Here is a 72,089-nt window from a genome sequence, read left to right as displayed (position 1 = left end):
ATGGTAAACAGTGTTAATGGCTCTGGTAAACAGTGTTAATGGCTCTGGTAAACAGTGTTAATGGCTCTGGTAAACAGTGTTAATGGCTCTGGTAAACAGTGTTAATGGCTCTGGTAAACAGTGTTAATGGCTCTGGTAAACAGTGTTACTGGCTCTGGTAAACAGTGTTAATGGCTCTGGTAAACAGTGTTAATGGCTCTGGTAAACAGTGTTACTGGCTCTGGTAAACAGTGTTAATGGCTCTGGTAAACAGTGTTAATGGCTCTGGTAAACAGTGTTAATGGCTCTGGTAAACAGTGTTAATGGCTCTGGTAAACAGTGTTACTGGCTCTGGTAAACAGTGTTAATGGCTCTGGTAAACAGTGTTAATGGCTCTGGTAAACAGTGTTAATGGCTCTGGTAAACAGTGTTAATGGCTCTGGTAAACAGTGTTACTGGCTCTGGTAAACAGTGTTAATGGCTCTGGTAAACAGTGTTAATGGCTCTGGTAAACAGTGTTAATGGCTCTGGTAAACAGTGTTAATGGCTCTGGTAAACAGTGTTAATGGCTCTGGTAAACAGTGTTACTGGCTCTGGTAAACAGTGTTAATGGCTCTGGTAAACAGTGTTACTGGCTCTGGTAAACAGTGTTAATGGCTCTGGTAAACAGTGTTAATGGCTCTGGTTTGTTTATTTGATGGTTGGATTTCCCCATGCTGCAGCCCGACCTCGGGCTAGGTCCATTCCATCCAGCGGCCGGCCCCAAAACTTTAACTTAAACATGCTTTTCATTCATAATTGGAATTTTCTCGAATATAAATTAATATTATTATATATTAGCGTATTGCACATACTTAGGTTACCTTAAGGTTACCTTGAGGTGCTTCCGGGGCTTAGCGTCCCCGCGGCCCGGTCGTCGACCAGGCCTTAGGTGTTGGTTAGATTAGGTGTTTAGGTTCTGTTTAGGTTCTGCCAATGATTTGTATTTGCAGTCCGCAACCCGTCCTCGACTCACGTCCATTACATCCAGCGGTCGACACGCATTCATAAATATTAACATGCTATTCATTCAAAACAGAAATGTTCTCAAATATAAATTAATATTATAATATATTAGCATATTGTGTGTATATAGGCATAAGTTAGGTTAGGTGTCTAGGTTCTGTTGGCGATTATTTGTATTTGTAGTACGTGGCTGAAGCATTTACAGCATTGTGGTTCGAACACACTCGTGAACGAGTCGTGAGACTTTTAACTGCAGCCCGTCCTCCAAAGACCCAAAAGTGATTCCATCCACCTGCCAACCCCCAGCTGTTTATGAATGGAAAACGGTTTACACACGACTCACAACTGATGGCGTTCGAACACTTCCGGAACAAGTGCTTCACTGACGACTTTTGTTCAAACCACAACGCTGTAAATGCTTCACCCACGTACTACAAATACAAATAATTGCCAGCGAAACCCTAAACACGTAACCTAACAACGCCTATCTAGCCATAGAAGCCTAATATATGATGATTTTTAATTTACACTTTAGGCCAAACAAAATAATTTATACACCACGCTAAAGTTGACGAGAGCGTCATTAGAGTTGACCGCCGCTGGCCAAGCCTTGACAGGTTGTGGATGGTTGCCAAGGTCACCAGTGTCAAGAGAAGGGGAACAATCAGGACAAAGCCCCAAGTCATTACGACTATATAGCACTTGGAAAGAATCCTTATTAAAAATTTGGGATGGGACGGAGGAAAGGAATGGTGCCTAATCACTTGTGTGGCCGGCACGGGGATTGAACGCCGACCTGCATGAAGCGAGACCCGTCGCTCTACCATCCAGGGTTGCTCACCCTCGCCTTTAGAATCAACATATCTTCAAATAAGATTATCATCAGATAGACATCACCAAATAGATGGATCTGATATCCTAGGCAGGGCGCGGTTTTTCCAAATGATATCCTCCCCCTCCCCTTCCCCCCCCTCCAACACACACAGTACAGCAAGCACAAGCGTTTCCGCACACTGCAAAGCTTCATGACTAAACAGGCCGCCGGCAATACTTGCCACAAAATTTTCCAAGTCAATACGTAGTGTGAGCAATATTTGCACGCTCCACATGCTCCCACTCGGGGATTTGGCTGTGGCATCACGTCCTGGGCATCCTGAGCATACGTCGCCAGGCGTACCCTGGGTGTGTTTCAACCCAAGTGGCGGAATTATGGAAATTGAGTCCAAACACGCAATGCGAATAGGATGGAAAGCGGGAGAGAGAGAGAGAGAGAGAGAGAGAGAGAGAGAGAGAGAGAGAGAGAGAGAGAGAGAGAGGGGGGCTATCTTGGTCTGACTTCTGGGCTTAGCGTCCCTGCGGCCCGGTCCTCGACCAGGCTTCCATTTTGTTACACATCCCCCATAAAGCAGCCTGTAGCAGCTGACTAACTTCCAGGTACCTATTTACTGCTAGAGAAACAATCATGAAATTCATCATAATAAGATTGGTGCGACTTAGGACTTGTGATGATTTTGGGATAGTGTTGATGGTTAATTGATGTTATCAACGGGGGGGGGGGATATAGTCATCATGGGGTTTGTTGATCATCTTGCCGGGGCTGTAGTGTTGGAATGCACGTGATTCCAAACGATAGAAGAATATTGTGAAGGGGGGGGGGCGGGAAGGTGTGTGTGTGTGTGTGTAGCAGTGATGGTTATCACCATTTTCACATCACTATCACCACATCTACAACCACTCGTACCACCACTGGAATCACCACAACTCGCAGCTCAGCCACTAGCACTACCACCACTCAATCACCAGCCGCTGACACAACTACCAGTAACACTACCACTACTCACATCAACATCCATCTTTCTCTCTCTCTCTCTCTCTCTCTCTCTCTCTCTCTCTCTCTCTCTCTCTCTCTCTCTCTCTCTCTCTCTCTCTCTCTCTCTCTCTCTCTCTGGTGCTGCGCAATTTAAGTATTGGGATTCCGAGTACACTCACTCAGTATGTATAACATGTCAGTATGTGTTATGTGTCAGTATGTATCACAGGTATCACTATGTATCTCGTATTAGTATGCACAACGCTGCAAATCAGACATGACAGGGCTCATCTCGCCGCAACCTTCAATATACTGAACAAATTTGGAGATGTTAATCTAGACCACTTGTTTAGAAGGTCAAATGTAAAGCTTAATAAGCTTAACCAGTTCAAGCTCACCTTCTACACTGTAACCAGTTCAAGCTCATAAAGCCCCACTGTAACAGCTAAACGCTCAACAAGCCACACTGTAGGACAGAAAACGAGTCACCGTTTTACCCATAGGGTTATAAACACGTGGAACCGCCTACCCGACAAAGTCATAAATACTATGAAATTGCTGCAGTTTAATATCCACTAACAAAAAGTTCCCGGGGACGAATGGAGGCACTGTCGACAAGCCGCGGGCTTTCTGTCCCTTTCGAGGGCACTAGAGAGATGGTGGCCCTCGGATGAATTCAGCTAATTAAAGGGAGGGGCCCTGTGTTCAAGTATGTATCCAAGCACATGCGAAACCTGTACATCTTCCCTCTGTTTACATTAATTAAGCAGTTAATGAGCTCCGAAGCCCTAACAGATTGTTTATAGCAATAATTAATCTTGGGTTAGGAAGTTTCGAAACTTGTAAACAGTTGAACAATTGTAAACAAAGCCGCCATGATTGAGAAAAGATGTACAGCTTTCGTGTTTGCGTAAATGCTTCCTGGTACTGAAAGTTGTGAGCAACAAACAGATGGGAAATCAACAGACGAACCATCCAACGGTATTCAACGGAGACAGAGAGATACGAAAGAGGACAACAAGAGACAGAGGCCGGCAGACAATCAATTGGACATTGAAAGAAACGGGCAAACACAAACAAACAAACAAATAAACAAGGCAGGACTGCAAACACCCAATTATTGTTTTCGTTTGATTACCGTTGCGCAATTAGGCAATTTTAACTCGGCAATTTCAAACGTCATCTGTGAGCCGGTGAACACACACACACATGACATTTTAAATTTCGCGATTAAAACTTTGTAATTTAAACTCTTGTCATTCGAACCGCCAGATTTAATCTCTGCCAAATTAAGACTCGATTTTACCCCTTGTTCCAACATGGGCAATTAAACTTTCCGGGATTTAAAGTTTGCTATGTAAACTTTGTCATTTCAAACTTTGCTATTTAAGGCTTTTAGTTTAAACTTTTCTATATATATATTTTTTTTTATTGTCGAAACTTAAGTTTGTGATTTATAATTTTGTCTTTTTTTTTAATCTATAAGATATAGCTAAAAGTTTTATTAATCAAAGTTGTGTTATCTGCTGTTAACTTTTGCTATTTGGTGTTAAATTGTAGTTAGTTTGTGTTATCTGTTGCTGGCAATGTGTTAACTTGTGATAAACAAATATACAAACAAAAATGATTAAAAAACAATAATAATCAACATTAATTTATGTTTTAGGAAGAGAAACAGATTTGTGTTGACAAAAACTCCTTACAGTTTCCTTAAGTGTAAAAGAAATAGAGCGTTATTGTCTTGTATCGGCGCCCCGAGGCTTAAGGGATTCCAACCCCGGAAATTGAGTCCCAGGATAGAGATATGGACGGATAACTGGACAGAGAGACGGACAGGTGGACGGTTAACCGGACAGGTGGACGGTTAACCGGACGGATAGACGGATAGACGGACGAATGCCGGGATAAATGAATAGAAAAAGGCTGACAGATTCCTAGACAGATGAATGGATAGATTGATAAAAGCAGGGACAGATAGACGGCAAGGTACATGGACAGTTTGACTGATAGACGGACGAATACAGATAGATAAACCTGTCCAACTACCCCATCCTCACAACAAATTGCTCTCGTTTCGTATATTATTGTCACAAACGTTACAAATGCAACCTACTATGAACCGTCACGTGTATCTTACGTTTTCTATGCCTCGGAGTGAGGTAGGTTAGGTGGGGGGGTTGCTTGGGTGCGTACGTTTCTGGGTTGGGTTAGAAGGTTGGGTTTTTAACGGAGTGTCAAATCAAGAAAACGGGCTGGGATAGAGGCATAGGCCTATAGATTGTTAATATGGATTTTGAAAACCACAGCATAGGCCTACCGGAACTTGGTTCTTGGGCTGTTAAATAAAAGATTCAATTTGATTTTTATAATAAGCAATAAAACCATATCATATTGAACAAATCCACAAGGGCCGTGATGAAGGGTTCGAACTTACGTCCAAGAGGTTCCCAGACGATTCCTAACCCGATATCATATTATTGTCTACTTCTTCTGTTTGTTCTCTACCTCTCCTTCTTTTGCAGCCCCTTATTCCCCTCTCTCTCTTCCCTGTGGCTCTATTCTCCTCTCTCTCTTCCCTGTGGCTCTATTCTCCTCTCTCTCTTCCCTGTGGCTCTATTCTCCTCTCTTCCCTGTGGCTCTATTCTCCTTTCTCTGTCTCTTTTTTTAGTATTTCCTTTCTCTTGATAGTTCCCTTCCCTTCTCTCACTACCCTTTCTCATTCTTTATTTTCCCTCCCATACCTCTCCTTCTCACCACCTCCTCCCGTCACGAACGATGCCCAACCACTTGGGATGGACGGTAAAGCAACGGTCTCACTTCATACAGGTCGGCGTTCAATCCCCGACCGTCCACAAGTGATTGGGCACCATTCCCTTCCCCCCCATCCCCAGTCCCATCCCAAATCCTCATATCCTGACCCCTTCCAAACGCTATAAAGTCCTTGTATAATATATATATAATATAATAACTGTATAATGCATAGTCCTTGTATAAAGCTATAATGTCTTGGCGCTTTAACCCCACTGATAATTCCTTCATTTCCCTTCGTCAGGATCCGGACGAGGACGCCATGGCGGTGGTGTACATCGTCTTCGTCCTGCTGTTCTTCGCCACGTCGCTCCTCGTCGTGCTGGTCAAGTACATCCGTAGGGAGAAGGAGTCGGTCCGTCTGGAGAAGTTCTACGAGGAATACATGAACAGACGACACGACAGGTGAGAGAGAGCAACCCGTCCTCGACTCAAGTCCATTCCCGCCAAACACACACCGAAACTACGACGTTGGTACAACGTTCGAACAAGTTTTAACACCTCCTAACCAGTTATAACAACCAATATAGCAAGTTGTAACAACGTTGTAATACGTCATAAACACGTTAAGCTAAGATGTAACAACTTTATTACAAGTTGTAACAAGCGGAAAATAGAGACAGTTTCGGTTTGTGTTTCCAGGGTTACATCCAGCGGTCAACCCCGCAGACGCATTCGTAAATTTTAACATGCTGTTCATTCAAAACGGGAATTTTCTCAAGTATAAATTAATATTATAATATATTAGCATATTGTGCATATATAGGCATAGGCATAGGTTAGGTTAGGTGTTTAGGTTCTGTTGGCGATTATTTGTATTTGTAGTACGTGGGTGAAGCATTTATAGCACTGTGATTCGAACAAAATTCGTCAGTGAAGCACTTGTTCCGGATATGTTCGAACGTCAGCAGTTGAGTCGTGTGTAAATCGCTTTTCATTCATAAACAGGGGGTTTGGCGGGTGCATGGAATCACTTTTGGATCTTTGTTTGGAGGACGGGCTGGAGAGAGAGGTCGTGTGTTCAGACTCGTCTTGTGGACACTTGTTCAATTGGATTCAATGGCCCATGTGTTCGTGCATTGTCCGGTGTTGGCTTGTGCTTAAGACCGCTATATATTAGGTTCTCCTCGCGTTTTTTTGTTTGTTTATATATTGAATAAATCCACAAAGGGCCGTGATGAGGGTTCGAACCTACGTCAGAGAGGATCCCAGACGCGCCTTAATCTATATATGTATTATTACTTATCTCTGTTATCTTAGATATCAGTGAACAGTTCCAGTAGATAACACTGCCATAGGGCTGGCACAAAGATGACCAGTGCACACATAATATATGTATATATATATATATATATATATATATATATATATATATATATATATATATATATATATATCCTCTGGCTCTATTGGTAAATTTACAGTTCTTTCCCAATAAGCTTTTTAGCTCACATAGTTATATTAAAGAAATTATTATCGGGGAATTATGCATATCAGAAACCCTTTTATATAACTTTTTAACGTGGATTTACCACACTTTCGTGATTAATTGTAAGATAAGCTGTGGTTAATTGTAAGATAAGCTGTGATTAATTGTAAGATAAGCTGTGGTTAATTGTAAGATAAGCTGTGGTTAATTGTAAGATAAGCTGTGGTTAATTGTAAGATAAGCTGTGGTTAATTGTAAGATAAGCTGTGGTTAATTGTAAGATAAGCTGTGGTTAATTGTAAGATAAGCTGTGGTTAATTGTAAGATAAGCTGTGATTAATTGTAAGATAAGCTGTGGTTAATTGTAAGATAAGCTGTGGTTAATTGTAAGATAAGCTGTGATTAATTGTAAGATAGGGTGTGATTAATTGTAAGATAAGCTGTGATTAATTGTAAGATAGGGTGTGATTAATTGTAAGATAAGCTGTGGTTAATTGTAAGATAAGCTGTGGTTAATTGTAAGATAAGCTGTGGTTAATTGTAAGATAAGCTGTGATTAATTGTAAGATAAGCTGTGGTTAATTGTAAGATAAGCTGTGGTTAATTGTAAGATAAGCTGTGGTTAATTGTAAGATAAGCTGTGATTAATTGTAAGATAAGCTGTGATTAATTGTAAGATAAGCTGTGGTTAATTGTAAGATAAGCTGTGATTAATTGTAAGATAAGCTGTGATTAATTGTAAGATAAGCTGTGGCTAATTGTTAGATAAACTTTTAACAACAGTAAAATATGGCTGTGATTGCTATGTGATCTTCGTCATTGAATATCGCCGCGATGCATAACTTTATTCACATATACTAATATGTATTCTCCTTACTGTAGTATGTATTAAACTTACATAAAGGGTGGTTGATGTGATGTTACGTTATCTTGATCTTTCTTGAAGTTAGGTTTAAGGCTCTGGTTATGACCCACCCCATCCCCCCACCCCCCCCCTGATAGACAGCCCGGGGGGGGGGGGCTAGATTCACGAAGCTGTTACACAAGCACTTACGAACCTGTGCATCTTTTCTCAGTCTTTGGTGACGTTGTTTACAATTATTAAACAGTTAATGAGCTCCGTAAGCACCAGGAGGCTGTTTATAACAATAACACCAGTTGATTGGGAAGTTTTCATGCTTGTCAACTGTTTAATAAATGTAACCAAAGCCGCCAAAGATTGAGGAAAGATGTACAGGTTCGTTAGTACTTGCGTAACTGCTTCGTGAATCTGGCCCCTGGCCACCAGGGTGAGGGGAGGGGGATATACGAAGTGCTATCGAGCTGATGCTACAATTACGTACATTAGTTTCAAAGACAAATGACCAAGCAATTCGTACCACCCTTTTTGCTCTAAATTCCTAAAAAAAAAAAAATCTTCGTTTTTTTTTTTTTGGGTATCGTAATTGGTTATCGAGAATAAAGGACAGTGAACTGGAATTGGCTGACACGCCCCAATTAAGAACAGGGCCGTCGGGTGTACGGAATCGACGAATCTGTCAATAAAGACGTGTCATGTTATAGACAACATTTAAGAGCTTAATGTTGATGGTTTCTTCGTAGTGGCCTCGACAGGTTGATGTAGTTCTAGGTTGTTTTATTTCCAGTTAGGTACAACGATGTCATTCGAGAGAACGGGTTGGGGGTCGTTAGCCTCCGGACCAAGTTCCCGCCAAACACACACCTAAACTACGACGCTGGTACAACGTTCGAACAAGTTTTAACACCTCCTAACCAGTTATAACATTCAATATAGCAAATTATAACAACGTTCTAATACGTCATAAACACGTTAAGCCAAGATGTAACAACTTTATTACAAGTTGTAACAAGCGGAAAATAGAGACAGGCGATGAGTCACAATAACGTGGCTGAAGTATGTTGAAATCGACTTGAGAATGGTCCAGGACGGACCGAAACGTCGTCGTCCCTTCAATTTCTAGTGTGTGGTCTGGTCAACAATAGAGACAGTTTCGGATTGTGTTTCCAGGGTTAGTCCCCATTGACAAATACCGAATTTAGTCTAAGCCGTTGTTGATGCATATTGGAATTTCAAACGACGGACTCGGAGTAGGAAATGGCTACTCGTACCCTGAGGCCAGATTCAACAAGCTGTTACACAAGCACTTACGAACCTGTACATCTTTTCTCAATCTTTGGCGGCTTTGTTTACAATTATTAAATAGTTCATGAGCTCCGAAGCACCAGGAGGCTGTCTTTAACAATAACAACAGTTGATTGGCAAGTTTTCGTGCTTGTAAACTGTTTAATAAATGTAACCAAAAGCCGTCAAAGATTAAGGAAAGATGTACAGGTTCGTAAGTACTTGCGTAACTGCTTCGTGAATCTGGTCCTTAAGCTGGGGTTGTGAGCCTGGCCATTGGCCCGCGACACGGGCCTACGACATGATGGTAAACATATTAATCATGTGGTCAGTGATCTGGTTAGTGAATTAATCTATTTTAAGACATGGTTATCTTCTTGAGGTTATCTTGAGATGATTTTTCGGGACATTTTTCGGCCCAGTCCTCGACCAGAAGCAGCCCGTAGCAGTTGTCAAATTCCCAGGTACCTATTTACTGCTAGGTGAACAGGTGCATCGGGGTGAAAGAAACTCTGCCCCATTTGTTTCCGCCTCCGCCGGGGATCGAACCCGGAGCCTTAGGACTACGAATCTCGAGTGCTGTACACTCAGCCGTCAGGCCCCCTATGAGGCTATGGGTACCCACAATTGCACTAGTGGTGTGTGTGTGTGTGTACACCACCACTAGTGTAATTGTGGGGACCCGTAGCCTCAGAGAAGAGAATACAAGGTACACAGGGAACACCTTGCTGGTTCTCGCTAAAAACTTGAGTTCTTCTCTTCTCTTCTCTTCTACCCATCTCTATTTGTTTTATTATTTTATGGAAATATATAATATATGTATAGTCAATGAATCTGCTAATGATTTTAACCATTTACCTCTCTCTCTCTCTCTCTCTCTCTGTCTCTCTGTCTCTGTCTCTCTCTCTCTCTCTCTCTGTCTCTCTGTCTCTGTCTCTCTCTCTCTCTCTCTCTCTCTCTCTCTCTCTCTCTCTCTCTCTCTCTCTCTCTCTCTCTCTCTCTCTCTCTCTCTCTCTCTCTCATCAACAGTTTAATTGTCTACTTTGATGAATCTGGGCGGCTTCTTCAGTCAGTCCCTGGCAGGAAGCCTTCAGGGGCCAAGCCACGACCCTCTACCCCTGATGCCACGCCCACAACCACGCCCACGACCACTCCTGTAGCCACGCCCACCGTCACCCCTGTAGCCACGCCCACCGTCAAAACTGTACCAGTTTTTCCTGTCAGTAAAACCTATACCAAACCAACTCCTGTGTAATAAAGAAAGTTGTTCCATTAGTTCTGTTTTATTCAATAATTTTGTATTTATTTTTACAATTTTCAATTATTCTAAATTTTTTAATTTATCTGTTAATTTATTCATATTGTTAATGTATTTGTATTCTAATGAGTACATAGAGTAAGCCTGATGTATTTGTTAGCCGTTAATCGTTGTTGTTGTATTTAAACACTGTATGATGTATTTCTGATGTATATTGTCAATGTGGAGTGCATATTACGTATTATAATGATTTATTGTATTTTGTGTATTTTGAGTATTTTCCTGGTAAATATATAAATGAATATTGTATAATGTATGTTATATATTATGATGTATGCAGCGTAGTGCATATCGTATGCAGCATAATGAATGTTGTTTATTGTGCAATGAATATTATTTCAAATATAATGTATTGCTCATTGTATACATTACACCACATTTGTAGTAGGTTTGTACAGTCTGTCACACATTACATACATTATACAACTTCGCTACACATTTCATACAATACTTTAATACAATTTGGCTTCATTATACATTGATGTACCATATTATGCATACCGTATGTGGAATGCACTTGTATACATTATTTTGAATAATTTAGTATAGTTACTTGTATAAGAACATGTATAAATGAGAATGAATAAATATATGCGTGTATAACAGATGTTCATTATTGTATCCTAAATTTGCTAAAGGACGCTTATCATACGAGCTAGAATACATTTATACATATCAAGCATGTATATAATCACTTCACAGGAAGGCTATATGAGAACTCGTAATTTAACTCGGCAGTTAAGGGGGAGATGAAATCAAATTTAAGGGTCAATCCTTGTTTATTTAGGGTCAGTGAATAATAATTAGCATCGATTTCCATATCAAAACCGTGTGAAGACCAGGGGCCAGATTCACGAAGCAGTTACGCAAGCACTTAACGAACCTGTACATCTTTTCTCAATCTTTGGCGGCTTTGTTTACAAATATTAAACAGTTAATGAGCTCCGAAGCTCCAGGAGGCTGTGTTTATAACAATAACAACAGTTGATTGGCAACTTTTCATGCTTGTAAACTGTTCGATAAATGTAACCAAAGCCGTCAAAGATTGAGGAAAGATGTACAGGTTCGTAAGTACTTGCGTAACTGCTTCGTGAATCTGGCCCTATGTGAAGTAAGTAAGTAATTATCAAAAAGAAGCTCTATGTGAAGATTTTATTCTGGACAAAATTATTTTTGTCATATTTCCCCAGGAGAAAGGGCAGGGAAACTGAGGGAGCAGTTCAGTTGACGTGTGTTTTGGGGTATAATCACCAGAGGTCTCTGGCTGCCCTTGTCCTAAATGCCTCAGTGCCCTCTCAGCCGTTGGTGGGGGTAGTCTGACGGCCTCCCGTCACTCGCCTCGTTGGTAGTCGCCCTCGACGCCTTAGTAACGAGGATAGTTTAAGAGTGTTGTATGACTCGAGTGATTGCTTGTTCATAATAGGGATGAGAATTGACCTCGTTGCCTGACCTCTACACGTTTTTACCTAACTACATCCCTTCGAATCTGCAGTTTGATGGTTCACCATCAAGCACAACACCGTCCTGCTTAGGTGGCAGTTGTGGGTTGCCAGCTTTCATTATTGTCGTTGTAAACTTAATTACTTGGGAATTTATGCAACAACCCAATAATACATGACGCGAGTTCGAGCCTCTGACTACGTGATACGGAACGTAAACCTCGCCCCAACCCATCTCGCATAAATGTTAATTTAATAAGAGCGTGAGAAGAGTAGTGTAGATATTCAATAGTGAGATTACGACCCCAGTTCCCATTCGCACAGTTTTTTTTTTTGAGATATATACAAGAGTTGTTACATTCTTGTACAGCCACAAGTACGCGTAGCGTTTCGGGCAAGTCCTTAATCCTATGGTCCCTGGAATACGATCCCCTGCCGCGAAGAATCGTTTTTTCATCCAAGTACACATTTTACTGTTGCGTTAAACAGAGGCTACAGTTAAGGAATTGCGCCCAGTAAACCCTCCCCGGCCAGGATACGAACCCATGACATAGCGCTCGCGGAACGACAGGCGAGTGTCTTACCACTACACCACGGAGACTGTAAAGAAGTTACATAGAGTGTTCAGGGTTGGGAGATTAGTCATTTACAACTACTTGCCACACATATATCAGAAAATAGCCTAATCCTGGCTATTTTACTATGTCACACACACACTAGTAGATGTCATTTACTACCCATATATATATAAAATATTTGTTTCGCGTGCTAGTTTAGTTACTCTTGTCATCGTGATATGAGTTATATTTGTGTGAGTTGGCATTGATTTGAAAGAGAATCTGATCCCTTTATGCGGCGATGGCTATTATAAGGTAGTTGGTATGTAGTAGAAGTGTTCAAACACTCTAATAGCAGACCTTGAATGGCAGAAACATTTTGTGTTTCTAGTATACTAGCAGCTAGTTGGAGTGCAGTTAATTCCGTTGATGTCGTATAATTTATACATCAACGTATATATATAACAATTACATATATAACAATTTATATATAAAAATTACAAGAATTTATAGACTAGATTCAAGCATTATTTGTGTGTAAAACTTACCATACAGACTGGTGTCTAGGGGTTCTTGTTGACAAATGAACAGACCCGTTGCACACCCACGTTGATCCGTTCAATGATCTGATTGTTCAGCGATCTGCTGAACGAGCCTCAACAGGGAAAACTGACCACATTAAACAAGCATTACGTTACATTTAAAAACCCCAATTGCTGACGTTTGCTCGAAGGAAGGATGCCAAGGACGAGAGTGAGTGAGTGAGTGAGTGAGTGAGAGAGTGAGTGAGAGAGTGAGACAGACAGACAGACAGACAGACAGACAGACAGACAGACAGACAGACAGACAGACAGACAGACAGACAGAGACAGAGACACACACAGACAGAAAGACACAGACAGACAGACAGAACACCTGAACGAGGCCATTAGGTGTGACGGAACTGGCAGCGGTGGGTGGTGATTGGTGCCTCTCGGCCAACTGGGCCGAGTTACCTTGCTCTAATTGGACTGTAAACAACCTTCACAAGGTAGTGAGGCGAGTTGATTCCTTCTTGACGTACACAAAACGCAAAGGGACGTGTGTTTGTGTGTATAAAAGCGAGCGTTTTAAACAGAAGTGGCCATATAGAAGTATTATAAACAATAGTGTCTATATAATTGTGAATATTACAAATAAAAGTGGACATTATTTACAAGGCATTATATAAAAGAGAACTTGATAAATAATGCACAATATAAAAATGAACATTAACAAGAGAACAATAGATAAAAGTGAACCTTATAAAAAATGCCTTTAAAAAAGTGACCTTTATTAATAGTGCCTATTTAAAAGTGAGCCTTATAAACAAAGGTGCCTATTTAAAAGTGAACCTTATAAACAAAGGTGCCTATTTAAAAGTGAACCTTATAAACAAAGGTGCCTATTTAAAAGTGAACCTTATAAACAAAGGTGCCTATTTATAAGTGAATCTTATAAACAAAAGTGCCTATATTAACGAGAACCAGATAAACAAAAGTGCCAATATGAAAGTGAGCATTATGAACACGTGCCCATATAAAAGCGAACATTATAAACAAAAATACCAATATAAAAGTGAGCCTTACCAACAAAAGTGCCCCCTGTGTAGTGAATTTTACCAGTGTTCACACATGGTATGGCTAGGTAGTGGGGTTACCCAGGCCAGGTGGTGTGGCTTACCCTGGTCAGGTGGTGTGGCTTACCCTGGCCAGGTGGTGTGGCTTACCTGTCCAGGTGGTGTGGCTTACCCTGGCCAGGTGGTGTGGCTTACCTGGCCAGGTGGTGTGGCTTACCTGGCCAGGTGGTGTGGCTTACCCTGGCCAGGTGGTGTGGCTTACCCTGGCCAGGTGGTGTGGCTTACCCTGGCCAGGTGGTGTGGCTTACCCTGGCCAGGTGGTGTGGCTTACCCTGGCCAGGTGGTGTGGCTTACCCTGGCCAGGTGGTGTGGCTTACCCTGGCCAGGTGGTGTGGCTTACCTGGCCAGGTGGTGTGGCTTACCCTGGCCAGGTGGTGTGGCTTACCCTGGCCAGGTGGTGTGGCTTACCCTGGCCAGGTGGTGTGGCTTACCTGTCCAGGTGGTGTGGCTTACCCTGGCCAGGTGGTGTGGCTTCCGTGGCCACCAATGCCTGCCATGACGACCCTCAAACGTTTTCACACAACCCTGAGACCAGCTGTGGTAAGTACATGCATTTTGTATTATTTTGATTGAACTTGGGAAAGGTTTTTGGTACATTGGGTTAAGGTGAGAATTTAGAAGTGTGTCTGCTATAAACTGTAATGGTTTCCATCAGACACAAGAGTGTCTGCTGGATCATATATTCTTTCAATATTAATGTCACTTTGCAATATTAATCTCAATGTTGATGTCAACGTCCCTTATAAAAGGGGCGCTGAATCACGAGAGGATAAAACAGGAAGGTGTTTTCAAAGTGTTTTCAAAGACGTGAGGATTCACCTTGACGTTCCTTGCGTGATTAGCACACCTGCAGGTGTTAATATCGAACCATTATGTCTTGAAGCCAGGAGACGTCATTTTATGGTGCTTCAACAAAATCGTAAGTCAGTTTCAGCACTTGTATAGAGGCCCATAAAGTTTTGAAAAAAAATATGGTAATTGGTAGAGCTTGTTTGGGAAAGCATGCGTGTAAGTGGATTTAAAACCAAATTGGGAAGTGGAGGGGGGGAAGGTGTTTTTTTCTCCAATTTGTGAAGCGTTTTCTTGGAGGGCTGAACCAGTGTGTGTCTGGCCTGTGGTCCTAAAATTGCCGTCACGAACGATAAGCGTTAAACACTGGAGAATGTTGCATTGAACACTCATAAACACTGTGAAGGGTGGCGGGGAGGGTGTTAAACGAGCCATTAAACACAGGAGGAGGATGTTACAACTAGAGGAATAGAGTTTAGACTGACAGAGTGAAAGTTTGACCTGAAGCGTTGTGGGGTTCGCATTTTCTCTCGTGTTGAATGTGACTGACGAGTGAATATTGTTACTATAACACCTGTATTTAAATATATATATAGAGAGTGAAATTTTGATACTTGAACACCTGTCTTGTAAAGGGTAAAACAATTTGTTACTTATGACACCTGTAAACACACCCCAAAAGGGTGAAATTTCTTTTGTACTGTTGAGTGTTGGTACCCCACAAACTTGTACAAATTCCTGAATTTAGTTATTCTATCGACTACTGTTGAGATCTATTTGTCTTACGTGAGGTTGGGTAGAGGATTATATGAGTTGCTCCTCAAGATATACAGGAGCATAATGTATATTATGCTCAAGATATACACCGTGAAATGGTTGTCTGGACAATTAGCCTGTTACGGCTGTCTCACTAGGTAGTTGAATTGTTTGATTTGATTTGATTTGATTTTGCTGCTCAGGGGGATTGTCCCCGCATCTTGGCAATATAATAAGCCTTGCTGACATTTGAGGGAAAGTCTACTTTGCTACAGATTAGTTATAAAATAAGATCTATTTCGGGTGTTAACGTGTTATTGGTATCATAAAAGTATTTTGCCTATAGCAGAAAACATGGTTTTAGACCCCTTCGAAAGGATATACGGTAGGAAGAGAATTGGTCCTAAAATTGATTCCTTGGGCTCTCTAAATGTTATAAATTTTTAGGGCTAAATATTACTTTACTGGCGAATGTAAAGTGTTCTTTAAGTATCTTTCAAAACCACTTTAAGAATGTTGTTTGTAATTCCCAATTGTATTTCGCTTTTGTAGTAGTAGTATTGAATGCCAGATGCATTCAAATGCTGGACTCAGATCTATTTACACAGCTGCTGTGGTCAAAACCATTAAAAATATCCGTTTAGAATTTTCAACTTCATAAATATTGCAAATGGATTTTTTCTTCTGCGATCTCTTGGGGTTAACTAAGTCTTTTGCAGGTTCCCTCGGCCAAATTATAGCACATTTTTTTTTCGCCAAAATTCCATACAAGAGAATTATTTTGGGAATTTGGATCAAAAAGGCTCACGAGATTAGATATTGTCTCCAAACTATTGGAAGAGCGGAAGGGTTAAGAGGCTTACAAAGGTGAGTGCTGCACCGCTGTACCACCACCCCAGAAACGAAGAATAGGAAGAATATGAGTATGAAGAACATGGGAGAATATGAACACATTCAACCCCATGCCCGAGTGCATTCAGGTTATGAGGCCAACAATAGTACCTAATCATTCATCTAAATCAACAGATAATGTAAACTGATCCACAACTCAAAAAATATAATTAATCTCACGCATTTCTCTCAAATTAATTCGGTTTTCATAGTCTACAGGAGACGAGTCGACCTCGTGGTTGCCGGGTACACAACAACAAGTCATTATGGCTCTTTCTTCAGTTTACACTCTTGGTAAACTTGGTAGAGTCAACAATGGCCTGCAGCAGCACGAGCCTAAATACACAAGGATTACGTCTAAATATTCACCGAGAGGTGTATTCTGCTTTGTCGAGTATTTATTATGCACTAAGCAGTAGATTCTGTGTTTGGGTGTATATATATATATATATATATATATATATATATATATGTCGTACCTAGTAGCCAGAACGCACTTCTCAGCCTACAATGCAAGGCCCGATTTGCCTAATAAGCCAAGTTTTCCTGAATTATTATATTTTCTCTAATTTTTTTCTTATGAAATGATAAAGCTACCCTTTTCATTATGAATGAGGTCAATTTTTGTTTTTTGGAGTTAAAATTAACGTTGATATATGACCGAACCTAACCAACCCTACCTAACCTAACCTAACCTATCTTTATAGGTTAGGTTAGGTTAGGTGGCCGAAAAAGTTAGGTTAGGTTAGGTTAGGTAGGTTAGGTAGTCGAAAAACAATTAATTCATGAAAACTTGGCTTATTAGGCAAATCGGGCCTTGCATAGTAGGCTGAGAAGTGCGTTCTGGCTACTAGCTACGACATATATATATATATATATATATATATATATATATATATATATATATATATATATATATATATATATATATATATATATATATATATACACCCTGAAACCTAATACATACCAAGATGTGTATTCCGTGGCTGAGTTGATACACCGAGATGCTTATCTGACCTAAAGCGAACCCCCCCCCCTCCCCCTCTAAGATTAGCTATGGACAATGAATGAGTGTCCCAGCAACCCGGACTGTGATCAGACCTGGTGATCAACCAGGCTGTTAGACACTGCTAAACGCCGTCTGACGCATCAATCACAGCCTTCTTGATCAGTTATATATTTCTATAATCCCTATACCCTCCTGTCCTCACGTTCCTCTTAGTCACTGATAGATAAGTACTGATAGACGAGCACTTCATCAGTTCCTTCTCCTCCTCTCCCTTAATGCGTCTCATTTCGTACGGTAACGACCTAATGCGTTTAAAATGCGACGCATTAGAACCAAAATTCACGCACCGTAATATTTTGACAGTTTTCTACGCTCGGTAGGTTAGGTGGGTTGCGTGGGTTGGTACGTTCCTGGGTTAGGTAGAACAGTCGTAATTTTTACGATGTGGCGAATTGTGAGTCCGCGGGCTCTTGCAGCAAGGCAAAAGAAACTCCGTAAAAAATACAATGCATTAGTCTACGTACAAGGGTTAAAATCTACGCTCCTGAGGCAATCTACGCACCTGGGGTAATTTACGCACCTGAGGTAATCTACGCACCTGAGGTAGTCTACGCACCTGAGGTAATCTACACACCTGAGGTAATCTACGCACCTGAGGTAATTTACGCACCTGAGGTAGTCTACGCACCTGAGGTAATCTACGCACCTGAGGTAGTCTACGCACCTGAGGTAATTTACGCACCTGAGGTAATCTACGCACCTGAGGTAGTCTACGCACCTGAGGTAGTCTACGCACCTGAGGTAATCTACACACCTGAGGTAATCTACGCACCTGAGGTAGTCTACGCACCTGAGGTAGTCTACGCACCTGAGGTAGTCTACGCACCTGAGGTAATCTACGCACCTGAGGTAGTCTACGCACCTGAGGTAGTCTACGCACCTGAGGTAATCTACGCACCTGAGGTAATCTACGCACCTGAGGTAGTCTACGCACCTGAGGTAATCTACGCACCTGAGGTAGTCTACGCACCTGAGGTAATCTACGCACCTGGGGTAGTCTAGGTTCTTGCTCTGCTGGTTTGGCTAAACCGCTTCATATTGTACGCATCATGGCGATAGTTTTCTCTGTCTTAAGGAGTCATAATACAGTTTGTCTATAGATGATATACCACGGCGCTGGAACCAATCGTATTGGCGTTGGTCTTTCCATTGGAGACTTTCGGCGTACGTGGAGAGAGAGAGTAAGGGAACCTGCTGCATGGGTAACAGCTTCTTTCTCATATCAACCTACTCTGGCTTTGTGCCCTGGAGAGGCCACTCCAGACCGACAATCAGAGAGCAACTCCATAGTCTCCTGAGACTGATGGATGCCTACTACTGTGCAGTTATGTAAAGTATTAGCCGGATTAAGTGATACACTGTAGCCTGATACACTGTAGCCGGATACAGCGAAACTGCATTCAACGAACACCATCCGTTACCGATTAAAAAATATTTTTTGGAAGATTGCAAAATATTAGTATTAAACAAATTTGTCAATGTAATATTGGACAATAATATTTGCATGTGATAGATATTTTTGATAATTGGTTTCTTTGATACCAAATACAAATATAATTATTGTAATTGAACGTCAGTAGTCATTCAGAGGGACGTCAATTATCTCATTGTCTCCCCCCCCCCTCCACCAACCCTTCATCCCTTCTCATAGTGACTAATGGAGTTCAATTACAATAATTACATCACATGTAAGATGAGCCAGGTAATTAAAAAAAAAATTTATCGGAGGTTTAATGATGTCCAATGTTATCTTCATTAAATCTTCAATTAAAACTATTAGTGAGATGACACTTTTAATTTGATGAGTTAAAATGATTAATGCAGTTTATAATTAATCACCTGCTCACGATATTCTCGTATGAGAGCTTCCGATTTGGTGGTCGACTCGTAGCAGCTCACGTGATTAATCTTGTACTCTTTTTCATCGAATCTTGAGTGAAGAATCTTTTAGAAGAATATTCGCGACGATTTTTTTTTGTCTATGTTGCAGGAAACGAGGCTTCCGTAGGCCTAGTTAATTTGCAAAGCTCAAGTACTGTTTCAAATTACTTTCGACTGATGTAGACCTAGTTGGGGTTGCAAGGGTCATTCGGGCAACTTGATTTTTCTGAACAAAATAAAGCTAGCAAGGGGCACACATAGTTGACTTGAAACTGGTTTTTCTGTTTGCTCGAAACGTCGAAGATGTAATACCACCTGTTTTTGTATTTTTTAATACCATCTGTGAGTGGGGTTCTATGTAATACCATCCTGGGGTCCGTATAATATACAATATAAGGTCACACAATAATGTCTTCAGAGAGTCTATGATTATTATTCACTGAAGATGCTGTAGGAGTCAGTTGGCACTCTCTACACGCCCGTAGAGTGGGCGTGCACGTAGCGCAGTGGGCGTGCACGAAGCGCAGTGGGCGTGCACGTAGCAGAGTGAGTGTTTATCAACTCATCTGATCAACCATGACAAATCTCTCCAAATGAAATCCTGCTAATTATTAACTTCATTGACGCGTTACCAGTGATGGTGGTTGATGTCGACTGACCAGGCGTTGGTAGTTGTGGTTGATGACACGCGACCGGAAGCGATTGATGGTTGTTGACATGTGTGACAAGATGCGAGGTATGCTTATCTATTTGTGATAACGGGAGGTGAGGTCAAAATCTTGTCCCAGAAAGTGGGAGGGGTAACTATGTGAAGGTGGGAGGTTATCTTGAGGTTATATCTTGAGATGATTTCGGGGCTTTTTAGTGTCCCCGCGGCCCGGTCCTCGACCAGGCCTCCACCCCCAGGAAGCAGCCCGTGACAGCTGACTAACTCCCGAGTACCTATTTACTGCTAGGTAACAGGGGCATTCAGGGTGAAAGAAACTTTGCCCAAAGGAGAGGGCAACTCTTTTCAAGTAGGAAGGACAATACTCCTGAGAGCAAGAAATATAACCTTCCTGATAGCAAGACGAGAGAGCATCGCCTAATTCATAAGAGTCGAGAGCATGTGTTAAGTAGCTCATTCAGCGCCGTTTAAATAATCCACAAAGGTTTAGAGTCCTAATGATTACCGACATCACTTGCATCCCTGTGCTGAGAGACGACGCAAATATTTAGAAATGAGGATCACTACTGGACACACACAGAGATCACACTAACGTGATGCATCAAATGAACAAATCCACAAGGGCCGTGACGAGGATTCGAACCTGCGTCCGGGAGCATCCCAGACAGGTTCGAATCCTCGTCACGGCCCTTGTGGATTTGTTCATCACTACTGGAGTCGATACCCAGACCATTAAAGATCATATCGATGGTCCGAAAGATGTCTTCTGTTATGTTGGTGACAGAAAACCTTAAGGAACGAAAGAAGAAGACCTAGAAATACATCGGTTTGGAGACCAGTATTCGAGCCTGCAAGCACCACAAGCTAAAGTCATTTCGGTGACCTATTTCCACCCCTCTGAGAGCCACTCGCTGGGACACAATCCATCATGCAGATCGTCCAGGACCAATTTTCTTAAGTGTTCCCTTTATTGTGCGAAGACCTGGAGCGAATGATTAGTGATATAGTGACGTCTTGGAAGAGAGATGAAGAGCGTCCGAGGCGATTCCGATTCTTATTCGCCCACAAGGAAACGATCAGGATTCTTGCCAGAATTCTGCAGAGAACAGGTGATAAACGAACCGTCTTGCAAGACGCGTCAATTGGTGAACGGTGAAGACAGTGAGTTTCTTGGTTGGTTATGTTCGCTACAGCCATCGACAACGTGCGTGCGTGAGGGTGTGTGTGTGTGTGTTAACTAGTTGTGTTTACTAGTTGTGTTTTAGCGGGGGTTGAGCTTTGCTCTTTCGGCCCGCCTCTCAACTGTCAATCAACTGTTTACTAACTACTAACTTACTATTTTTTTTTCCCACACCACACACACACACACACACACACACACCAGGAAGCAGCCCGTGACAGCTGACTAACTCCCAGGTACCTATTTACTGCTAGGTAACAGGGGCACTTAGGGTGAAAGAAACTTTGCCCATTTGTTTCTGCCTCGTGCGGGAATCGAACCCGCGCCACAGAATTACGAGTCCTGCGCGCTATCCACCAGGCTACGAGGTCCCGAGGTGTGTGCATGCGTGTGGGTGTGCTTGTGAAGTCGGAATAGAAGAGGAGGACTCCAAGGGAGGGATACTTCATAAGCAAAGCAAGATAAGGCAATATTGAGGAGAAAGCTGTAAGCCAGAATGAATACATGACACTTGGGAAAAATATGAGGACAAATGACCTGGGCCATACGAAAGTAATGAGGGAACAGTGCCTAACCGTATCACTCATCGGGGGATTGAACTTCGACCTTGCACTAAACAAAGCTGTCGCTAATAACGATCAATTCAGAAGGATGGACACCTCTTAAATAAGTTCCAAGAAAATTGTGTCATCTGCTGGGAAAAAAAATCGTCGTAGTGACTTGATGTATCCTATTACATTAACTTAATTCCCCCCACGAGGCTAACTTAAGGGCCTCAAGGAAATAAGTTAATTACCTGATAATTAATGAAGATCGTGCAACAAAGTGGCCGTGAAATAGGCGTCCAATTCCGCCAAATAACTGTCGCAATTTATTTGTCACATAAAGTTTATATGTGCATTTAACACTAATGTAACATTTTCACTTTTGTACTCTAGAGAGGTACACAGATTCGCGAAAAGACACGCTCACAGATAAACACACACACACGCACGCACACGCACACGCAAGCATGCACACACACACACGCACACGCATGAATGCACACACACACTTGATTTCTCAGATATGTATGTAGAAAACAGAAAGCCTTTTTGCTTCTGTCTCCCCATTCTCCTCTTCACTTGAATTACTTCCTCACTCGGAGCGTCGGAGGGCCTTTTGATGCTATTCTCTGGCATGAAACTCTGAGAAAATGTTAAGATACACAACTCAGACGAGAGGAAGACAACATTTGAGACTTCTCCGTGCACTTTGCGGGTATTGGATGAGGTCTAGAGCGTGTAGGTTGGCAGAGGAGAAACCTCCATCCTCCCCCTCTCTCTACTGGTGCTGTTACTTGCTGTTCCTTCCCCTCTACTGGTGCTGTTGCTTGCTTCTCCTTCCCCTCTACTGGTGCTGTTGCTTGCTTCTCCTTCCCCCCTCTGCCGGGGATTCGAGCCTCTTGTCGTGCCCTCAGCTGTGGGTGGGTTTTTTCTCTGCTAGATGACGAAGTTCAAGGATTTTTATCAGTCTTTTCCAGCTTCAACAAGCTCTTATCGTGAGTTGAGATTACGACACGACAGCAGACAGCGGGGGGGGGGGGGGTCGTTGCACGAACACTCTTGCATCGACAACAAATTCTCTCTTTCTCTCTGCGTTACGAAACTGCGTGACGCTGTATATTGCTGCTTCAGCCTTCACCAGAAGCAAATGCCTTCAGTCGCTTGACGCAGAGGGCTTGTTTCTCGTATATGATATCGTTTACAAACAAGCTGTAAGTCGATACCCCTGACGGCACGAGTCCACTTCGGGCTCACCATAGCCCGTGCTACTTGGAACATTTTATTCTAGGTAGCGAGTCTTAAACAACAACCCTGACGGTAATTGATTACCTGGTCGTCTTGTAAGGGGAAAACTAAGGTAAGGTTTTAAATGAGCTAACGGGCGCTGGAAAGCTCCAATAAGTCTGCCAACAGGAGTTAGAAGTCCTATCAACTCCTTTATCACCTTTTTAAAAAACTAATACAAATAAAAACTAATAATTACGATGGAGGGACATAATTACTAGTGGAAAGCACCAAGCCATTACGACTATATAGCACTTGGAAGGGATTAAGATAAGGATTTGGGATGGGACGGAAGAGGGGGGTAATTAATTACCAGATTACTACTGTTGTGGGATTTCATATGAAAATCTGTCTCGTCTTCGGTAATATAACACAATTATACGCTTTTAAAATTATAGACCATATTCTGCAAATACACATTTCCCTAATTACACATTTCTGTTGATATAAATCTAAAAATTAAGTAAAATACGTGTATGGTGTCCACTACATTGACATAAATGATTAACTGTAAAAAAATAATTGAAGACGCTAGTAATAGTTATTTTTGCTCGACGAGAAATGTTAATATTTTGATTACAGACTTTAAAAAAGTCTAAAGTCTTTAAAAAAGATTACAGACATAAAAATCGTTTTAATTACGTGTTTTAACAATTCGTGACTTTAAATATAGCTTAGCTTTATGAGCTGATAAACACAGTCTTAAATTCAGTTCTATAATTCAACGTCAACAAATTAAATGTTATTCTAAGATCATCCTTATTTTATCAGTCTTTTCCAGCTTTTCCAGCTTCCAAGGCCTGTGAAAGCCTTTCAGTCTTTAGTTTGATTAATCTTCGTGAATTAAGATGTCATATCGTGTTATTTTTCTTTCAGACTGACCACTGGGTTCCTAACAGTCTGGTTTTGTTTAATTATCTTCTTGGCTATCGGTGATGGTTAAATTAACATCTTGGCTATCTGTGGTGGGTTAATTAACATCTTGGCTATCTGTGATGGTTTAATCAACATTTTAACCGCCTTATGTGGTTAACATGTTAGTTGTATGCTGTGGTTTAATTGTCATTTTAGCTACATGTAGTAGTTTAATAAGCGTCTTATCGATTTGTTGCTGTCCAGTTAACATCCTAGTTGAGTGTCATCCGGCTCCTTATGTGAGTGGTATCCGGCTCCTTTTGAGTGGCATCTGGCTTTTTTTTATTTGCATTCGGCTCTTTGTGAGCGTCATCCGGCTCCTTTTGAGTGGCATCTGGCTCTTTTTTTAGTGACATCCGGCTCTTTTTGAGATGCATCCGGCTCCTTTTTGGGTGGCATCCGGCTCCTTTTCAGTGGCATCCGGCTCTTTTTTGAGTGACATCCGGCTCTTTTTTAGATGCATCCGGCTCCTTTTTGGGTGGCATCCGGCTCCTTTTCAGTGGCATCCGGCTCCTTGTTGAGTTGCATCCGGCTCATTTCCAGCGACATCCATCATCTGATATTTTCACGAATGGTAACGTCCAATCTCCTGTCATTCTCTTGAAGACTTTATTGCTTGGTAACTTTTCCTTGGGTGACAAGATGGTTCTTTCTCCTTTGCTGCGGCCTACTTCCTTCTTCTTTCAGCTGACCAACACCTTTTCCTTGGCAACAAGAGGCGATGCACGCCTATTCCTTGGCCAGAGGAGGTGATGATGCCTATATTCATTGGCCAGAGGAGGTGATGATGCCTATATTCATTGGCCAGAGGAGGTGATGATGCCTATATTCATTGGCTAGAGGAGGTGATGTACGCCTTTTCCTGGGCAGGAGGTGGTGATCTCGTGTAGCTTCCTTGGCAAGAGGCGGTGATCCAACAGGTGGGACATCAGTTCTCTGAAAAAAAATTCTTTTTAAAAGTATCTCGTTTTTCCTTGGTTATAAAGCCCATTTTCCTCATTTATATCCCAGGATTTGTCCTTGGTATACCCCAGGATTTGTCCTTGATATACCTCAGGATTTGTCATTAGTATACCTCAGGATTTGTCACTAGTATACCTCAGGACTTATACTCCTCGAGTATACCCCCAGGACAGGCTGGAACCTATCCATGGCAGCTTAAGGGTTTTTCTCGCTATTCCAACTTACAGAAAAGAGAATGAGTTTACAAACTTACAGAAAAGAGAATGAGTTTACAAACTTACAGAAAAGAGAATGAGTTTACAGGGAATATTTAGCGCCTTAAGTGTACGCTTTGTTCCATAAAGCTTGGCCTGCTTTTCTTTGGCTCAAGCTGTTGACCTTCGAAAGCATGTCTGAATAGAGAGATATCTTGCGTAGGTAATTATCCATGCTTAGGTAATTATCCATGCTTTGGTAATTATCCATGCTTAGGTAATTATCCATGCTTTGGTAATTATCCATGCTTAGGTAATTATCCATGCTTAGGTAATTATCCATGCTTAGGTAATTATCCATGCTTAGGTAATTATCCATGCTTTGGTAATTATCCATGCTTAGGTAATTATCCATGCTCTATGCTTCAAGTGGATATAGTTTTAGATTCTAATTCTAAGGAGAAGAATCTAAAATTAATGGATTTTGAGAGGATATTAAAGGGTTATAGAGTTTAGTTGGGGGGTTATTTTCTCCCCCCTCCCCCCTCTCTCTCTCTCTCTTCCCTATTTCAGCATTCTCTATTTTACTCCTCCGGGTTTTTTTCTTCCCCCCATTTTTCTGCTCCCTTATTTTTTTTTCTCGTCCAATTATCTCTCTCCATTATTTTCCCCTTCTCCCGTTTTTCCTTCCCCCATTTTTCGTTCCCTCATTTTTATTTCCTATTTTTATTTCCCCCATTTTTCTTCTCCAATTTTTCCTCCCCCCTATTTTCCCTTCCATCCATTTTCCATTCCCCCATTTTCCCCAACTTCCATTGTGCCTGCACAATGTTTTACCATAACCCTTCACCCCCTCAATATCCCCCTTCCCCAATTTCCCATTTCTACACCAATTTCTGGAGGTAATAACGGAGGGGGGGACTCTGAAAGAGGGGTGGGGGGGGGGAGGTATCGAACATCCTCACACACACACACACACACACACACACACACACACACACACACACACACACACACACACACACACACACACACGTGTAAACCATATTGCAACACTGCCTCTCAACACACACACACACACATGACTACCCCGTGCAATCTGAGTTGTGTTTCCCGGCGGTGTGTGTGGGGGGGGGGGGTATTAACGTGGGAACATATGTGGCTTGAATATGCATTTTGGTATTTCTTCCGCTTACATAATAAAGTCAGGTGTCTGCAATGCTGCATATTTTCTCTCAAATTCCTTTTGATCTTGTATCTACTCTTTTGATTTAGAATCTATTTCGTGTTTAGGTCTTATAAGGTTCGATGAAGTTCAGTGCTTTGTCATACATGGACAATTGTCAATAGATTGCTAAACGCAGAATTTGTTAATTTTTTTTTGTTTAACGTCAGGGAGGACACGAGTGGAGGCGGAGCGGTTTTGTGGCACTGGTATACCTTGTAAGGTATACTGGTATACCTTGTATACCTGTATACCTTACTAGGGAGTAAGGACACTGGGGGGACGAGGGAGGGAGGACTACCCTAGCATACGCTATACTCAAGGTTCTGAATGATTTCTTACACAAGTTTCTAAATGCAGTTTCGATGTTAGCCAGCCTCACATATGCCGCTGATGACATCTTTTTGATGTGGGTTTCAGGAGACAGGATCGGTGTGTTATCAATACCTAAGTAATATTGCCGGAACAACCGTGGACATCTTCAAGAGAAAACTTGATAGTTTTCTTCAAGGAGTGCCGGACCAACCGGGCTGTGGTGGATATGTGGGCCTGCGGGCCGCTCCAAGCAACAGCCTGGTGGACCAAACTCTCACAAGTTAAGCCTGGCCTCGGGCTGAGCTTGGGGAGTAGAAAAACTCCCAGAACCCCATCAAGCAGGTATCAAGAAAGCAGTGTTTCTTTCCGTTTCATGAAACATTTCATCTACCATTTGGTACCGTGTGCTTGACCACCTACTCCCGCCACCTAGTTTCATTTCATTTCTCGTTGAAAATATAGTAGTTACAGTATTTCACTAGTTATAGTATTTCACGCAGCCTTTCCTCGTAACTCATGCCTCTTAGTTCTGGGACTAGCCTATACCTCTGAACTTTTTCCAGCTTCGTCTTGTGCTTGACAAGGTACGGGCTCCATGCTGGGGCCGCATACTCCAGGATTGGTCTTGGAGTGTGTGTGTATTCACTTAGTTGTATTCACCTAGTTGTGCTTGCGGGGGTTGAGCTCTGCTCTTTCGGCCCGCCTCTCAACTGTCAATCAACTGTTACTAACTACTATATTTTTTTCCCCACACCACACACACACACACACACATATACACCCCAGGAAGCAGTCCGTGACAGTTGACTAACTCCCAGGTACCTATTTACTGCTAGGTAACAGGGGCGTTCAGGGTGAAAAAAACTTTGCCCATTTGTTTCTGCCTCGTGCGGGAATCGAACCCGCGCCACAGAATTACGAGTCCTGCGCGCTATCCACCAGGCTACCAGGCCTCCTTTGTGTGTGTGTGTGTGTTCTTGAGTACAGTGCTACTAACGTGGTTAATTCTGTATACGCCTTCAATACGTAGCACAGACTAGCACAATACGTCGATTACCAGACGTTCTCTCTCCTTTCCTCTACGTGCAAAATGCAACTGTTTTTACCTAACCGAACTTCCGAACCCTAAAATCCACTTTAACCTATCGAAGGGACTAGAACTCAGGAGAAATCGCCAAGCCATCGAGACCAATGCATAATAAACGTTACTATTACGGGGTATTAATTCTCACTAATTGCTCGCCCTTTTTTTTACACATTGGTCGACTCCGTGTAAAATGCGACGTATTAAGAGAACAAGTTATATATACAATCAACAAACAGATCACATGAACATCTCTAAATTGAAGAAAAGTTAAATGAAAATGAATTCAAGGCTCCAATTTCTTAGCATCTATGAATGGGCGGCACATCTTTAAGGACCCCTCAAGGGAACTATTCTCCAGAACCACCACTCTTGAAGAAAAAGTAAAAAAAGACTTATATATATATATATATATATATATATATATATATATATATATATATATATATATATATATATATATATATATAATGGGGTCATGGTTGTGTCATATCACTGTTAATTGCATTGGTCTTCTCTGAATACTCTTTATGTTCTTCTTCGAGGCTATGGGTCCCTACAATTGCACCAGAGGTGGTACCCCTTAGTGTGTGTGTGCGAATATATATATATATATATATATATATATATATATATATATATATATATATATATATATATATATATATATATATATATATATAAACACAAGGGTTTCAGTTTGAAACACCATACAGAAAGGTTGATAAATCCAGGGAATAGACTGAAGTCAGAAATACAATATAGAGAATCAGTGTGTACATTTCCCAGTGTATTTTTGGAGAGGATTTTGCCTTGATCTGGATCATTGCCAGCTTAGATTAATCTAATATATTGGCAATGCAATTAACAGTGATATTGCACTAACATTTTTGCTTTGATATTAATTAACATTTTTGGTTTAATATTAATTAACATTTTTGGTTTTACAATTCACTTTAGACCTCCATTGTTTAAGGAATTGTACTCGCCACTTATCAAGATTGTTGCATACAATTTCGTCATTTATTTCATGCTATTGAGTATATGTCTGAAACGATTGATCGGGATTTAATTGTATTTGTGAAGGTATGGACGTCCCCGAACGAAGCTTAAAGAGAAAGTTTTATTAGCTCAGGACCTGTTGAAAATTATTGCTTTATAGAAACTAATAAAAAGATTAGATACAGATATTGACTAATACAAAATAATGATTATTTGAAATATATATTAATAGTAACATAAATGTATTATTAGATTGACAGATATATATAGTGACAATATATATATATTGATTTATTGACTGATAGAGTATCAGAATATAGATACTGATATATTGATTGAAATACTGATAGATTTATACATACTTATGTTGATAGAATGACAGATATTTATAGATTGACAGATCAAAAGAAATATAGATATAAACCCCCAGAATGATTAGATCGCAAATTTAGAAAATAATGGAAATTAATATGATAAAAATCTCAACAGATAGAATGATTGATGAAATGTTCGAAATAACGAATATTAGGGAAGAAAATTAGGCACAACAAATCGACTGTAATTTCGAGAAGTAGGCTCGATAGATAGACTGTTAGTAACGAATTAGATTCGATAGATAATACAAAAATTAATAATTATAAATTAAAAGTAATAGTAATAATAAGTAATACAAATTATACTCGATAGATCGACCGAGGAATGAAAAGTCGATAGATAGACTGAGACCAACGCAGCAACTAAACAACATCGAAGGACACCAACAACAGTATCCGAACGACCCCAATCGGGTAGTTAGAACGTAAAGCGAACTGGGAAAATAACCATAGGAATTTGAATCCATTTGAGGGTTCATATATTAGAAATGGCGGGGGGCCAGATGCTAGAGCTGAACCCTTGTACACGCGCGCGCACACACACACACACACACACACACACACACACACACACACACACACACACACACACACACACACACACACACACATGGAGATAGAGATATGATAGAGTCCAATAGGCTCCAGAATCTGTACGAAAGTTGATTGAGAGTTGAGAGGCGGGACCAAAGAGCCAATGGTCAACACCCCGCAAGCACAACTAGGTGAGTACACGCACACACACACACACACACACACACACACACACACACACACACACACACACACACACACACACACACACACACACACACCTGCGCACAAACACGGGTACTCGTACAAGTGCTGCCTTGCACTTGTCAATACAGCAAAACTACCATATAGTAGGCTTGAGCTGCAGAAGTCCTGTGTCGTGGTCCTATGATGTGGTGCGGCGTTAGGCGCAGGATATTGGAGAACTGTAAGGGAATTGTGAACGTTTGGGCCCCTGTCCGGATTGGATTTCGATTGGGTATTGCGTTCCGGGATTAGCCTTTGGATACATGTGGCGTAAAGTGGAAAGGGAGGGATTGAAGGGGGAGGATTATATCGCCTCTGGCTGCTTGGCAGATGTGTATATATACATGGATCGTTGCTGAGCGTGGCAGGTGTGTGTGTGCACTGTTGCACGGATTGCTGGAAGCAACTCTGGGGAAACAGCCCGAATTCATAAACAATGGCTACAAACACTCTATATTCCAACCACCAAAACGCTCCAGTTTATAAGGAAAGGAACTATCAGGGGGGGAAAGCACCAAGTCATTACGACTATATAGCACTGGGAAGGGGTCAGGATAAGGATTTGGGATGGGACGGGGGGGGGGAAGGAATGATGCCCAACCACTTGGACGGTCGGGGATTGAACGCCGACCTGCATGAAGCGAGACCGTCGCTTTACCGTTTATAAGTGAAAACAAACTTTACACACACAGCTCAACCTCAAACTAGGCTTGTCCAAACAGCGACCATCCCAAAGTCTTCATCGTTATCTTTATAGGTTATCTTGGGATGATTTCGAAGGCTTAGCGTCCCCGCGGCCCGGTCCTCGACCAGGCCTCCTTTTTATTACACATCCCCAGGAAGCAGCCCGTACTATCTAACTCCCAGTTACCTATTTACTGCTAGGTGGACAAGGGCATTAGGGTGAAAGAAATTCGGCCCATTTGTTTATTGAATGTGAAGAATGTGGAGGAAACAGTTATAAGATCTTTGATTGGAACAAAGATCGTCAGCGGAGCATTGCTGGAGAAATGTTTGAACATCGTTAATTGGGTATTGTGTAAGCCTATTTTAATGTCATAAACGTGGTTTGCCGGTTGGATTAACGAGCATTTGGCCTTTATTGATGAGGACGGGCTGTTGTCTTGGAATAATGCGTTTCTTAAATGCTTCACCCACGTATTGTAAACTTTAACTAAAAAATAGAAAAACACCTCACCTAATCTATCCTAAGTCTAACTATACACACAAATTTATTGCACACTATTATTAACATATTTTCGATGAGAATATAACTCTTGGTTATATAGTATACTCAAACTGACGAATGTCTGCGGTGGCAGCTTAGGCGAGTATACCCCTGAGGAAGAATGAGGAAGGTTGCTGGAAGAATGTGAGACACACCTCACTGTCCTCAAAGATATTTGCTTTTGTTCAGCTATTTTAATATTTTAATTGATTGATTTGTGAAGATTAAGCCACCCAAGAGGTGGCTTGGGCATGAATTACCCGTAAAAGTGTGTTGTGTTTTGCTGCAAGTTATACTAAGGAACTGAACACTATGGTACAGTACTATGTTTCATATGTAAATATGATGTTCGGAGTTTCTACTTTTAGTTCAATCACCCTTTAACACCTCCCTATCACCTTTTACCATTTTCCATCATCACCCTTTTCCATTCCCCCACCATCACCCTTCACCATTCCCCCATCATCACCCAAAATGTTTATGTTGCCTCTGTGGGGTTGCTTTCCTCTGCGCTCTATTCATGATCTCTTTATCTTTCTCTTTCATGCCTCATTACTTTAACTTCCCCTCTTTTATTCTTGTTTTATTTTTGTTTGTTTTTTTGGTCAACGTGTTTATTGCTCTTTCGTTTCAGGTTTGTTGTCCTCTTTATTTACTTTCTGCTTCGTATCGTTTTATTCCAGTTTTGTTGTATGTTCTGTTCCTTATTTGTCCTGTTTTATACACAGTTATTTTTCACAATCTTGTTTTATTTTTTAGTTATTATTCTTTTAGTGCTTATTTTCTCTCTTTTTTTTTAGGAACTGTTAGCGATATATTCGCTTTATTCCTTTTATTGTCTACCTGTCTTTATCTTTCTTTATCTGTGTATTTTTCTCCCCTCACAATCCACTGCCTTCTGAATTTTTACTATCATTATTCTATCTTTATATATATATATATATATATATATATATATATATATATATATATATATATATATATATATATATATATATATGCAATTGACGATCACAAAACACTGATCATTTTATGCGGAAAATCCACAAAGAAATATGAAATGAGGTGAACGTTTCGGCTCTGTTAAAGTCTGGTGTTGACAAAGGCTTTAACAGAGCCGAAACGTTCACCTCATTTCATATTTCTTTGTGGATTTTCCGCATATATATATATATATATATATATATATATATATATATATATATATATATATATATATATATATATATATATATATATATATTTAACAGAGCCGAAACGTTCACCTCATTTCATATTTCTTTGTGGATTTTCCGCATAAAATGATCAGTGTTTTGTGATCGTCAATTGCATATATATATATATATATATATATATATATATATATATATATATATATATATATATATATATATATATATATATATATTAATTGTACTCACCTAGTTATGCTTGCGGGGGTTGAGCTTAGGCTGTTTGATCCCGCGTTTCAACAGTAGTTAAGTCAACTTTGTTGTAGTTAAGTGAGAGGACAGGTCGATGCTTTCTGCCCTCCAGATTCTCTTAAAGATGTCTGCTCCTGCCTCATCGTTCGTGTCTGCCGCTGCTGCCCCCACGCACTATTCAACTGTTTTTGTTCGTTTGCATATTAACTCCTGTCAATTTTGTCCAGATACCTTTGACGCCTCCCGGTTTTAGTTGTCCCACGATGTATACAAGTCATCTACTATTCATCGTCTGTCTTCCTCTCACCCTCCTGTCAAATCCTCTTTTTTTGTTTTTTTTTGTTTTTAAGCTGTTTACTGTTTCCTCCCTTCCCTCTCCACTCTCTCTCTCTGCTCTACAGCTACCCTCTCATGGGTCCCTCTGTTCCGTTTCCTCTTCAGTCTCCTTCCCACCCGTCCCCTCCTCACCCCGACCCGCATCTGTAATACACGCTAATGAACCTAACTCTAGTCTCCGGTCTCCTCTCGGTACGCTGCCACACCGCTGTGGCCGGTGCAGGTGTTGGGGAAAAAAAGGGAACCAGGGTCGAATCGGTGTTTTTGGCGCTGTGGTTATCTTGAGGTTATCTTGAGATCATTTCGGGGCTTAGGGTCCCCGCGGTTCGGCCTTCGACCAGGCCTTCTTTTTTGTTACACACCCCCAGGAAGTAGCCTGTAGCAGTTGTCTAATTCTAATTTCTATTTTACTGCTAGGTTAACAGAGGCATCAGGGTGAAGGAAACTCTGCCCATTTGTTTTGACCTACCCCGGGGATCGAACCCGGACCCTTAGGACTACGAATCCCGAGCACTGTCCTCTCAGCCGTCAAGCCCGTCTAGATCATTTAAATTTGAGTAAATACATATTACATATTTGAGTAAATACATATTACATATTGTCCGAGATACATAGGGATTAGTGTAACACGAGGTGGGGGGGGGGGGAGGTATCGGATCTTATCGACTCTACCTTCGCTCTTACCCCTCTTGAGGTTATCTTGAGATGATTTCGGGGCTTTTAGTGTCCCCGCGGCCCGGTCCTCGACCAGGCCTCCACCCCCAGGAAGCAGCCGGTGACAGCTGACTAACACCCAGGTACCTATTTTACTGCTAGGTAACAGGGGCATAGGGTCCCGGCCCCTGCCGTATTCTATACGTATTCCCTGAATACGGCCGTTCTATACGGCCCCTGCCCGTATTCTCTTTCCTTCACTTATATACCAAGGGAGCCCAGAGCTACTCTAGCCGAGTCCCACGCCACTGGTCTTAGCCGTTCGATCGGCTAAGATTCAACATCCTGGAAACACAAACCGAAACTGTCTCTATTTTCCGCTTGTTACAACTTGTAATAAAGTTGTTACATCTTGGCTTAACGTGTTTATGACGTATTAGAACGTTGTTACAACTTGCTATGTTGGTTGTTATAACTGGTTAGGTGGCGTTAAAACTTGTTCGAACGTTGTACCAACGTCGTAGTTTCGGTGTGTGTTTGGCGGGAAATCCCCGTGACGTGGTACTAGACCACCATCAAACTCTAGGATCTCCTTCTGCTGCCACCATTAACCATTAACCAGAGGCGTCAATTAATCGGGGGTCTTGACCGATTAATCAATCACTAAAACCTTGGGACTTGATCCACAAATTACTTGGAAAAGGAGGAAAGAATCGACGTTAAGTGTGGGAAATTATAGCAAAGGGATAAACGAACTCTTAAACTTTGTTAGGCTTGCGGCCCAACTAAAACTCAAACTGGTGGAGATCACATGACAAGGACATGGACACATTCAAATGGGAATCATAAAATACAGAAAACAAGCTAATTATTTATTAATGCAAAGTCTAAGCAACTGCTAAATGAAATATCAATCCCTATGGGAATATTTATGGGAATTTATTTAAATATTTATGGCAATTTATATTATTTATATATATTATATATTATATATATTATATATATTATATATATTATTATATATTATTATATATATTATATATATTATATATATTATTTATAATATTTATGGCAATTTATGGGAATCATAAAATACAGAAAACAAGCTAATTATTTATTAATGCAAAGTCTAAGCAACTGCTAAATGAAATATCACTCCCTATCGAGGCATGAAATGAACTATTTCCCTATACAAAACTGTAGCAAACTATATGTTTTAATGCGACCAGCTGGTGTTCTACTGATCTATTTGGGAGAGGTGAGAGTGGATGACCTCCCTCAATTGTTGACTGGGACCACACTGATTCTCACTCACTCTGCCTTCCTCACAGCTAGTCAGAGCTAGAGGGTATTCCTACGTTTACCAAGATTACTAAGCAGGGTTTAAATTGAACAACTAATCTCTGTTGTACTGAACAACCCAGATGGTTGAACTCTTATAAACTGACGGTAATCGTACAGGCCTCATAGGGAAGGTTATCTTGAGGTTATCTTGAGATGATTTCGGGGCTTTTAGTGTCCCCGCGGCCCGGTCCTCGACCAGGCCTCCACCCCCAGGAAGCAGCCCGTGACAGCTGACTAACACTCAGGTACCTATTTTACTGCTAGGTAACAGGGGCATAGGGTGAAAGAAACTCTGCCCATTGTTTCTCGCCGGCGCCCGGGATCGAACCCAGGACTACAGGATCACAAACCCAGCGTGCTGGCCGACCGGCTCCCTTCAAGGGAAAGGCTATTTCCAATTACAATATGGCTATTTGACCTTTGAGAATTACTAAATATGGAAGGCTTTAGTGACCCTTGACCCCGGGTCACCAAAATTGATCCGCCTCAGATGCTAGTCCTCTGCTAGTGACGTCACTGACGGTGACTTACTCAGTATTTCGACAATTGAGAATACTCTTGATACTTGAACAGGAATACAATTGAATACAATTTGAATGAAGACTTGAATTTCTCTAAATTACTGAATTCTGTAAAATAATTCATTATACGTTGCTTTAAGACAAAAGTGCCGGCCATTTTGTAATCTTAACCGCTAATCCCTAGAGGGCTGACCTTCCTCTGCTTGAGTCAGGTCAAGTACCGTCTGACTCCAAACTTTCAAAAACCCCCATGTCTATGAGAAACGATACTGAATAATAACCTACAACAAATCTTGTTTGTTACATTAGGATGTTTAATTGCATAGTTTTTGCACGTTTTTAAGATCTACTTTGAACCCAAGATCGTAAGGTCGATTGAACTCTTGAGAGGAAATTGAAATTGAAATAAGTTTATTGAGGTAAAATATACACAAAGAGATGAGGTAGCTCAAGCTATTCTCACCCCATTCAGTACAACGTGTTAATACATACATAGACACACATCACAAATAAACATATTACCAAACATTCTGAGAGATAAACACATATAAAGTTCCTCCTTCACAAGTAGTATGTTATCAGACGTACACACAAATACTTTTATGACCATGGGTTTTCCTCTTGAGAGGAAAACCTATTTTTTTTTCATCTGTGAGAGTGGTGGTCACGTAGGATAATGAGTCAAGTTGTAGATGGGAAAATAGAGTAATTGGTCAAGGCGGAGGGAGAAAGTAGGATGATGGACATACAAAGGTTAACTTACCTTGAGGTTACCTTGAGGTTACCTTGAGGTGCTTCCGGGGCTTAGCGTCCCCGCGGCCCGGTCGTCGACCAGGCCTCCTGGTTGCTGGACTGATCAACCAGGCTGTTTGACGCGGCTGCTCGCAGCCTGACGTATGAGTCACAGCGTGGTTGATCAGGTATCCTTTGGAGGTGCTTATCCAGTTCTCTCTTGAACACTGTGAGGGGTCTGCCAGTTATGCCCCTTATGTGTAGTGGAAGCGTGTTGAACAGTCTCGGGCCTCTGATGTTGATAGAGTTCTCTCTCAGAGTACCTGTTGCACCTCTGCTTTTCAACGGGAGTAATTCCTCTTCCAGAGCATTAGCCCTATTCAAAACTTTGTTACCTGCAATAGTTCCCTAACTTAAACGATTCCACTTACTATCTGGGAGGAAAAAACTCCGTTTAGCAGAGACGTACAGGCATTGAGCCAATTACAGAAAGATAAATTTACAATGGAATTGACCTCATCGTAGTACCATTGTTAGGGCTCATAAACCACGGGTATAACAGCTGTTGTTGTTGTTACAGATTCAGCTACTCGGAACAAGTTCCAAGTAGCACGGGCTATGGTGAGCCCGTAGTGGACTGACCTGGCACAGGAGCGGTGCTGAATGAGTGGTATAACAGCATTACACAATGCTGTTATACCACTTCAAACGTCAGCTGAAAAGTATACTAGTTCAGTATATCGAAGTAATCAGCAGGTGGGAAGTTTAGGAGGCAAAGGGGATAAATTCGTCTGGTATTGATCTTGACTTCCTTTGGGACGAAACAGAAATAGAAGCAGACAAACTGTGCGGGAACTCGGCCAATCGCTAGTCAGTCTGCGCCCCGACGGTGACACACTTACCTAAAACTTTGTCTCAGTTCCAGAAATTGAGAGCTTGTTCCCCTCCAGAAGTGGGACTCGCCTCATTACTCTGGGACACGGCTGCATCACCAACACCCGGACTCTCGAGTCTCTGGGGGTTCGACTCCCCCCACCCTTAGAGGCTGGGAAGAGACAAGTTGCTCTCAACTTTGGGTTGAGAGAGATGCTGCGGTCCCACGCCACCAGATGTCGCCTGTGATATCACCATTAGCGAAGGCTGTCATGGTCACAGACATTCGCTAAGTCCCATCTCGACGTCTCTTCAATAACTACGGGCTCACCATAGCCCGTGCTACTTGGAACTCTTAGGTAGCAAGAGATTAGACATGATCACAACATATAAAGTAATAAGTCCACACAAATGCATTTGTAGGGTTGAAAATAGTTCAGCGAAGTCGTAGTGAAGATATAGAACAAACTTGCGGTTAGAAGCAGCTCTAGTTGCATCGGATACGAGAAGGCTCAGAGGCGGGGCCCAAGAGACACAGCCTCCAGACCAAGCACAGATAGGTGAGCAATGATGGTACGGGAAAAGACACCTTGTGGAATGGTTCGAAACACAATGTATAGAAGAGGGTGGGGGGGGGGGGGCCTGAGGATGGGAAAGGTGTGACAGGTGGGAGAGGGAGGGAGGGAGGGGGCGCAGGGATGGAAGGGAATGACCGTGCAGGGACGGGGATGGAAGAGGACTGCGGGGTGATGATAAACACATAAGGCTGTCCTCGGGACAGGAAACAGGAAGGAAAGTTTGTCACCTGAAGTGGCTAAAATTCTGAAGAGTTCAACAAAGAAAGAAAATTGTCTTGAAAAATTTGTAGGAGTGAAGTAGGTGAGAGAGGAGGAGGGGGAGGGGTAGGTGCAGCTGGTGAGAGACAGACGGCCATAACAGCACCTTCGTTCGTTCTGTAATTCGCTCACGAGAGAAACTAATTGGTTATTCCTCCTCCATATATTTAATGCAGTAGCCTAGGTTTGTGCACGAATCTTATTCTGCCACAGACACACACAGTGGTGCTCCCCCTCCCTCACCCCCCTCTCTCACCCTCTCCTCACCCCTCCCTCACCCCCCTCTCTCACCCTCTCCTCACCCCTCCCTCCCCCCTTCCCTCGTCATGATCATTCTCGTCCCTCTCCTCTCTCTCTCTCTCTCTCTCTCTCTCTCTCTCTCTCTCTCTCTCTCTCTCTCTCTCTCTCTCTCTCTCTCTCATACAACCTGAAATTCAACTGAATATCATGCCACAACACACACCAACACAATCCAGTTGTATTGACACTAGAACACGCTGCAGTTGTGTTGTCTAGGTATCGTCTGATGTCGAAATGAAAGTCTCGGAGAGAACTGTAGACAAGGAGACAGAGGCAGAGACAGAAGGACTCGCAAACGAGACAGAAAGCATTTGAGAGAGAGAGAGAGAGAGAGAGAACATTCAGACACGTGGAGATACAATATATATATTCTCTTCAGGACACAAAAGCCCCGTATGCACCGACCTGTGAAGTTTACGAATGGACAGACTATTGAAACTCTCTCTCTTTATAACACACTGAAGATCGGCAGTCAAGAATCCCCGGGATACGAGCTCTTGGAGTCGCTGCGATGTGCTCGTAACTTCGTGGGTATTAAATGATGGAGTGATATTCTGTTAGCTCTTACGCACTCGTTCTCTCTCTCTCTCTCTCTCTCTCTCTCTCTCTCTCTCTCTCTCTCTCTCTCTCTCTCTCTCTCTCTCTCTCTCTCTCTCTCTCTGTGCAACTTAACTATGTAATTGGAGTCTCATACACAAAGTTAAATGTATAGAGAGATTGTGTTGAGTGTGTGACTGTAGTCGCCTAGTTGTGGTTGTGGGGGTTGAGCTCTGGCTCTTTGGTCCCACCTCTCAACTGTCAATCAACCGGTGAACAGATTCCTGAGCCTTCTAGGCTGTTATCATATCTACATTTGAAACTGTGTATGAAGTCTGCGTCCACTAGCCTGCTGTATGTGTGTGTGTGTGTGAGTGTGTGTGTGTGTGTGTGTGAAAGAGAATTCTGAGGAGCGAGAAAGGAACTGCTGCAGTTCTCAAAGGAATACTTTGAGGTACTGAAATGCCAGTATTCAGACACGTAGGAGAGGAGGAGAAAGGAGAACTCCCTACCCCCCCCCCCCACCCCACCCCACTCTGGAGAGGGAAGATATGATCAAGTGAATTAACAGCTTTTTTGTGTGAGGAACGATGGGAGGCACAGACACTTGTTATGCGTGTACAAACAGCCTTCTGGATCCTTATCTTCTTCAAGAAAACAATTAACAATAACAACTTTCTTCCCTCACGAAAGAGAAGTATTCCTCCGGATCTCGAATGAAAGGGCAGGCCTTGCCTCCTCCCACAGGGGAAGAGGCATTGTTCCACTTTCCCCCTGGGAGAAAAGCATCTCTCCCTCCCTCCCTACGAGAAAGTATAGCACCCATCACCATCCCATTCCACGGGGAGAGGCATCCCTCCCATCTCCCCTCCCCCTATTCCAGATTCCTGGCATGTTTGTGAAGATTCAGCAGACGAGGGAGAAATTCAAAATCTTATGAGAAACTCTGAGACATGTTACGAAATTTAGTGTTCACAGCATTTCTCATCGGATTTCTTTCATTTTGTTATGGTTTTCAGTCGTCGTGTTGTCACTTTCTATGTTGTCACTTTCTATGTGTCACTTTCTATGTTGTCACTTTCTGTGTTGTCACTTTGTATGTTGTCACTTTCTATGTTGTCACTTTCTATGTGTCACTTTCTATGTTGTCACTTTCTATGTTGTCACTTTCTATGTGTCACTTTCTATGTTGTCACTTTCTGTGTTGTCACTTTCTGTGTTGTCACTTTCTATGTTGTCACTTTCTATGTTGTCACTTTCTATGTTGTCACTTTCTATGTTGTCACTTTCTATGTTGTCACTTTCGATGTTGTCACTTTCTATGTTGTCACTTTCTATGTTGTCACTTTCTGTGTTGTCACTTTCTATGTTGTCACTTTCTATGTTGTCACTTTCTATGTTGTCACTTTCTATGTTGTCACTTTCTATGTTGTCACTTTCTATGTTGTCACTTTCTATGTGTCACTTTCTATGTTGTCACTTTCTATGTTGTCACTTTCTATGTTGTCACTTTCTATGTTGTCACTTTCTATGTTGTCACTTTCTATGTTGTCACTTTCTATGTTATTTATTTGTGTCTTGAAGTCGTCCGCTCCGTTCCCGGTATTATGTTGACGATAAACACAATTTGTATTTTCAATAATAATTAAAATTTTCATGTGATTAATTATTAAAATTTTCATGTGATTAATTATTAACATTTTCATTGTGATTAATTACTAAAATTTTGCATTATTAATTATTTAAAAAATTATGTTTATTATTATTAATTATTAAAATTGCATTTGCATTATTATTAATCGTTTTGTTTTACAATTATTGTTATTATCTCTCTCTCTCTCTCTCTCTCTCTCTCTCTCTCTCTCTCTCTCTCTCTCTCTCTCTCTCTCTCTCTCTCTCTCTCTCTCTCTCTCTCTCTCTCTTTCTCACTTTCGCTCTCGTATCTGTAAATATTTGAATTTTTTCGTACATAATTTTTAACCTAGACATTAAATATACAAAAATGTGCGGTGAGACTCTTGCCATAACCCTCCACGACATACACACAATCATAGCTCGGTGAATCACGACTTTACCCAATCAAAATATGCGTTTTACGAAAGCATCTCACGATAATGAGTGAGTTAATATGTAAATTATTTCACGTTACTTGAAAATTATCCCTTTCATCCAGGTTTTGAGAAAATATCACACTAATTCTCCTTCTGGAAATTGGCTTGATCCGGCTGTTAAGGGCCGGTAACCGGGTGATTCCCCCCACCCCCTTCGTTAGGTCGTTCTAGGGCCTTCAGGCGCAGCTTGGCTTTGCGGGTCGTTGCTCAAAACCAACAAATAATAATATTCCTTACTGGTTTTTAAAACAAAATAAAATATAACTCTGCTACCTTTATTAATTTTGTAACATTAAAATGCCAATGTTGAGGTTTAAGTTTCATTAAAACAATAATGATAAAAGATTCTTTGAATCCAGAAAGAACCTGGATTCTTTCAGTTCTGTTTTTGCAAGATTGAATCTTTCAAAAGATTCTGATGTGATTTAAAGACCTTCGTTAAGTGTAGGATTTGCGGCCTTTAAACCTACGGGAGGGCAGTTAAGGCAATGTTTTGATATCCTCTGACTGTAATTTTGATATCCTCTGACGATGTTTGATTTGGTGTGTGTTATATGTGGCTTACCAATGTTTGGTATAGTCCTGGAATGTTTGATATTGTCAGGTGATGTTTTGATATGGCTTTGCGATATCTGGTACGGGCTGTTATCGTTTAGCGTGGCCTGACGCTGTTTGGTATGGTCTTACCATAGTTGGTATAGTATAATGTATAGTATATAAGTATACTGGCATCTTACGTCTGTTTTTTTTCCTCCTTGTAAGTAGGGAAAGACCTAAACAGGACTCAAGGCTGAATCTTAAGTCATTAGATTCAGAGTTCTAAACCGGGTGTATCCAAGTTTAGAATTCTTAATCATGTCATTAGATTAAGAACTCTAAATTTGGATTCAACGTATTGGACGTATTGGATTCAAGAACTCTATGTGAATCCAATACGTCCATCATTTGGATGGGGGAATTGGACTCGATTACTGAACAATTAATAAAACAAAAAAGGAGGATGTTGTTAGATGAGAATTAATGATCACCATCTGTAACTGAACTTAGATTCCATGTTATGATTACACAACAAAAAAACAGCCAAAAGCTCACTAGTTGTTGTTATCTTTTTGTATTTGTAATTTGTCGTTTTTCTTTTCGCTGTCAAGTTTTCCGAGCTATCTAAGCTATTGATATATTTTGAAGTCATACTGGCATCTAATAAGCCTGCATGGCGATTAGGACGATTTGGATATCCTGGCAAAGGGAGAATTGTGATATATTAGGTAGTCCATTGGGGGTCTGCAATCGTAAATAGGTTAACCAATAAACAGGCGATGAGTCACAATAACGTGGCTGAAGTATGTTGACTAGACCACACACTAGAAAGTGAAGGGACGATGACGTTTCGGTCCGTGCTGGACCATTCTCAAGTCGATCGACTTGAGAATGGTCCAGGACGGACCGAAACGTCGTCGTCCCTTCACTTTCTAGTGTGCGTGGTCTGGTCAAAATTAACCAATAAAATCTGCCTTAGATAATAATTGCATTCACATATCCCCTTGTAAACTTTCTTCTGTATGTCACAAATCCTTTTTCTTGTCTATCTACTTCATTAGTCTTTTGTTGGGTACTCAAAAGTTCAGCGCAAATAGATCTCTTGCTTGCAAAGAGGCAACACAGCTGAAATGTTTATCCAATCTACCTCATCCTGCTTAAAGTCGCCCAAGGGTAAAATTCATGACCCTTTTCTGTTTGCAATTTATAAAGTTTTTCACAATTATTCCAAAAGATGCCTTGGTTTCTGTTATATCTGTGTCTGAATTTTCTCTTGTGTTTTGTGGGTTTGTATATAATTTTTGTTAGATCTACTCCTGTTCACGAGTATCGAAATGCTTCGAGGTTGTTTTCATCTCGGAATTCGGAATTTTTCAATGCATAACAACTAAACTGCTGTGATTGATTGAGGATAAATGTAAATACTTGATGAATCCTGGTAAACAATCCTTGACGAATAGTTAGTTTGTGTTTATTCTCTTTCACCTTGTGTAATACCCAATGAGAGCAAAGTACATCTCAATTTTCCAAGTGTGCACTCCCTAAGTTCACTTGCCTTATTTGTAGTCCCATCTTCATTTGTGTATTATTACATAGCTTGTTTCACTGTGTTTTAACACCGCGTGTTGTGTGTTGGAGTATGTGTGTATTTACTCACTATATTATGTATGTGGGAGACTCGGTGAATATACTCACAAGCTTTCACTCACTTAGCTGTGCTTGAAGGAATTGAGCTCCATCACTTGGACTCTGCCTCTTTCCATTATGCATATGGTAGAGTGCGTTGACTTCGTTAATCTTGATATATTTACGTTTGAGCATGTGTGGGGTGTATTTACTATTTGTGCCTGCACCATCGAGGTGTTAGCTCTTAGACCCCGCCTTTCTACCTGAATGTTGTTTAATGAACTGGCTCCAGATCTATTTTTTCTTCATATCTACTCCATATATTTCTCTCGTACACACACACACACACACACACACACACACACACACACACACACACACACACACACACACACACACACACACACACACATACACACACATTCCTAGGATGCAGCCCGTAGCAGCTGTCTAGCTCGCAGGTACCTATTTACTGCTAGGTAAACACGAGCATCAGGTTGAAAGAAACTCTGCCCATTTTCATTTACGCCGACGCCGGAAATCGAACCCCGAGCCACAGGACTACGTAACTATCGTGCTGTCCACTCAACCACTAGCCGCACAGTGTGTGTGTGTGAGTGTGTGTGTGTGTGTGTGTGTGTGTGTGTGTGTGTGTGTGTGGGTGTGTGTGTGGGTGTCTGTGTGTGTGTGTGTGCGTGTGTGTGTGTTTACACTCATACCAGAGCATGTATAATCTACCAGACTATGAACCAAAGATAAACATTGCAGACAATTAAGAGGAGATAAAAGGGCTAATGGGTGAGAACTACGACTTGCCATTAAGTGACTGGCATTGTTTCCAGCTCAAGTGCCAACGACCCTTCAAGTCTTTATCGTCACAACCTAAAAGCTTTTCTCTCTCTTTTGTCTTGCTTTGCCTTCTCTCTCCTTTCCACTGTGTCTGTCTGTCTGTCTGTCTATGTCTGTGTCTCTGTCTGTCTATGTCTGTGTGTCTGTCTTTGTATCTGTCTGTCTGTCTGTCTGTCTGTCTGTCTGTCTGTCTGTCTGTCTGTCTGTCTGACTGTCTGTCTGTCTGTCTGTCTCTCTGTCTGTCTGTCTGTCTATGTCTGTGTCTGTGTCTCTGTCTGTCTCTGTCTCTGTCTCTGTCTGTCTGTCTGTCTGTCTCTCTCTCTCTCTCTCTCTCTCTCTCTCTCTCTCTCTCTCTCTCTCTCTCTCTCTCTCTCTCTCTCTCTCTCTCTCTCTCTCTCTCTCTCTCACACACACACACACACACACACACACACACACGCACTCACACACACACACACACACTCAGATCACAAAATACCTGTACCTAGTGATCCTGAGGACCCCCCAAGCTCGTCTGAACCGCATTTAGCCACAGAAAACGGGAGGTTTAAATGTCAGCTTCAAGCTTGCTGTTGAATTATTTAAAGACCGTCGCTAGAGTAAAGGTTAGAGGTGGCAGGCCTGGGTCTCTGGTCATGTTGTGGTTGGGGGGGGGAGAAAGGTGATGTTGTTGTGGAAGTACAAGTAAGCAGTGGTTGACCAGACCACACACTAGAAAGTGAAGGGACGACGACGTTTCGGTCCGTCCTGGGCCATTCTCAAGTCGATTGTCGAATGAAAATGATCCAGGACGGACCGAAACGTCGTCGGCCCTTCGCTTTCTAGTGTGTGGTCTGGTCAACATACTTCAGCCACGTTATTGTGACTCATCGCCTGAAAGTAGCACTAGTACTTGCAGTCGGTCAACAGTAACACTTATAATTGCATTTAAAGGTAGCAACAACATTTCGATAGATTTAAGCAGGTACATTTATAGATCATTTATAGATCAGGGGATTTATAGTGAAGTTGGTTTTAGGGATGTAAATATAAGTTGAGGTGAGGTGGGATTGATATGATTCAAGTTGTGGATGGAATTGATGGAACGCTTTGGGGAAATATAGAATGAAGATTCGGATGTGGAGGGGGGGATCACCTGCTTTCAAGCGTCGATATTAAGCTGTGGAGTGTTTTGATGCTGCAGATGCGAGCGAGATGAATGAGATGGGACGCGGATTAATATTGGATGCTGATCACAACCAGTTTACTGCATTGTATTATATATATATATATTATCCTGTAATATGTTTTAGGTAGTTTATCTAAAAGAAACATTGGCCTGAACACTGCCAATTTATAGTCAAGGTTGTATTACATCTGATAATAGTAGAAGCAGGATAGGTAGAAGTGGCAGTAACAGGAGCACTGCCAGTAGCGTTCGTAGTGTCTCAAACTCACACAATCTTAAACTACCTCTGGGGCAAGTTAGTCATATTTCGGTTTGTATTGGGAGATTTTCCTGGCCGTATATTCTTTAATCAAGTAAAATGTCAACTCTCAGAACATTATGGAAAATTTTCCCCGTTCTCATGAATGGCTCAGCCCATCGTGATGGGGCAAGACACGACATTTATCTGATTGGCATTGTATTATCTAATTGATATCTAATTGGCATAGTATTATGTAATACTATGGGAAGGGAAAACACTACGGCTGCTAACTTGAGTCAGAAGTTGTCTGCTGTATAAACAAGACAATAATGGAGTAATTCCATATCAGAAACGTTGGTTAATTTCAGTTAAACTGCAAATGATATGCAATTTATATAAGTGATTGACAGGCGATGAGTCACAACAACGTGGCTGAAGTATGTTGACGAGACCACACACTAGAGGTGAAGGGACGACGACGTTTCGGTCCGTCCTGGACCATTCTCAAGTTGATTGTGACTTGAGAATGCTCCAGGACGGACCGAAACGTCGTCATCCCTTCACTTTCTAGTGTGCGTGGTCTGGTCAAAATAAGTGATTGGCTGATTGCCTCTTGTTGATAGATTGGTCTTCAGACGGTAGGAGTCGTTTTGGTGTGACCGATGAACTGCCTTGTTCTCGCTGTTGTGGTGGGTATGTTTCCTCAAGTGGCTGCCATGACCCTGGAAACACAAACCGAAACTGTCCCTATTTTCCGCTTGTTACAACTTGTAATAAAGTTGTTACATCTTGGCTTAACGTGTTTATGACGTATTAGAACGTTGTTACAACTTGCTATATTGGTTGTTATAACTGGTTAGGAGGCGTTAAAACTTGTTCGAACGTTGTACCAACGTCGTAGTTTCGGTGTGTGTTTGGCGGGTGCGTGACCTTGGAGGGACCTCAGGGGCCAGCCCCTGTCGAAACTTTTGTGCCCACTTCCCGTCTATTGTCAGCCCGGGTGCCTGAAGTTATCTGCTCTTTGCTGACACTCCAACTGCAGTTGTCTGCTGCTCTGCTGATACTGCAGCCGGGGCAGTATCAAGTCGCGGAAAACTTCTTAAAGCCTTGCAATACAAAAGCCTGAGGGGTAAGTCTTTAAAAGACTGTGTATCAGGCTTCAAGGGGGGGGGAGGTGGTTCCAGACTTTTTTTTTAATTATTGTTATTTATCTTTCGCTAGTAAAATGTTGGTGGGGGGCCAAGGGTGGTTTTATTGCTTGCTTTGTTGATTAGTTGTCAGTAAAATTGTTATCTTGATTTGATTGCAATGTCTTTGGTATGGAAAGTAATGCGGGTTATCTTTGAAAGTAGGCAAGTTCTCTATCTAATTTAGGGGTTAATTTGAGTATAAGGGCGACGGCTGATATTGTCACTGCAATGGCATTCTTTCGCTTACGTCTAGAGGAAAGACCCTTTTGTCACTGCTTTGGCTTAATCGTTTTCGTGTGTATCTAGAAGGACCTTTCGACCGTGAAGTCCACTACGGGCTCACCATAGCCCGTGCTACTTGGAACTTTCTGTTCCGAGTTGCTGAATCTAAAACAAGAACATTCTATCGTGAAACTTAAAGCTTCACGCTTGTGACAGTGAATGTGTTCACATACGCAAAGAGAGATCATCAACGTCTCATATTCTGAGTACAGTCTTGCGTGTGATGAATATAAATAATGCTACTCCAGCTTTTCACAAAATCCAAAATGACTCACATGAGGGAGATGCATTAGGATTTGCCCCTTTTCCTGAAATACAACAATACAGTATCGCTCTTGACGTTAAAACTCGGCTTTTCACAAATTTTCAGCCATTTGATGTGTCCTAGCGACTCTAGCATGGGGCTAACATGTCATTACTCCATTTTCTATCCCTTGCATTACAGATGGATATACATTGGGTAAGTTTAGATTTAGGGAAGAAATGGGTAAATACTGGTTTAGAGACTGGAATTAGTTGATTTATGGAACGAATTATCAGCTTATATAATAGACATAGGATCACTGGATTGTTTCAAACGTAGTTTAAACATATATATGAGTGAATTTTGGATGGATAGAAATAGAAACTGCGTAGTATGGGCCAACTGGCCTCCTATAGTCCCCTTCCCCCCCCCTTTTTTTTTGGGGGGGGGGATATGTAATCTATACCATGTATTTAAATCACAAAAAATTAACACGTGATTGACAATGTAATAATGTGTATAGATTGTCACATTGTCAATCTATACAATATATATATATATATATATATATATATATATATATATATATATATATATATATATATATATATATATATATATATATATGTCGTACCTAATAGCCAGAACGCACTTCTCAGCCTACTATGCAAGGCCCGATTTGCCTAATAAGCCAAGTTTTCCTGAATTAATATATTTTTCCTAATTTTTTTCTTATGAAATGATAAAGCTACCCATTTCATTATGAATGAGGTCAATTTTTTTTTATTGGAGTTAAAATTAACGTAGATATATGACCGAACCTAACCAACCCTACCTAACCTAACCTAACCTATCTCTATCGGTTAGGTTAGGTTAGGTAGCAGAAAAAGTTTGGTTAGGTTAGGTTAGGTAGGTTAGGTAGTCGAAAAAACATTAATTCATGAAAACTTGGCTTATTAGGCAAATTAGGCCATGCATAGTTGGCTGAGAAGTGCGTTCTGGCTATTAGGTACGACATATATATATATATATATATATATATATATATATATATATATATATATATATATATATATATATATATATATATATATATATATATATATATATATATAAACAGGATTCATTTTTTAGTCTATAAAATTAATACTGATAGTGATTTAAAAGTGGAATAGCGGCCAAAAAAATAGTGGACACAGGTCTCTGCGATTTGCATTGAAAAACGGACTCGTATTGTCTGGCAATATTAAAACAATGTTGTCATTATTCCAACATTTCCTCGTAAACCTCGGATCATTCGATCACCTGCTCTCACGTATTCCAAACGCACTTGGCATATATGAACGCACTCAGCATATATGGACGCACTCGGCATATATGGACGCACTCGGCATATATGGACGCACTCGGCATATATGGACGCACTCGGCATATATGGACGCACTCGGCATATATGGACGCACTCGGCATATATGGACGCACTCGGCATATATGGACGCACTCGGCATATATGGATGCACTCGGCATATATGGACGCACTCGGCATATATGGACGCACTCGGCATATATGGACGCACTCGGCATATATGGACGCACTCGGCATATATGGACGCACTCGGCATATATGGACGCACTCGGCATATATGGACGCACTCGGCATATATGGACGCACTCGGCATATATGGACGCACTCGGCATATATGGACGCACTCGGCATATATGGACGCACTCGACAAATATGAGCGCACTCGACAAATACAATCGCACTCGACGAACGTGAACGCACTCGACAAACACACTCAACAAGCACAAACGCACTCTGGCTGCTAGAACACAAGGGGGCCAAGAGTGAAATGCAGTATACTCTGAATATACCATCTCCTGGGTTAGATATACCCAACTTAAATGTGTCGCGGGGAAACTATACCCTAATTGTCCAATTTGCTGACCTGAAATTACCCTCGTAATGCACTTTAAATTTAACGTTAAAACAGCGTGATAAATCCCGGTCCAATAGTGAAATAAATAAATAAAAAATCCCTGGGAATTTCCTTAAGACTTATTAGCATTGACCTCGATAGATATCAGTGATAGATATGAGTTGGTTAGGGTTATATAGGCGTCTGGTTAAGGGAAAACCACTGCAATTCTTACGTTTGTTCAATGGTCCGAAATGAGCAAGCATACATGTATAAACAAATGTATGTTTGCGAATTATTTGTTAATTTAACTTCCAGATATTTCTCCTTGTTTGCATACGATGAGTTGTGGGTTGGATTGCGTATTTCTTTGTTATCCTTTTTAGCCTGTAGTGCTGTTGTGGACTTTTTTTTTTTTACCTTAATTTTGAGCCTTCCCCTTTCCCTTCGTTCACTCGTTAGGAATTGTCAATCATTCTGGTAATCTCCATAGCATGCCATTCTCTCTTTCTCTCTCTGTCTCTGACTCTGTCTGTCTGTCTGTCTGTCTGTCTCTCTCTCTCTCTCTCTCTCTCTCTCTCTCTCTCTCTCTCTCTCTCTCTCTCTCTCTCTCTCTCTCTCTCTCTCTCTCTCTCTCTCTCTCATCCTATGCAGGTCATTCCTATTAGATCATCTCCTCGGGACCTCCTATTCGTCATGAGTTAGAAAGTTAATCTATTTTGTCTCTACTAGTTTTTCTCCCCATGTTCCCACCCCTCCTTCTCCCCCCCTCCCTTCCTCTTCTCCTCCGGTTTTAATATTTTTCCCCCAGTGGATGAGGATAATGATGACTATAATAGTTTGGTGATTATGTAGTGGGTTTTTTTACGGTCTTCTGTAGACAAATGTCTGGGAACTTTTCTTATTAAGACCACTCAATAGCTCGGTCGGTAGAGCTTCGGCCTCTCACGCGTGGGGTCCGCGGTTCGAGTCTCCTAGTGCCCAGGAGAATGGAATCTTCTGTAGGATCCTTATGCTGACTCTGTCTTACTTATATACTTATTGTTACTTACATGTTACTTACTCTTGCTCTGGGTCTATTGTTACTTGCTTAGGGGGGGGGGTTGTGTCTGTATCCCCGGCACGTGTGCCCCTGCATGTGTGGGCCTGCATGTGTGCCCCTGCATGTGTGTCCCTGCACGTGTGTCCCTGCACGTGTGTCCCTGCATGTGTGTCCCTGCACGTGTGTCCCTGCATGTGTGCCCCTGCATGTGTGTCCCTGCACGTGTGGACCTGCACGTGTGCCCCTGCACGTGTGTCCCTGCATGTGTGTCCCTGCACGTGTGTCCCTGCATGTGTGCCCCTGCATGTGTGTCCCTGCATGTGTGCCCCTGCATGTGTGTCCCTGCACGTGTGTCCCTGCACGTGTGTCCCTGCACGTGTGCCCCCTACACGTGTGTGCCTGCACGTATGCCCCTGCATGTGTGGGCCTGCATGTGTGCCCCTGCATGTGTGTCCCTGCACGTGTGGACCTGCACGTGTGCCCCCTACACGTGTGTCCCTGCACGTGTGGACCTGCATGTGTGTCCCTGCATGTGTGCCCCCTACACGTGTGCCCCTGCACGTGTGTCCCTGCATGTGTGCCCTTGCATGTGTGTCCCTGCATGTGTGCCCCCTACACGTGTGTGCCTGCACGTGTGCCCCCTGCACGTGTGTCCCTGCACGTGTGCCCCTGCACGTGTGCCCCCTACACGTGTGTGCCTGCACGTATGCCCCTACACGTGTGCCCCTGCACGTGTGCCCCCTACACGTGTGTGCCTGCACGTATGCCCCTGCACGTATGCCCCTGCACGTGTGCCCCTGCACGTGTGTCCCTGCACGTGTGCCCCTACACGTGTGCCCCTGCACCTGTGTAAATATCTGCCTGGTTGTGCGAATGCTGTCAAAGTATCTTTCTCGCCAAAAACTAATTGCTAACCGATACGTCAGAATCGATGTTATGAAATATAATTTACCTGGAAACAAAAGCCAAATGTACTCTATCACAGAGCTGTTTGATGAAATTAATAAAACAAAATTCGACTGCCAATATAGAGCTAACTGCCCATTGGAAGTGTGGGGGGGGGGGCTAATACCCCTCTCTAATGACAGGTTAACCAGCCTCGACACGAATAATATTTAGTCACATTTAGCCGATAAATCATTAACAATTAACAAAATTAACAATAGACTGTTCACGAACCAGTTATTCCCTGCCACTCATTATATATTCTTAAGCGTCTCTCGCGCGTAATCATTCACTGGTATAACAAAGCGAATTGTTATTATTCGCGTATAATTACGCACCGAGCGTTCTGGAATACGCTTCCCCCGGTACCCCACAGAGGATATTATCATCAAAGGGGTTCGAACACTCAGCTGTCAGAGTGTTACAGAATACATTTGCCTCTTCTGCCGAATTATTTGATAGCGTTCACTCGGTCATAGTCGCGATCCGCTTTGAGGCTTTTACACGGGTTGTGAACGGTGAATGTGAGAGGTGTTCTGCCCCTGTTTGACTTCCGCTAAGAGGGGCAGCTGTGTTTGACTTCCGCTAAGAGTGACAGCTGTGTTTGACTTCCGCTAAGAGGGGCAGCTGTGTTTGACTTCCGCTAAGAGTGGCAGCTGTGTTTGACTTCCCCTAAGAGTGGCAGCTGTGTTTGACTTCCACTAAGAGTGACAGCTGTGTTTAACTTCCACTAAGAGTGGCAGCTGTGTTTAACTTCCACTAAGAGTGGCAGCTGTGTTTGACTTCCACTAAGAGTGACAGCTGTGTTTGACTTCCACTAGGAGTGACAGCTGTGTTTGACTTCCACTAAGAGTGACAGCTGTGTTTGACTTCCACTAGGAGTGACAGCTGTGTTTGACTTCCACTAAGAGGAGCAGCTGTGTTTGACTTCCCCTAAGAGTGACAGCTCTTATATATAATATATAAGAATGGGAAAGTGTTTCCACAAATTCCTTCCCGGTTGCAGAATCTTGAGAAAATGTTAGTAATTTACCGGACAGAAGCGAGAAGCTAAAAGTCAACAAGGGGGGGGGGGGGGGAACAACACGACAGTCCAGCCGGCCACTACTGCTCCTGCCAGACCCGTCAAGCCGTTTGGGCTTCCCGAGCTTGAGCTTAAAATGGATGAAGACGATGTTTCCTGGCCGGCATCGATGCCATTGCTGGACCGTTTTGTTTATGTCATAATACCAGCGCCTCCTAGGCCCAACAGAACAGCTTGGGCAGGGGAGAGATGGGGGATTGAGCTGAGCGTAGCGAGATAAATAGTGTAGTACACTCTTATGTACACTCTTTACTCTGGACTGGACATTAATCTCTGTCCGGTCCAGAGTAAAGTATAGCAGTTACGATGATAAAGCTCTATGCCAGCATGACTACATAACACATGGGTGAGATATGAGGACAGAACAGCCGCCAAACACACACCGAAACTACGACGTTGGTACAACCTTCGAACAAGTTTTAACACTTCCTAACCAGTTATAACAATCAATATAGCAAGTTGTAACAACGTTCTAATACGTCATAAACACGTTAAGCCAAGATGTAACAACTTTATTACAAGTTGTAACAAGCGGAAAATAGAGACAGTTTCGGTTTGTGTTTCCAGGGCAGCAGCTGAGATATGAGGAAGGAGTGCCCAACCAGGAGCCCTTACCACCCCCCTCCCCCCTTACCACTGCTCACCTACCCCCTTTCCCCATCACCCCAGGTTCGCCCCCTCCCTCTCCCCTCTCTCCCCCTTCTCACTGATTGGTTATTTACCCCAAATGTAAATACATAACTAACTGTTCCACTCCCAGATCTTTCTCACGTGTCTCTCCACCTTACCACTGTCGCTCCACCTTATCACTCTCTATCCTCATCACTCTCTATACTCATCACTGGCTCTTCATCTCATCACTGCCTCTCGGAGAACCTTCATTTAGCGACACCCGAGAAAACGCCAAAATGAAACCTGAAAATTTCCTTTGAAACTAGTGCTTGAGGCGCCAGAGACGTGTGTGGATCTCCCAGAGGTGGAGTGGCCGCCTCCACTGAAGATTAAACTCACATATAAGGAAGAGGCAGGGAGGAAGAGGGAGGGAGAGATGGACGGAAAGGAGAGGGAGGGAGGGAGGGAGAATTGCAGGGGAAATAAATCTCTAATGTGAGGAAAATGGAAAAAGAATGAATGAATGAATGAGAGAAGAATTGGAGGGGGAGATAGAAGAGGAAGGAAGACTGATACGATAAATTAAAGGTGGTGGTAAAGATGACACGACAACCTTAGTTTACTGGAACAGAAGACCTAGAATGTGGGAGGTTCTGTCTGAGGTCACGTGTCAAAACCGAAACAACTACCAGGGGTCAACACTGTCAAAATATCAAAACTACCAGGGGTCAACACTGTCAAAATATCAAAACTACCAGGGGTCAACACTGTCAAAATATCAAAACTACCAGGGGTCAACACTGTCAAAATATCAAAACTACCAGGGGTCAACACTGTCAAAATATCAAAACTACCAGGGGTCAACACTGTTAAAATATCAAAACTACCAGGGGTCAACACTGTCAAAATATCAAAACTACCAGGGGTCAACACTGTCAAAATAGCAAAACTACCAGGGGTCAACACTGTCAAAATAGCAAAACTACCAGGGGTCAACACTGTCAAAATAGCAAAACTACCAGGGGTCAACACTGTCAAAATATGAAAACCACTCCTTGCCCCCCCCCCCTCTCCCCCCCCCCCCTCCTTCTCCCTCCTCCCTCCTTCTCCCTCCTCTCCTACCTCCTTGTTTCCTGGCACTAAATTGCCTGTTCCAGTTTAATTTAGTTAGTCGTTCAAGTGACTAGGGATGGACGATTTCAGAAGCATAGGGGGCAGGAGGGAGAGGGGGGGGGGAAATGGATTACGTCTGTAGAGGATTTCAGTGAAAAAGCTGTTTTGGTGGGTACAGCGACGGCCTGGTTGTTAAGATGATTGGCGTTCATGCCTCCGATAGTTTAAATACCGCTTGGCTTCGCCTTTGACTTAAGATCTAGTCAACCCCCTGGAGAGTTAGTTATTAAGTCCACTACAATAGTTTACAGACCAACCAGCAATTTGGCTTTACACATGAAGATTGTCTAGGACTAAAGTATACTCGGTATATAGTCAGAAATGGGTATAGAAATGGGTATACCCATTGTGGGGCACCATTCCCTCTTCATCCTGTCCTCATACACCAGCTCCTTGTCCTCATATATTAACATATTCATGTTGCTGTCTAATTCCCACATTATCAAATTAGTAACAATATGTCCATTGATTCTTACTCTTAGAATTAGATTGTGTGAATGAGACGCCAATACTGCTGCTTTGTCATACCAATACATGTTTCTAAATCAAAATGTCAAAATCAATATTAACATATATAAGGTCAAAGGGCAAGTCTGTGATATTATAGAAAGGAATGTAATTTTATGTCATCATCAATGACATTTGTTTTACAATGACAGCGATCATCAATGAATGGTATTGGTGGATCATCAAATACAATGAGGTCACTATAGTTATCAGGTCCCACCCAGTTTGAGCTGGCTAAGGTATACCCAGTATGAGTTGGCTCAGGTATACTCACCCAGTATTAGCTGGGTATACCCAGCCTATACTAAGGTATACCCAAATATAATCAGGTACAAATTATGGAACAGTAAATCAGACAGGAAAAGTGTGATTTGGTCTACAAATAAAGTGGTTTAATTTTGATCTCTTGGATGAAGTAGCAATTGTTAGCGATATTAGTGATATTAGAATGCATCAATTGAGGTTGTAACTACCTTTCGGGATGGTTGAGTGTGACTATGAGAGGGGAGGGGAGGGGGTATGCTCTGACTACAAGGGAAGGTTGCTGAGCATAGTGGGACTGGGGCATAGTGGGACTGGAGCATAGTCCACATTTTTAAAAATCTCATCATGTTAGAATCGCGAACCTAAGCTAGTGCATCATTCCTGGGCACCAGAGAACCAGCCTGTGAAGATTGATTGATAAAGATTAAGCCACCCAAGAGGTGGCACGGGCATGAATAGCCCGTAAAGCCTGTGAAGAGGTGTGTATACTTTTATGTGCTGTTCCCCTCGTCCTCCCCACCATTCCCCACTCCACCATCCCCTCTTCCTTCCCACCATGCCTCACTCCGCTGTCCCTTTGTCTTACACCGGTGTGGCTCTCCGGTATTAAACCGGTTGGTGGCGAAGAGACTGATTTCGGCCGGGGTTCGAGCCCAGAACAACGAAGTGGGGGGAAAGGAGGGTTGGCTTCGCGTCCATTCATATAACTGTTCGCCCCTGTTCACCCAGCAGTAACTGGTGACGAGGTTGGAAAACTGATTGGCAGATTGTGTTCCAGGGTAAAGTAGTAGAGTAAGGCTTACCATGAGCTACAGGAAAGGAAAGCTCTAAGCTTGCTAGTAGGTGTCAGAACTCGTCTTCTCACGTAGAGCGACGGTCTCGTTTTAAGCAGGTCCGTGTTCAATCCCCGACCATCCACAAGTGGTTGGACACCAATTCTAATCCTCCACATTTTGGATAAGGATTTGGATTTCCAAATCCTTATCCAAATCCGTTCCAAGTTTATATAATCGTGTCGCTTTCCCCTCCATGTAACCAATCAGTGTAAACAAAAAATAACAAATACGCAGCGTAAAGGAATGATAAAAAAAAGAGAGTTTCAGAGACTATTCATTGCTCCAAAAGTCAAGGAGGTGTGTCCTGTACAGTCCTGTCGAAAAGTTCAGTCCTGTCCAAAAGTGCAGTCCAGTCCAAAAGTCCTGTACAGAGTCTTGGTGTCCCTCAGTTAGAAACCAATAAAAATTCATTGGTTTCTATTGGTTAAACCAATAGAAAACTCATTGGTTTCGCTCCACTTGCACAAGTATAATTCCATTTCCCCTCAGGTAACAGATACGAGCCACAGCAAAGTTGAAAAGATTTCTCTTTTCATTAGACTTGCTACAAATTCCAATTAAGACTTCCCAGCGTTGAAAAGGAAAATAAGACTTTATTTTTCTTGTGAATTTCAAAATAGGGATAATGATTTTTTTTTCACTAATACGTTGTTTCTTGGATTATCTTGAGGGAGAATAAATTGTCTTTAGTCACGATATTGGCTTTCTCTAGAGTGATTGTTTCAAGCGTAGGTTAGACATATATATATGAATGAATTTGGGTAGTATAAATAGTCTTAACTGTCTCCGTGGTGTAGTGGTAAGACACTCGCCTGGCGTTCCGCGAGCGCTATGTCATGGGTTCGTATCCTGGCCGGGGAGGATTTACTGGGCGCAATTCCTTAACTGTAGCCTCTGTTTAACGCAACAGTAAAATGTGTACTTGGATGAAAAAACGATTCTTCGCGGCAGGGGATCGTATTCCAGGGACCATAGGATTAAGGACTTGCCCGAAACGCTACGCGTACTAGTGGCTGTACAAGAATGTAACAACTCTTGTATATATCTCAAAAAAAAAAAAAAAAAAAAATAGGAGCTGGCTCGTATGGGCCAATAGGACCTCTACAATATCAATTTTTTTATGTTAACATTAAAATAAATTACAGAAGGCCTATATTGGCACATACGAGTTTATTCCTTATAATATTCACCCAAACTCGTTCATATACATGTTTAGCCTACGCTTGAAACAATGTTATTACGAAATAAATCTCTTGGGGGGGGGAGGGGAATGTAGCCACTTTTCAAACACTAAACTTAAAAATTGTATCAACTGACTTACATAATAAATCATATATGATAAATCTTACATCATAAACTGTAAATACAGTTTACAGCTCATTAGAAATTTGAGCTCCAGTACAAACCTTACAATTATCTTGAAATAAGAGACCTATTAACCAGTCTACAGTAAACCTTAAGTGCTGCTCTACCAGCTGTAAACTGATGTAGTCAGTATATTTGATTTTTTATGTTTTTTTTTTTTAATTTGTGTTTAAAAACGAAAGAATAAAGAAATCATAAAATGCCAAACTTAGGATCGACAGTTTGGATGACTTGTTAAGTGCTGATGGAAGTTACTGCTGTTTTTAAAAGTACAATGTTTCAGGATTTTCTTGAGAAAAGTTTACCGGAGGCCTATTGGCCCAAACTTGACACCTTAGATTATCCAAGATTTCTTACGCATTAAATAATGATTTTGTAAGATTCTTCCTTGATTATCCATGGGAGGGGAGGACACGGGGTGTGTGGATGGACCAATATAAATGAGACGTCAGGAAGTACGTTAAAAAGACGATTTAAGAGGCCAAATACGTCAAAAAGTAAACAATAAAATGGAAAAGAAAACACAGTAAAAAAAAATTAATTGTACTTCAGCTCCTGGGCTCCATACTTTACGACCCTCTTGTTGCATGAATGACATTGATGCAACAAGGAATCAACGCTATTATGCATACTCTTAAGCCTATTGAAGAAGTGAGGAGCTAAATTAACTACTAGTAAATAATTAAGTGTGTCCGGCCTGCCATAGGCCTAAGGGCCACGGACGATTACCCCTGTTTATAAATATTTGTATAATATATACCAGGATTCGAACCCGCGCCGGCTAGGATTGGTTACTGTATTCTTTACGTCAAGGGGGGATCCGGGGTAGCCAGGGTAGGGCCTCAACAAAGGTGCTGATCATTCCATTCCCATTTCAACCAATTACTGTAATGGGCGCGCCACACGAGGTCTCCAATTACTATATATAATGGGCAGCCGAAGTATCACCACGTGACACCCCCCCCCCCCCACTCCCCTCCCCCCTCCTCGTAAATGACTTCACAGCCACGTTTAAAATGAAGCAATATTTCGAACTTATTTCATGAATAAACGTAGCAACTGACGACGTATTGACGTATGGAAATTCAATCACAAATGTAAATTTTCCAACACACACACACACACACACACATACACACACACACACACACACACACACACACACACACACACACACACACACACACACACACACACGCACACTGTTTTGACGAGGTCTTTCCTCCAGCCCCGTAGCTAGACTCTGTCTCGCTGGAAATAACTCGTAATAGCACAGAATTGTTCGCTGTTCTCTTCACTCCTAAGATCAAATCTCAGAAATAACAATAACATCCATCATAACGTCTAAACATTGTCTGTCTAGTGTTGAGCAACGGGAATCCTAGTGACGAAAATTAAAATTCCCAACTCCTTTTTTTTTCTTAATCATACTGTGTACCTTAATCATACTGTTAATCATACTGTGTGTACCTTAATCATACTGTTAATCATACTGTGTACCTTCATTACACACAGAAATCACAATTGCGTGATGCATCAAATAAACAATCATATGTCTGAGCTGTCTGAGTCGATTAAGACAGCGTCTGGGATGCTCTCGGACGTAGGTTCGAATCCTCGTCACGGCCCTTGTGGAATTGTTCACTCTGTACTTACTGTACCTTGTTGAGTAATTAGTGATTTTTTCTTTCTCTTGAGCACTTGTTCTGTGTGACTTGTTCCCAGCATTCATTTAAATACAAAAACTTGTCAGGATACGAAACCTTACGAGAGAGAGAGAGAGAGAGAGAGAGAGAGAGAGAGAGAGAGAGAGAGAGAGAGAGAGAGAGAGAGAGAGAGAGAGACAATTTATCTATCTGAGGACAATGTCGTGTATATGGAAGATCGTAAAGTGTTGTAAAAGTGAAGGAGGAAGCTAAGAAGATGTTTAAGAGTCATTAAAACCCCTTCTTTGTTGATATAAATTACCAGGAAATGTTGGAATCTTAAGTGAGCAAGTCAGGATAACAAGTTTATGAGGGGAGAAAGGGGGTTGAAGCAGTATACTAAGTGTGTGTGTGTGTGTGTGTGTGTGTGTGTGTGTCTGTGTGTGTGTGTGTGTGTGTGTGTGTGTGTGTGTGTGTGTCTGTGTGTGTGTGTGTGTGTGTGTGTGTGTGTGTGTGTGTGTGTGTGTGTGTCCCGTGCATCTTCCTATAAATTCCAATTAAGAGTTTTCAATCGCGGGGCAAAAATAAAACACATTTTTCTTTTTACAACGTTCGAACTTTGCCACAAAGTGGAACTTAGGATCGACATTTTGGATGACTTGTTGAGTGCTGATGGAAGTTACTGTTGTTTTTAAAAGTACAATACAATGTTTCAGGATTTTCTTGAGAAGAGTTTAGAAACTCTAGAGAGTCCCGTTTCATCGTCTGGAGCTGCAGTGACCTCTTGAGGTGTGGCGAAGAGCTAATGTTAACAGAGTTTCGAGAATTCCTGAGTAAATCCTGTGTCAATCCTGTGTCAATCCTGTGAGAGTTGTCACTGCGACCCAGTTTGTGGCGAAAAGATTTGATGTATATCATAGAAAACCTGAGAAGAAAATTCATTACGGTTACTTTATTACTACTGTATTTTGTAGAGTATTACTACTGTATTTTGTAGAGTATTACTACTGTATTCCTGGGCCAGTAGGCCTACTTACATGAATTTATTTCAACAAACACCTTTTTTGAGGGGGCCTAGTGGCTTGTTCTGTGCACTGATTTGTACTCTACTTGAACATAGGAGAGACAGACAGATATGAAGAGACGTATAGATTCCTGTCAGTCATTAGGGAAAGGCAGCATTGTTCAGGTGGAAGACAGTTCAACACGTCAGACAATGGGTCAGCCAATTAGCTATCAGCGAGTGGACACCTGACCCTTGTCTGCCTGTCTGTCTGCCTGTCTGTCTGTCTCTCTCTCTCTCTCTCTCTCTCTCTCTCTCTCTCTCTCTCTCTCTCTCTCTCTCTCTCTCTCTCTCTCTCTCTCTCTCTCTCTCTCTCCCTTCCTCCTCACCTCAACACCACTACTATTAACTGTTCCACCACTATCACTACTACCACTATTCTTATCAGTACCACCACTATCACTACTACCACTATTCTTATCAGTACCACCACTATCGCTACTATCACTATTCTTATCAGTTCCACCACTATCACTACTACCACTATTCTTATCAGTTCCACAACTCTCACTATTCTTATCAGTACTACCGCTATCGCTACTATCACTATTCTTATCAGTTCCACCACTATCACTATTCTTATCAGTACCACCACTATCACTACTACCACTATTCTTATCAGCTGTAAGAAAAGTAAACAGGTAGGAGCTGTGACAAAGATTCGAACTCGCTCACTTGGTACTCCCCCAAGCACACGCCCTAAACCACTACACCACGACATGCTCACAAACCAATGCCTCCTGGGATTCCACTGAATCCTCTAGGGTTCCTGAGGCTTCCATCTGAATCCCAATCAGGGTTTCACGCTTTGCCTCCATGCTCTCTGGCTTCATGGGCCACTGTTTTTTTTTTTGTTTAGCATGTCATGGTGTGGTGGCTTAGGGCGTGTGCTTGATGGGGGGGGGGGAGTACGAGGAGAGCGTTTTCGAATCCTTCTCATGGCTCCTATTGATTTTCTCACTAATATCTCAACCACTATTGTTATCAGTACTACCATCAGAGCCACCACCACTACACCACACCACACCACCACTACACCACACCACATCACCACCACTACACCACACCACCACCACTGCACCACATCACCACCACTGCACTACACCACCACCACACTACACCACATCACCACCACTACACCATCACCACCACTACACCACCACCACATCACCACCACTGCACTACACCACCACCACACTACACCACATCACCACCACTACACCACCACCACCACTACACCACTACCACATCACCACCACACTTCACCACACTCCTAACAAACCAACACAAAGTATTGGTCTAACATACGTAAACACAATAAAATCATTTCTCTTCAATGTTTGGCGGGTGCATGGAATTTTGTCTTTGTTGATGAGGTCGGGCTGTGATGAGGACGGGCTGTGATGAGGACGGGCTGTGATGAGGACGGGCTGTGATGAGGACGGGCTGTGATGAGGACGGGCTGTGATGAGGACGGGCTGTGATGAGGACGGGCTGTGATGAGGACGGGCTGTGATGAGGACGGGCTGTGATGAGGACGGGCTGTGATGAGGACGGGCTGTGATGAGGTCGGGCTGTGATGAGGACGGGCTGTGATGAGGTCGGGCTGTGATGAGGACGGGCTGTGATGAGGACGGGCTGTGATGAGGACGGGCTGTGATGAGGACGGGCTGTGATGAGGACGGACTCTGATGAGGACGGGCTGTGATGAGGACGGGCTAATATACAAGCCCAAACGTAACAGCTTAAACAGACCTCTCCAAGGCATGATACAATACCCCTTTCCTTACAAGCTCCACTACTTGCTATACACAGCCCCAAAGAGTGTTGAATTCCTTCTCAAACACAGAGAAAGAGGAATGTTGGGATTAATAATTGTCCAATTATTGCTGATTATTTGTTAGCGTTAAGGATTAACTGAACAGCCGCTGTTGATAACTAATCCCCGACACCTGAATCCTCATTAACCGCGTTAAATGAGCTGTCAACACCACTTAAACCTGCTGGTCTTTGAAGCCTTTGCATAGAGTCATCTTCATGTATTATAATATAATTTGAATCAAGCTGATGTGGGTTTTCCTTTCATACAGCTCTGCTACAGCAGAATGGTAAAGTTACAGCTGTAGTCACAACTGTAATACGTTAGACTGTATTTACTTCTGGCAATTGGGAGCAGCTATATGTTAAAATCTTGAATACAAGGCTGTAATTCCCTCTGTAGTAGATTTCAAAATGTAATCACAGATCCATTGTAATTAGGGTCTAGAAAGCTTGACACACAACATAGGGATAAAGATGGGGACGAACTTGAACATTTCGTCCTAAACTGTACGTCAATTTTATCGTTTAAATGATAACATTCAGATAACATTCCGTGACGACTTTGTTGTGTGTGATAAAATACCTGAACTTCAGAAATTGTATTAGTTTGGGGTTTATAATAGATTACATTAATTACAAATAAATTAAAACTTATATATTATTCAGAGGTATAAATAGAAATTATAATTGTTTAATTTAGTTTATAATATCCATCATAAAGTAATTAATGTTTAACTATTAGATAAAACAATTACACCGTATGTTAATATAACCACTGTAATTACAATGAAAATAGTTTACCACTGCAAAATAATGCATAATATTTTAAAATCGTTGTTAAACACTAACTGCGTTCTAAGACCTTTAGTAGACTCTACAACCAGTATGCGTTTCTCGCTTCATGCAGGTCGGGGTTCAATTCCTGACCGTCCAAGTGGTTGGGCACCATTCCTTCTCTCTACCCCTCCATTAACTCCTTATCCTCATATCCCTATCCCCAAACCCATCCCAAATCCTTATCCTGATCCCTTCCGAGTGCTATATAGTTGTCAATAGCTACACGTGTGTCGGATATATAATAATCTACCGCTTAAGGAACGAATAAAAGTTATATAATATACTGAAAGTCAGGGGATGTGTTGAGTATATTAACAAATCAATTGTTAATTATAGTAGCAATCGAATAAAAGATGATACTGATAATAGTTTGAAATGCAGATAACACATGAGGTTAATGGGTCAGGTTTCAGTACATTCAAAGACTGACTGTTAGAAAGGCACTTACAAACATGTACATATAACCTTACGTAAATTTGCAAGGCACACACACACACACACACACATACACACACATACACACACACACACACACACACACACACACACACACACACACACACACACACACACACACACACACCAAATGAGCCACAGGGACGTTAGACAGAACTCTTTCAGTGTCAGAGTAGTTAACAGATTGAATGCATTAGGAAGTGACGTGGTGGAGGCTGACTCCATACACAGTTTCAAGTGTAGATAAGATAGAGCCCAGTAGGCTCAGGAATCTGTACACCTGTTGATTGACAGTTGAGAGGCGGGACCAAAAAACAGAGCTCAACCCCGGCAAGCACATCCAGGTAAGTACAACTAGGTAAGTACACACACACACACACACACACACACACACACACACACACACGCACACGCACACGCACACACACACACACACACACCACATTTTTCATCAGCAAAAGAATTTGTGTGCAGTTTTACCCGCATTCCAAAATGTTCTCATGAAAATACATTACCAACTACTACTGCCCAAATATTTGGACACGCTGAGGTTCGACCAGACTGTTGCGGATAATGTATTGTGAAAGTCTAGGGATCAGGCGAGGGATTCCGCTGTTGTATAACTCTGAACAAACAGGAGTGTTTCGTGAGGAAGTTAAACGTTTCCCGATTTTGTGAAAAGTTGTGGTTTGGGTTTTGTTGCTCAAGTTGAAACAATGCGAATATTTTATTGTTTTTCGTTGACACATTATTATTATTATTAGCATCTTTATTGACAAGATTTAATTACAATTTTGTTTAATCTGAGGAATTCAATTAAGTCTTTGCTACACATGACTTTGAGTGTTGTTATAACAGGGTTATAGCTTTCCCTTTAGCTTATCTTTAGTCATATCTTTCTAAGTGTTCCCTAGAGCACGACCTCTACAATCAACTTACAACCAGGGCTCCCAAATTACCTCTGGATGAACAGAGGCGCAAGCAATTATGGATTAATGCCCAATCGTCCCTCCCTGTCTAGAGCTCGAACCCTGGCCAAAATGGCTCGCGAGGCTCGGGCCAGGTGTGTTGATCCTTCCTCGCAGGTTTGCAAACATGTGCTAAATGTTTTTTGGGGGGGCGTTAGTGTGGCCCTTATACCGAGTGGGATCAGAGCTCATATTCTAATGAATTACCAAAGCCGTATATCGTTAAGTTAAAGAGTGATGTTTTGGGTTGGGTTGAGATAGGTTGGGTTAGTTTGAGTTAGGTTAGCTTAAGTTAGGATTGGTTTTAAGATCAGTTGACAAAACCCCCTCTGGGTACAAAGTGACATGAAATATTTCCTTTGTTGACCTCAAAAACTTCAGATTCTAAAACTTCAGATTTAAAAAACTTCAGAAACAGTTTCAGCAGAGGGCAAGAATATGCAGGCATACTTCAGCCACAATAACGTGGCTCAAGTATGTTGACCAGACCACACACTAGAAAGTGAAGGGACGACGACGTTTCGGTCCGTCCTGGACCATTCTCAAGTCGATTGTGACTTGAGAATGGTCCAGGACGGACCGAAACGTCGTCGTCCCTTCACCTTCTAGTGTATGTGGTCTGGTCAACAGGGCAAGAATAGTCTAGATAACGTAAAAAAAGCCCATTATCTATGTGGTTTCTATGTGGATTTATGACGCTTCTATGTGGACCATCTCACATATATTGACGTAATGGGCGATTACAATTTGGTCAACCCTTCTTCCTGTTTCTATAGTACTGTTTGTTCCTATTAACAGCCTGGTTGATCAGTCCGGCAACCAGGAGGCCTGGTCGACGACCGGGCCGCGGGGACGCTAAGCCCCGGAAGCTCCTCAAGGTAACCTCAAGGAGGAACGTACATATATTGATGTAATGGACATTTAGATAGAATTTGGTGCTATTCACTTCGAATAGAGTCCGAAAGAAACTTGAAGCTCAAAACCAAACTTAAATATCCCTTGGGCTAGTATAGCACATATATGTACTATGTTAGGCCTCAGGTAGCGGGAATTAGGCCTAGGATGGTTAGCTTAGGTTAGATTAGTTTAGGTTAGGTTAGATTAGGTTAGGTTAGGTTAGGTTATCTTAGGTTAGATTAGGTTAGGTTAGAATAGATTACGTTAGGTTAGGTTATCTTAGGTTAGATTAGGTTAGGTTAGGTTAGATTAGATTAGGTTAGGTTAGGTTAGGTTATCTTAGATTAGGTTAGGTTAGGTTAGATTAGATTAGGCTAGGTTAGGTTATCTTAGGTTCGATTAGGTTAGATTAGATTAGATTAGATTAGGTTAGGTTATCTTAGGTTAGTTTGGGTTAGGTTAGGTTAGATTATATTAGGTTAGGTTAGATTTCAATAGCAATATAAATTCAAAACCTGTGCCGTGTTGTCCAAATTCACGAGCCAACCAAGTTCTATTTTCAAATTGCCCATTAGGTAGAATTGAAGAAGAAAAGAAGAAGGAGGCCTGGTCGACGACCGGGCCGCGGGGACACTAAGCCCCGGAAGCACCTCAAGGTAGCCTCAAGGTAGGTCATTATATGTACGATGGTCGACATCGTTACTATAAGTACTATCTGAATAGATCAATAGGCTCCATTAAATATATATATATATATTCATGCACATTCTCCTACACAGTGTGTTAAGATAATTCTTACTAAATTCTTATTCTGTTCTTAGAAGAGTCTCGCCTCTCAAAACTGGCGAATGTCAGAGCTGGTAGCTTTATTTCTTTGCCTTATAATGAATATAACAAAAGATTTTATGAATGTCTTATATACATATTTCGTTCTTTTGGTATTGTGTAAAATCAGATGTGAAACGCTGATTGGAAGTAAAGAACTTAGTCAAGTTGATCCTGTAACGAAAAGCTATTTCACTGTGTATCTCGTTGCTCTCTCTCTCTCTCTCTCTCTCTCTCTCTCTCTCTCTCTCTCTCTCTCTCTCTCTCTCTCTCTCTTTCTCTCAGTAAAACAAATAAGCAGGGCTGAGGCTGGGGGAAAGGGAGGGGAGGAAGAGGCCACCACTGACCCCCAAGAGCTGTTGAGCAGCTAATAAAGCCTTCCTCTCTGTGCTTTATTACCTCTCCTCTCAACCAATAGGTGGCGTATTGTACGTTATGGTAACCAACGTTGCAAATGCAACCTAGTAAAATGGGTTGATCGAGTTCATACTTCTCTGGTTAGGCTAAAAGGTTGGATTTTTTTTTTTTTTTACCGAGTGGCAAATCAAGAGAACTGGATGATTTATATCTATAATGAGTGTTAACTAACATCTATTGTGTTAGCTAACATCTATTGTGTTAGCTAACATCTATTGTGTTAGCTAACATCTATTGTGTTAGCTAACATCTATTGTGTTAGCCTAATAATATGTGGGCCTGCGGGCCCCTCCAAGCAACAGCCTGGTGGACCAAGCTCTCACAAGAAAGCAAGCAGCTTTCTCATTAAGATCTCTCTCATTAAGGCAGCGTCTGGGATGCTCTCGGACGTAGGTTCGAACCCTGGTCTCGAACCCCTTGGTGATTGGTTCATTTGATGCATCACGCTATTGTGATTTCGTTGTGCAAAGCTCTCACAGGTCCGGCCTGGCCTCGGGCCGGGCTTGGGGGGGAGAGTAGAATATCTCCCAGAACCCCATCAAGCAGGTACCACAAGGTCTTGGAGGGGGAGTTATCGAAGCTGGAGTCTTGGTGTGCCTTCGTTCACCGGTCGACATGCAGGTCGGCGTTCAATCCCCGACCGTCCAAGTGGTTGGGTACCATTCCTTCCCTCCGTCCCAAATCCTTATCCTAACCCCTTCCCAGTGCTATATAGTCGTATTGGCTTGGCGCTTTCCCATAATAATTCTCTCTCTCTCTCAACCATTCGTCTGGCCTGTGGTTCATACAGAGCTTCGCCAATCCCTATAACTGATGAACTTAACCCGTTCACATACTTAAAGTCCCGCAGATTTGACGCTATGGAACTCAGAGGTCCAATTCCGGTGTTTGTCGACGTCATTGTGCACGGTTTCTGGGTGCGTTAATTGGGTGGTGTAGGAGCGAACGCTTCTCATTTGGGCAAAAATCACTTCTTACATGACGCTTGTCTAATCGCTGGTGTTTCGATGTTGTTATCGAGTTAAAAAGATTCCAGTCCTGTCTCGGTTCCCATTGTGTTCAGAGGATTATATATACCATGGCAGGGTGGGATGTAACAGTTTTTGAGGGGTCCCGCCAAACACACACACCGAAACTACGACGTTGGTACAACGTTCGAACAAGTTTTAACACCTCCTAACCAGTTATAACAACCAATATAGCAAGTTGTAACAATGTTCTAATACGTCATAAACACGTTAAGCCAAGATGTAACAACTTTATCACAAGTTGTAACAAGCGGAAGTTAGAGACAGTTTCGGTTTGGGTTTCCAGGGCGTTCACTAAGCCAAAAACGGGTAATTGGGCCCCCGTGTGTGGCCAATTCAAAGGCTAAATACATTCAGAGCGATAGCTGGTGGGCCCCCTTGTGGGCCCCCTGGTGCTGGTGGGCCCCTAGGCCGTGGCCCACTAGGCCTACTGGGTACTCCGCACTGTTACAATCATGACCTTCTCCCAAGTTTTCCGGACGTCTCCCTTTAGCAATGAGGTAAATCTCATACAAGAGGATGGCTGTACAAGGTTGGAGCCCAGGGGCCAGATTCACGAAAGCACTTACGCATGCATTTACGAACCTGTACATCTTTTCTCAATCTTTCGCGGCTTTGTTTACAATTATTAAACAGTTAATGAGCCCCGAAGCACCAGGAGGCTGTTTATAACTATAACAACAGTTGAATCGGAAGTTTTCATGCTTGTAAACTGTTTAATAAATGTAACCAAAGCCGTCAAAGATTGAGGAAAGATGTACACGTTCGTAAGTGCTTGCGTAAGTGCTTTCGTGAATCTGGGCCCAGGCGCTTAAGGTTAACGTTATTAAACTTTGCAGGGTAACTGGTCGGTGAATGCTGTCATAGGAGGGATTGGAGTCGACCTTCATTAAGTTGCTGGAGATGAAATGTTCGGCACTGATTCCATAGAGTTTTGATATATGTTCAGATATTATACCTTATTCAATCTTGTGTTGTTATCCTCAAAATGCATCCGGAGTCTGCCAGTGCAGACCGCTTATCACATGCCTCTGTATGACTAACCATCCTGTGTGATGGGGATTTTATAGCATCACCTAGTTAGCTTTTTTGACACACTGTACTCCACTTCATATAGTCTAGGGTAGCTGCACTAATGCAGATGTACCTCATAACTTAATAAAAAAAAAAAAAATATGATATTTATGATGACCAGACCACACCTTAGAGAATGTGTGGTTTGGTCATCATATCTTCAGCCACGTTATTGTGATTCATCTCAATTCGGTATTCATATATTGACATGCAAAATGCAGGTTTTAATACAAGATTTACATTGTCGGGGCTCAAAACACTTAAAAAGCATTTACCTAATTGTACTCGCCTAGTTGTGTTTGAAGAAGTTGAGCTTCGGCTCTTTGGTCCCTCCTCTCAACTGTCAATCTACTGGTGTACCTGAGCTTATTGAGCTCTTATCATTTATACGTTTGAAACCGTGTATAGAGTCAGCCTCCACCACATCACTGCCTAATGCATTCCGTTTATTAACTACTCTGACACTGACAAATATTTTTTTTAGAATGTCTCTGTGGCTCATTTGGGTACTTAGCTTCCACCTGTGTCTCCTTGTGCGAGTACCACCCGTGTTGAATAATCCGTCCTTATCAACCCTTTCAATTCCCCTGAGAGCTTTCTACGTGGTGATCATGTCTCCCCGAGCTCTTCTGTCTTCCAGCGACGCGAGGTGCAATTCACGCAGCCTTTCCTAGTAACTCATGCCCATTAGTTCTGGGACTAATCTAGTGAACATTCTTCAGCTTCGTCATGTGCTCGACACGGTATGGACCCTATGCTGGAGCCGCATACTCCAGGATTGGTCTGACATACGTGGCATACAAGGTTCTGAATGATTCCTTTTGCAAGTTTCTAAATGGAGTTCTGAAGTTCGCCAGCCTTGCATACGACGCTGATGATATTCTTTTGATGTGGGGTTCAGGAGACAAGAGTGTGTAGAAAGAGTGGTTAAAGCCTTGATGGTTGTGTGTAGTGAAGATAGAGGAGGAATGAAGGCAGTGTAGATGGCACGAGTGAGGATGATCATGCGAAGTGAAGATAGTTTCAGTGATGTGAAGATAGTTTCAGTGATGTGAAGATAGTTTCGGTGATGTGAAGATAGTTTCAGCAAAGTGAAGATAGTTTCAGCGAAGTGAAGATAGTTTCAGTGATGTGAAGATAGTTTCAGTGATGTGAAGATAGTTTCAGTGATGTGAAGATAGTTTCAGTGATGTGAAGATAGTTTCGGTGATGTGAAGATAGTTTCAGCAAAGTGAAGATAGTTTCAGCGAAGTGAAGATAGTTTCAGTGATGTGAAGATAGTTTCAGTGATGTGAAGATAGTTTCAGTGATGTGAAGATAGTTTCAGTGATGTGAAGATAGTTTCGGTGATGTGAAGATAGTTTCAGCAAAGTGAAGATAGTTTCAGCGAAGTGAAGATAGTTTCAGTGATGTGAAGACAGTTTCAGTGATGTGAAGATAGTTTCAGTGATGTGAAGATAGTTTCAGTGATGTGAAGATAGTTTCAGTGATGTGAAGATAGTTTCAGTGATGTGAAGATAGTTTCGGTGATGTGAAGATAGTTTCAGCAAAGTGAAGATAGTTTCAGCGAAGTGAAGATAGTTTCAGCGAAGTGAAGATAGTTTCAGCGAAGTGAAGATAGTTTCAGCATAGTGAAGATAGTTTCAGCGAAGTGAAGATAATTTCAGCGAAGTGAAGATAATTTCAGCGAAGTGAAGAGAGTTTCAGCGAAGTGAAGATAATTTCAGCGAAGTGAAGATAGTTGCAACGTAGCTAAGGGTCATTGTACAGTGTAAATGGTGGCAGTGTGGAAGATGGTTTGCGGTGAAGATAGCTAACATTTTCACCATTGTGTGCTGCTAAGATATTTCAAAACGATAAAAAAAGCAGTTTGTAAATATAGATGTTTACGTTAATGGAGATCATGTGGGTTAATGACGTTAATGGGGGGTCACGTAGCTCTATTTTTTTCACCCAAAGGCAACGCTGGCCCACACCCCCATCCCCCCCACCCCCACCCCCACCCCCGTCTGGTATAATTATATATGACCTTTTCCCCCCTTCCCCCTTCCCCCCTCTCCTCTAATGGTCCAGCAGTAGTAATAAAATTTAAACCTCAAAAAAAAAAAATTGCCCCTTAAAAAAAAAAAAAGTTTTTCTTATTAAGACCACCCAATAGCTCGGTCGATAGAGCCTTACATGCGTAGAGGGTGTAGGGTTCGAGTCTCCGAGAGCCCAGGAGAATGGAATTGTCCCCCTTTACAATGCAGCTTCTGTTTATAACTACACAAACTTATTCATATTTGTCTACACTGTGCTTGAAACAATTTCGTCGAACCTACGTCTGATATGTTAGCCCGTAATTGGTGCCATAAATCAGCAACCTTGTTACCCAACCAGTATTTACCCAGGTCTTTCATGAATTTAAACTTATACTATTTATATTTAGGGTTTAGTATTTATGTTTTGTGTTGATATAACGTGGAAAAACAAACGAATAAAGGTAGCTGCTTTTGTGTGGTACGCAGAGCAGCATACTACAGGTATATTCTGAGGGTATGTATATATATATATATATATATATTGGTGTATACTGGCAGCAGGTTTTCTTTCAAACATGTTTCATTGAATATGACCGCATATTCTGTATTTATTATTTTCTGGTTTAGGGCTTCTATCCCTCTATTTTCTTAGCATCAGAAGACTACAAAACCAAGAAGACTTCCGAACTCCTTATCAAAAACAGCCCGAAGCCGACGGAGAACCCTCTACAGCAGTCAAGCGTTGTATACATGTACACTTGCCCCCACGAAGGATGTAACCTTCAATGTAAGTACATAGGTATGACGTCGACCAAGCTGACGAGGCGTTTGACATGCCATCTTCAATCTGGTGCCCCTAGGAATCACATGAGACAAGCCCATGACATTACTCTAACAAGAGAAATGTTGAACAAGAATACTTGCATAATAGACAAAACCCAAGATTCAAGAAGATTACAAATTCTTGAGGCAATTCACATAAGAATAGAGCGACCTACCATGAACACCCAAATCACGGAACTATTTACTCTACCCACCATGAGAGTAAGGACAAGACAAGAACATATCGATGCCAACACAGAAGACAATGTCCAACATAACAGGCCAATTACACTGGATTAATCTTTGTGTTTAGATAGGAGATGCCTCGTATGGGCCAATAAGCCTTCTGCAGCCCCTATGTTTATCCCTTATGTATCCCCCCATGTTTTCACCTTCATTGTATTATCACCTGACCTAATGCGGGTATAAAATCAACTAGTATTGTAAGATCTGTTCACTTGAGAATGAACCATGGAGGTTCGAAACGTCGTGCAAATTATACAAATAAGTGTAATACACTCTATAGTAAATCACTTCTTTTCTTCACCTTAAAAGTACGAAAATGAGTTTTGGAGAACTCCTATTTCAATTAAGCCCTGATGCTAAGAAAATAGTTAGAGGGATAGAAGCCCTAAACCAGAAAATAATAAATACAGAATATGCGGTCATATTCAATGAAATATATATATATATATATATATATATATATATATATATATATATATATATATATATATATATATATATATATATATATTGTGACGGTAAAGCGTTGGTGTTCGGCTGTTTCAAAAGCTAGGGGCAGGGCCTCATCACATAATAAAAAAAAAAAGAGAAAAGTTGGTCCTTTCGTCTGTGGTAAGGTAATGGGAAGACACACAAAACACAAGTATATAAACAATGAAATTTTAATTACTCTAGAAAAACAAGGCATGAATAAAGTTAATCACATAAAAATATGCAGGAAAAGTCAACAAACAAAATAATATGAATAATCACTGGCAAATGAAAAGTTACGTTAAGACAAGTTACAGTGATAGCAAAATAAAATATAAGTGGTGCTGGAATACTGGCTTCGAGCTGCCACCTCCCTTAGTACACGAAAGCCAAGGCTTAGTCTACCAGCGAGAGATGTCAACTGCTTGGAGCACTGAGATATTCTGACGATACTGGCGCACTGCAGCCCAGACGTCAACTTGTGGTGGAGGCGGAGGGCAGGGGCGACGAGACACCAGCCAATCAGCGACAGGCAGGCAGAGGATGAGCAGTTAGCTGGTTACGGCGGTGGTACCAGGTGTCACTGTGTGCTGGGTACGATTTGCTCTCTGGGCAAAACGTTTGGCGATACTTGGTAGACGTATTTTGTATATAG

The 72,089-nt window shown here is 41.9% G+C and overlaps 3 protein-coding genes across 5 annotated transcripts in view; 1 reads left to right on the top strand and 2 right to left on the bottom strand.

Annotated features, from left to right (window-relative positions):
* LOC138370976 (protein kibra-like) overlaps positions 1-11,095 on the top strand; it is a 24,422-nt gene extending 13,327 nt beyond the window's left edge. For all 3 annotated transcript variants that reach the window (XM_069335615.1, XM_069335614.1, XM_069335616.1), the window contains exons 4-5: positions 5,847-6,007; positions 10,204-11,095. In XM_069335615.1, the coding sequence (XP_069191716.1) occupies positions 5,847-6,007; positions 10,204-10,429 (387 nt within the window). In that variant the 3' untranslated portion in view covers positions 10,430-11,095. The remainder of the gene's footprint in view (positions 1-5,846; positions 6,008-10,203) is intronic.
* A 7,027-nt stretch (positions 11,096-18,122) lies between these two features.
* Positions 18,123-19,067, bottom strand: LOC138371074 (IgA FC receptor-like). The gene is made up of 2 exons (XM_069335730.1): positions 18,885-19,067; positions 18,123-18,605 (listed from the first exon to the last, which is right to left on the bottom strand). The coding sequence occupies exons 1-2, from the start codon at positions 19,065-19,067 to the stop codon at positions 18,123-18,125; spliced, it is 666 nt and encodes a 221-aa protein (XP_069191831.1).
* A 20,950-nt stretch (positions 19,068-40,017) lies between these two features.
* On the bottom strand, positions 40,018-60,384 carry LOC138371073 (rhoptry surface protein CERLI2-like). Its single transcript, XM_069335729.1, has 3 exons — positions 60,279-60,384; positions 59,943-60,173; positions 40,018-40,301 (listed from the first exon to the last, which is right to left on the bottom strand). The coding sequence occupies exons 1-3, from the start codon at positions 60,382-60,384 to the stop codon at positions 40,018-40,020; spliced, it is 621 nt and encodes a 206-aa protein (XP_069191830.1).
* Between the last annotated feature and the right edge of the window lie 11,705 nt (positions 60,385-72,089).

The sequence above is a fragment of the Procambarus clarkii genome, chromosome 34 (genome assembly GCF_040958095.1).
Source record: "Procambarus clarkii isolate CNS0578487 chromosome 34, FALCON_Pclarkii_2.0, whole genome shotgun sequence".
In the NCBI taxonomy this organism is placed as follows: Eukaryota; Metazoa; Arthropoda; class Malacostraca; order Decapoda; family Cambaridae; genus Procambarus; species Procambarus clarkii.
This window is presented reverse-complemented; position numbering and strand designations above follow the sequence as displayed.

What these genes read in the sequence shown, in the direction of transcription:
- LOC138371073 (XM_069335729.1), bottom strand. Translation starts at nt 60,384, where the DNA reads ATGAAGCCAGAGAGCATGGAGGCAAAGCGTGAAACCCTGATTGGGATT. An exon ending in ATCCCAGGAGGCATTGGTTT is followed by an intron (nt 60,174 to 60,278) that starts GTGAGCATGTCG and finishes CTTTTCTTACAG; the next exon opens with CTGATAAGAATAGTGGTAGT. An exon ending in TGGTAGTAGTGATAGTGGTG is followed by an intron (nt 40,302 to 59,942) that starts GTACTGATAAGA and finishes AGTGACACATAG; the next exon opens with AAAGTGACAACATAGAAAGT.
- LOC138371074 (XM_069335730.1), bottom strand. Translation starts at nt 19,067, where the DNA reads ATGGTGTTCGTTGAATGCAGTTTCGCTGTATCCGGCTACAGTGTATCA. An exon ending in CTCCAGGGCACAAAGCCAGA is followed by an intron (nt 18,606 to 18,884) that starts GTAGGTTGATAT and finishes AGACTACCTCAG; the next exon opens with GTGCGTAGATTACCTCAGGT.